Raw genomic sequence first — 72089 nt, forward strand, 5'->3', positions numbered from 1 at the left:
TCTAGGTCTCTCTTACGTTGTCGTCGTCCTTCCTCGTCGCGTCATCGTCGCCCACCTCCTCTTTTCGTGCTACTTATATCTAAGGAGAAATTAAAGTCAATTTAAGAAAGACCTAGATCTAAAGAGAAAGGATAGACGAATTTGATGAAAAATTCATATAAAATGTGTAAAAATAAAAATAAAAATATTTTCTTTTCTAAATCTACGTAGAAAGAGAATACTCGTCTTTCTCTTAAATGATTATATAAATAATTATATAAATAATTCAAATATTTTAAAAATAATTATAATTATTTTTATATAAATGTAATTTCTCTATAAAAAAATTATAATTTTAGTTTAAATTTTAAATACATAAAATATTATTTATTTTTTTAGTTATATATTTCTTATAATAAAATTAATATATATTTTTAAATATTCTTATAAGGTTTATCATTAACTTTACCTTTTTGAATTAAATTTTATATTTATTCTTAATTTTTTAAATAAGCTATTAAATTTAGTACTAAATTATTTTCATTAAATTTAAATTTTTATTAAATTTATTAATATTTTATTTTTTATTTAATCAAATATTATTTAAAATTTATTTTTTAATAATTTTTTTTAATAAAATTTAAATTTGAATTTAAATTATTAAAAACTTATTTTGCGTTAGATTTAATATGTTTTTCTATTTATTCAAATATAATTAAAATTTAAGATACATAAAATTGAAATCATAATTATTATTTATTTTATATAAATATAATTTCTCTATAATAAAATATATTTTAATTTAATTTTTAAATACATAAAAAGAATTTTTTGTTTTGTTTTTTACTATTAAGTTCTTATCATATTGATAATTAATTTTAAGTTTTGAATTATATTTATATTAATCATTAATTCATAAAAATAACTTTATATTTTACATTAAATATTAAATTTAATTTTGAATTAAAATATGTTTTATTATATTTTTATAATTTTAACATAATTATTTTTTCTATAAATATAATTTATTTATAACAAATATTATTATTTTTTTAATTATATATTTCTTATATTCAGAATATATATTTTTTAATATTATTTATAACTAATTTATACTATGAATTAAAGCGTATTAACATTAAATTTGTATTAAAATTATATTTTTTTCTATTTAATCAAATTTAATTTAAATTTTACATTGAAATTATTTTTATTAAATTTAAATTTGTATTAAATTTATTAAAATTGTATACATATTCTATATCATCAAATATAATTTAAATTTTGCATTTTAAACTATTTTTATTAAATTTAAATTTGTATTAAAATATGAATTTTTTTATTTAATAAAATAAAATATATATTAAAATAAAACAATTTCTTTAAATATTATTATGTTTAATTATTTTTTATATATAATAATAATTTCTTCATAACAAAATATAATTTTAGATTAAATTTTAAATACATAAAATAATATTTATTTTTTTACATAAAATACTAAAATTTTGAATCTGGAAACGATGTAATATAGTAGCTCGATATGGTTAAGGGACAACTTAGGCTTCAAAAATAGTTGTCTTCAAGCTCTAAGTAAAGAGTGATCTCTTTGCCTGCAAACTTTCCGGTTCCGCTCTTGGATATCTCGGTCAACATCGTCGTGGACACAAAGTTAATCGTCTTCAATGTAGTAGAACCTTGTTATTCATAGTCATTCCGTCATATTCAAGGACCAGTATGGATTCAAGGTAATTTCATTATCTAATTCAAATTCTACCGACTATTTGTGGTTATATCATATGTTTCTTAACATGACATATTGATGTTGTAAAGGTTCTCAATTCTCAAAGTTGTGGATGTCGAACTATCATAGTGATGGTGTATTGCCTATGGCTTTCAAAAGAATCCTAAATGACAAAATGAATTTTTTTACCGAAATGTGTTATTTCCTTATTTTACCTTTTCATTCGACCACTACTATAAATTATGAGTAACCTTATCTTGTTTAGAGAATACAAAATATTTATTTCTCTTATTTATTTATATATATATTGTTGTTAATGTCATCACATATGGATCATAATAGACAAAAAAATATTTTAAAATTCATGTCATATATTCTCTTATGATATTTATAGGTAAATAATGATGGGATAAGAAAAATATTTTTTGATGCTGCTGCAATGAAGTTAATGATGTGGTATGCAATTTATTGATAATTAAAATTTTCTTCATTTCAACTTTCTGATTCTGAAATTTGATTTCATCTATAGCCTAGACGAATCCCAAGTCAATGATTCAAGACATATGAATTGGTTGAAGAATGTATTATATATGGTGTAAAGAAGATGATTGTAGATTTTATTCCACTCCTTCTTGGGAAAGCTGAAGGTATAAATAATTATATTATATTTTTAGATGAAACTCAATTTTTGTGTTTCTTGAATCTTAATCCCTGTTTACATTGATAAGTGTGACTTTGTCTTTTGTGTTTTTTCTTGTTTTGTAATTGGCCTTATTTCGGTGATGCTGAAGGAATCGATATTTTCCAGGAATTTGAAGACCTTGGATTGACGAAAGGAGCTGTCGATATTTGTCAAGAATTTGGTTTCACCTCTCTAGTCTGAATTCCAAAATGAATTTATTTAGGTATAATTATAATTCTTTCCTCTTTCTTTCTTAATCTATTATATATAATTGTTTGAATAACATTATACGCACATCTATTTTTATTACAGTATATTATTCATCGTACAAATCGACCTTGATGAGTTCAAGTAAGTTTTCTTTTCTTAATTACATTTATATTATCTTATTAATATTTCTATATAAGGTGAATGATACATTTTTAGATGCGTGATAGATTTATTTTGATGTAGGATAGATTATACAAATAACAAGAATTCCAACTTTTTAAGTTGGTAAAAAAAAAAACCATAAAATTTGTTAAATTAAAATTTAATTTTCACAATAAACTTATAAAATTATATTATTCATTTTTATTTTCTATAAAAACGTTTTTCTAAAATAAAATATGATTTCAATTTCAATTTTGCTTTAATTTTGTTAAATTATATTTATTTACATCTTCATTCTTTGTTTTAAAAATATATAATTTAAATTTTAAAATATATAAAATTTTATTTTATTATATTTATTTAATTTTTATATTAAAAGTATTTTTAAAATTTATATAATCTAAACTTTTTAAAAAAAATTATCACTTTTTTTTATCAAATATAATTCAAATATTTTAAAAATAATTAAAATTATTTTTATATAAATTTAATTTCTCTATAAAAAATTATAATTTTAGTTTAAATTTTAAATACATAATATATTATTTATTTTTTTTACTTATATATCATTAAATTTATCTTTTTAGTTAAATTTTATATTCATTGTTAATTTTTTAAATAAGCTATTATATTTAGTACTAAATTATTTTCATTAAATTTAAATCAAAATTATTACTTTAAATTTTATTATTTTTAACATATTTATTATTTATTTTATATAAATATAATTTCTCTATAACAAAATATATTTTAATTTAACTTTAAAATATATTATTTATTTTGTTTAAATATACTTATAATATTTATAATTAATTTTAAGTTTTGAATTAAACTTATAATAATCATTAATTCATAAAAACAAATATATTTTGAATTAAATATTAAATTTAATTTTTAATTAAAAAACTCTTATTTAATTTTTATTATTTTAACATAATAATTTTTTATATAAATATAATTTATCTATAAAATATATTATTTAGTTTTTTAATTATATATAGAATATATATTTTTTAATATTCTTTATAACTAATTTTAAACTATGTATTAAAGTCGTATTTATATTAAAATTGTATTTTTTCTATTTATTCAAATATAATTTAAATTTTACATTCAACTTATTTTTGTTAAATTAAAATTTGTATTGAATTTATATTTTTTATTTAATAAAATAAATTTTTTATTTAAATAAAATAATTCCTTTAATAATTTTTAATATATAATAATAAGTTCTTCATAAAAAAATATAATTTTAGATTAAATTTTAAATACATAAAATAATATTTATTTTTTACATATAATATTTAAAATTTGGAATCTAACTGGAAACGAAGTAATATAGTAGCTCGATATGGTTAAGGGACAACTTAGGCTTCAAAAAATAGTTGTCGTCAAGCTCTCATAAAGAGTGATCTCTTAGCATGCAACATTTCCGGTTCCGCGCGTGGATATCGCGGTCAACATCGTGGCGAACACAAAGTTAATCGTCTTCAATGTAGTAGAACCTTGTTATTCATATTCATTCCGTCATATTAAAGGACCAGTCTGGATCCAAAGTAATTTCATTCTCTCTTTCAAATTCTACTGACTATTTTTAGTTATATCATATGTTTCTTAACCTAACATTAATTTTTTTTTAAAGGTTCTCAATTCTTAAAGACGTGGATGTCGAACTATCATGGTGATGGAGTATTGACTATGGCTTTCAAAAGAATCATAAACGACAAAATAAAAAAAATTATCGAAGGTGTTATTTCTTTATTTTACCTTTCATTCGACCATTACTATAAATTATAAGTAACTTTATCTTGTTTAAAGAATACAAAATATTTGTTTCTCTTTATATATATATATATTTTGTTAATATCATCGCATATAGATGATAGTACACAAACAAATATCTTACAATTCATGTCATATATCCTCTTATGATATTTGTAGGTAATAATGATGGGATAGGAAGAACATCACTTGATGTCGATGCAATGAACGTTGCTACTGCGGTATGCAATTTATTGATAATTAAAATTTTCTTCACTGATTTCAACTTTCTGATTTTGAATTTTGATTTCATCTATAGCATGGAGGAATTCCAAACCAATGATTCAAGATTTATGAATTGGTTGAAGAATGTATTATATATGGTGTAAAGAGGATGATTGTAGATTTTATTCCACTATTTCTTGAGAAAGCTGAAGGTATAAATGATTATAGTATATTTTTAGATGAAACTCCATTTCTGTGATACTTGAATCTTAAACCCCTGTTTTTATTGATAAGTGTGACTTTGTCTTTTGTGTTTTTTCTTGTTTTGTAATTGACCTTATTTCGGGGATGCTGAAAGAATCGATATTTTTCGGGAATTTGAAGACCTTGGATCGACGGAAGGAGTTGTCGATATTTGTCAAGAATTTGGTTTCACCTCTCTAGTCTGAATTCCAAAATGAATTTATTTAGGTATAATTATAATTCTTTCCTCTTTCTTTCTTAATCTATTATATATAATTATTTGAATAACACACTATACACATCTATTTTTATTGCAGTATATAATTAAAATTTAAGATACATAAAATTTAAATCATAATTATTATTTTAAATTTTATTATTTTTAACATAATTATTATTTATTTTATATAAATATAATTTTTCTATAAAAAATATATTTTAATTTAATTTTGAATGATGATGGGATAGGAAGAACATCACTTGATGCGGTATGCAATTTTTTGATAATCAAAATTTTATTCACTTATTTGAACTTCAACTTTCTGATTCTGAATTTTGATTTCATCTATAACCTGGGGGACAAGCCAATGATTCAAGACTTATGAATTGGTTGAAGAATGTATTATATATGGTGTAAAGAGGATGATTGTAAATTTTATTCCACTCCTCCTTGAGAAAGTTAGAGGTATAAATGATTATAGTCTGTTTTTAGATGAAACTCTATTTTTTTGTGATGCTTGAATCTTAAACCACTGTTTACATTGATAAGTGTGCCTTTTTCTTTTGTGTTTTTTCTTGTTTTATAATTGGCCTTATTTTAGTGATGCTGAAGGAATCGATCTTTTTCAGGAATTTAAAAGCCTTGGATCGAAGAAAAGAGTTTCGATATTTGTCAAGAATTTGGTTTCACCTCTCTAGTATGAATTCCAAATTGAATTTATTTAGGTATAATTATAATTCTTTCCTCTTTCTTTCTTAATCTATTATATATAACTGTTTGAAAAATATTATGCACATCTATTTTTTATTGTAGTATATTATTCATCTCAGTGATCGACCTTTATGAGTTCAAGTAAGTTTTTTTTTCTTACTTAATTTATATTATCTTTCTATATAAAATATATTTTACGTGTTTTTGATAGGGTTATTTTGATGTAGGTTAGATTGTGCAAATGATAAGAATTCAAACTGATTAAATTTGTAAAAATATAAACAAATATCATATCATTAATATGAAATTTTATAAATTAAAATTTAATTTTCACAATAAACTTAGAAAATTATATTATTAATTTTTATTTTATATAAAAACATTTTTCTATAAAAAATATAATTTAAATTTAATTTTTTCATTAAATTTATTAAATTATATTTATTTACACATTCCTACATTATTTTAATAAAATATAATTTAAATTTTAAAATACATAAAATTTTATTTGATCATATTTACCTAATTTTTATATTAAAAGTATTTTTTTTTAATTTATAACAATTAAACATTTCAATTTTTTTTATTACTTTTGTTTTTAATCAAATATAATTCAAATATTTTTGAAATAATTATAATTATTTTTATATAAATGTAAATTTTCTACGACAAATTATAATTTTAGTTTAGGGTTTATTTATTTTTATTACTTATATATTTCTTATAATAAAATTAATATATATTTTTAAATATTCTTACAATTTTTATAATTAGGTTTACCTTTTGAATTAAATTTTATATTCATCTTTTATAAATAATCTATTATATTTAGTATTAAATTGTTTTCATTAAATTAATTTTTTTTTTTAAATTTATTAAGATTTCGTTTTTTTATTTAATAAAATATAATTAAAATATAATTTTTTTAATAAATCTTATTTTCATAAAATTTAAATTTGCATTTAAATTATTAAAAACTTATTTTTCATTGTATTTAATATATTTTTCTATTTAATCAAATATAATTAAAATTTAAAATATATAAAATTTAAATAAATTTATTATTTTAAAATTTATTATTTTTAACATAATTATTATTTATTTTTTTTAAATATGATTTCTATATAACAAATTATATTTTAATTTAATTTTTAAGTGCATGAAAAGTATTTTGTAGTTTTTTATTATTAAGTATATTATTTATTTGTTTAAATATATTTATAATATTTATAATTTATTTTAATTTTTGAATTAAACTTATATGGGCATATAATTTTGAGTAAGTGACTTTATTTATAATTGATTATAAAAAGGAGAGAGAAAATATGTATTAAAAATTAGAGTAGAGCGGGAATTTGGTGTCATGAATGGTGTCGAGAATGATGTGACAACATGTGATTCGACTTAGAAAATGAAAATTCTCTCTCCTATTAGATTTAAGTCAAATAACGTGATAACATATCATTTTTAACATCATTCATAACACCAAATTTCCGACCAAAGTATGCATTTAATATATATCCAAATTAACCATAACTCTCGACCCGACAATCCGGACACTTTAAAAGTTAAGTATCATTATATATATATATATATATATATTAGTTAGTTAAAAACTTGAACTTGTTTTTTTTGTTAGGTTGAAAGTTCGAAACATATATTTTTTATTTTATTTTTAATCGTTTTAAGTTTATGGGCAGGGTCAACCCACAATCCGACCTAAGTATTAATTTACTCTCAAATATATATATATATATATCAAAATTAATATATATTATCGAAAAAGAAAAAATAACCGCCCTAGTCACTTAGAGAGAACTGTCAAACCACTTAGAGCAAACTGTAGGCAGCCCAAGCCCACCGGCCCGACAACCGACCACGCAGAGGCCAAGCCCAAAGTATTAACAAACCAATCAAATTAAGTGACTTCCATAGGTGACTTATTTATTTATTTTAACCTTAACTTCTTCCACCCACCTCTTTCCCCTTCTCCATAAGTGACTTTTGAATTCAATTGAGATATTTTTTTCATTTGATAAAAAGCTAATTATTGAGTAAAAAATAATTTTGAAACTTAATTCAGAATTATTGCTTGTTTCTTGAGATGTAACCCAAAATAAAGGAAAAAAATAAGTTTAGTTGTCTAGGATGTGAGAATATGAAATTACTTCATTTGAAAAGAAGAGGAACATCATTTTGTAAAGAAAGAGGAATTGTTTATATAAAAACAATTTAATAAAATTATGCTCCATATTATATATAGTTTGATGGAAAATAGGAACTAAGAAAAACTTGTCAAAGCACATCAAACAATTTTAAACATTTTTTATGTTTAATTTTAGAGTTTTGTTTATGATATTAAATTGAAAGTTATTGTATATTATAAAATTTATCACTATTCACATTCATCCATTCTCTCATCCCACACTAAAATACTTGAGTGAAAATCGAATTTCTCTCATCCCACACTATAATACTTGAGTGAAAATCGAATTTGTAACGTTTTTATCTTGTAAACTAGGTTATAAATAAAGCATAACTATATAAAAAAAATTGTATATAAATATGTTTGATAGAAGTATTATGATAAGTATTATAAAAATGAAAAATTAATTTTGTCTTTTAATATTTTAATTAAAATGATAATCTTAACTTTATTTATTCTTTGTTATTTTTATTTACTATTATCATTTTTTCTTAATATTTGATATTATTTTATTATTAATATTATTATTTTATTATTTTAATTTTTGAATTTTAAAAGATTAATATGAACTCTTAATTCTTGGTTTATTTAATATTCTTAAATATTATAATAATTATATTTTTATTGTAATATGAATTTTCACTATTTTAATTTATAATATTATTAATGGATTGTATATAAATAAATATATACTAATTATTTAATTATGTTATTATGTTATGATTTTAGTTTATTTTTTTATTAAATAATATTAATTAATAAAAAAATATTTAATACTTAAAAATCTACATTAACATAAACTAATGAAAGCATGTCAATGGTTATGTGGAATAATTTTATTAAAAAAATTACATATAGTTTCTCTTTAAATTTATAATATTTTTATTACAAAAATACTCTTTAAATAAAACTTATTAAAAATATTTAAAGAAATAATTAAATCAAAGTTAAAAAAGAAAGATAAGATAATTAGGAATTTTAAACTATTTGTGCCAGAGTTTGTAGGGAGAATGCGTAAAAGATTATACTTATCTTCAAATGAGATTATTTAACTTTGCATAGAGACAGTGAACACTGTATGTATAATACAATTTTTAATCAAATAACAAATAATAAATTATCCTAACTTTTCAATCAAATAATTCAGCTTTATGTTTTACACGATAACGATTATATATTGCTCTCCTGTAAAACGCGCTTTACACGATAGTTAGCGTTTTACAAGAGAGTTGTTTTACAACAGTTTTTTTAATGTGTTTTACACGATATCTGTTGTACAACGCTTTACTGTCAAAAAATTCACAGATTCGTGTGAAAAGATGGTTTGAAGTTTATTTAAAATCATGTAAATCGCGTTTTACATGATATTTGCGGTATAGAAAACACTTATTATAATATTTATAATTCAACACTTATTATAATGTTGAATTTCAAGATAATTTTTAATTTACTTATAATTCAACACTTATTATAACAGTTATAATATTTATTTAACAATAAGAATTTTAACATATTAAATAGAATTTATAGGCATTCTTAAAATTATAATATTTATTTAACAATAAGAGCACTATGTCTTTTTGTTTTTAGATTCACACACTAATATTAAAAATATTTTAAATAAAAATAATAAAAAGAAGACAAGAACAAAATGGGTTAAATATATTAATACAAGTGAAATATAAAAACTATAATATTTGTATAACTCTTTACATAATTGAGACTTAACTAGGGATGTAAATGAGCCAAGTCGCTCGGTCAAAGCTCGATTCGAGTTCGGTTAAAATCGAATTTGAGCCGAGCTCGAGCCAGCTCGTTTAATATTCGAGCCGAATTCGAGCTTAGGTATGACTCGTTTGATGGCTCGTCGAGCTTTTTCGAGCCTAATCATTTTTTTATTATATTTTATTTTTTAATGAAAATTTAAAACACCCATAAGACTATTTATAGGCTTATTGTTTATTATATCGATACCAAAGTTATTGGTACATAAAAGGAATGAGATTTTCAATATTTTGGTATATCAAGATATACTAGAGTAATATTTAGACTATCCACAGCAGGGTGTCAAATAAGGTATTAAATGAGTATTAAAATAATATCAAATGGTGCAGCAGAGTATCAAAATTATGTGTTAAAATATGGGTATCAAATTTTGATACGGGACCAAATTTGATGTGGCCCAATCACAGCGCGTGGTTACTTTTTTGTTTTTGTTTTCTTTTTTAAATACACTTTTGCATAATAATTGATAAAAAAAAATATATATCATTATTTTTTATTTTTCGAGATCTATAAATATAGACTTGGTTTGTGTCATTTGGACACCAAAAAAATTCTGAAATTTTCCACCATATTATAATCCTTGTTTGTATCACATTTCTTCATATCATCATAAGGATATTCCCCAAACCATTTCAATCTCGAAGAGATTCAACAACAATGGGAGTTGGAGGAATCTTTATTCAAAAGGCAAAAAGAACTTCCTGAAGAGCTTCAAAGGCGAAACAATCGATCACATAAAAGAAATTCTATAAACATGGACCATGGAGCTGCCCATCAGAGGCTCATGGCCGACTATTTCGATGAGCCATGCACTTATACTGAAATGCAATTTAGACGTAGATTTTGTATGAGAAGGCAATTGTTTCTCCGAATTGTAGAAGTCGTAACAAATTACAACCATTATTTCACCCAAAGGCGGAATAATGTAGGAAAGCTTGGATTGACACCGATTCAGAAGTGTACAGTTGCCATGCGCATGCTTGCATATGGAGTAAACGGGGATGCATGTGATGAATATGTGAAAATTGGAGAAACCACTACACTTGAGTGCACTCGTATTTTTTGCGAAACAATAATTGCCTTGTTTCAAGATGAATACTTAAGACGACCAAATGGGGAAGACTTGCAGAGGTTACTCCAAGTTGGACAAGAGCGCGGTTTTCCTGGAATGATTGGAAGTATTGATTGCATGCACTGGGAGTGGAATAATTGTCCTAAGGCTTGGCAAGGGCAGTTTACTAATGGACACAAGGGCACAACAACAATTATCCTCGAGGCAGTGGCATCTTATGATTTGTGGATATGGCATGCTTTTTTTGGCATGCCCGGAACATTGAACGATATTAATGTATTATACAGGTCACCAATTTTTGACGATATTGAGTATGGTGAAGCTCCTACTGTGAACTTCACTATGAATGGTCGACAATACAATCTTGCTTACTATCTTGTTGATGGAATCTATCTTAAATGGCCCATCTTTTTCCAATCAATTCAAATGCCCCAAGGAGACAAAGCGCAGTTGTTTGCACAACAACAAGAAGCATGCATGAAGGATGTTGAACGTGCATTCGGGGTACTCCAAGCACGGTTTGCTATTATTTGCCAACCAGCTAGGATGTGAAATATTGATGGCCTAAGTAAAATAATTAGGGCATGCATAATTTTACATAATATGATTGTGGAGGATGAACGAGATTCATATTCACAAAATTGGGAAAATATCGACTTCGAACGTTCGAATAATTCTGGGTCTAGTTCCTTAGTTAATGTCCAAGAAGTGCTACCTCAATTTCAAGTGCATGTTCAAGGTCGATCTGAATCAAATATTCATACTAGGGCCGATCTACGTGACAAAGCACAACATATTCAATTGAAGAAAGATCTTGTCATGCACATTTGGAATAAATTTGGAACAACTCTCGATTAGAGTTTTAAAAACACTACTTAACAAATTACCAATGTTTAGAGTGTTTGTTTTCTTCTTCGTTTTAAATAATATTTGTATGTTTGATTTACCAAGTGATGAATAATATTGTTTGTGGTTAAAAAAATGAAATTATGTATAAATGATGTGGAAGTGAGAGAAAGTGAAAAAGTAATTTTGATACCTTGAATAACACTCTGTTGTAGGATAGGCTAAAAAGTAGGTGTTAAGCTGACATGGCAGGGTGTTAAATGAAAAAAATTGATACTCTGCTGTGGATAGTCTAAATTAAAAAATATATATTATTTAATACTTATAAGAAAATAAATATATTGATATTAATTTAATTACGGAAATATAATTTTTAAAAATTAAATAAAAAAATATAATTATATTGTAATATTATTTAATATATGTAATCTCAATATATTATATTTTATAAGATATAAAGGTATTTTTATTATACTATAAAGTCTTTTATTTTTCAAAATTATTTTGCAAAAAGACTCAAGAGACTGTCCATCGATACTTCTTCAACAAGCTTACATCTCGTTTCGAATCCCTAAATCTCGCTCCGGTAAAACCCTAAATCTTGTTCAGTTATTGCTCTCTTTAAGCACTAAATCTATATAGTAGTTGTTGACATTACTCATTGTGTTTGTTTTGATTTTATTTATTTATCTCTTAATATATTAATATATGTCTATGGAAGAGACATCAATTCCACTTAATATAAATATCGGTGTAGTTGAAAGTAATGAGGTTCTTCCTAACTACACCCAACAAGACACACAAGAAAATGACGAATAAAAACAAGATAAGGGGTTCCAAACAAAGAAAAGGAAAAAAACTTCAGAAGTTTAGAATGATTTTGACATATTGGAGGGATCAAAGGGTTCCAAACAAAGAAAAAGAAAAAAACTTCAGACGTTTAGAATGATTTTGACATATTGGAGGGATCAAATAAGGTACGTTAAGTTTCATTATTAGTTATCTAAATTAGAAACTAAATTTTAATCACTTATATGATTATTTATTTTTATATAAGGAAAAAATTTATCAAGAAATTATTCTTTTAACATCCAACTCTTAAGGTAAATTATATTTTAGTTATTTCTAATTTGTTTAATTTGTTTTTCTAGTGTAATTATTATATTATTATTTGAGCATACTATAACTTTATGTTAATGAATGTATTTAGTAATACAGGTGGTATGATCGAGAATTTTTGATTGAGATGACCATGCATATTGCTGAAATTTGAGATGAACACGCATGACACATGCTGTTGAAATTTTTTGTTTTATGAGCTATATTTTGATTTATGGTTGTCTTTTTTTTATTAAAATGTAACTAAGGATATGAAATTTTATTTTTGTGAACTAGTGATTTATGAATGGTGATTTATATTTTTTTAATATAAGATATTTATAACCTAAAGAAGCACGAAAGAATGAATGCAATGAAGCAAACCAAGATCAATGGAGGGGATATATTTAAATTCGAGCTTCGAGCTTATCGGGCCTATTGAGCCGAACTCGAGCCTATGGTTATTTGATCGAGCAGAGTTCGAGCTTAATATTAAAAGCTCGATCGAGCTCGAGCCGAGCCAATAAAAATCGAGTCGAGTCGAACTCGAGCCAGGGCTAGTTCGAGCCCGGCTCGGCTCGTTTACACCCTTAGACTTAACTACTAGTCAATGTTTTTAGAACTCTTTAGATAAATTCAGTATTGATAAAAGTCAAGTGAAGGCCTTTTCACATTCGCACCGTAGTCAAGCCTATATGAGAAAGTTGAGACTATAACTAAATGAAGTGTTAGTATCCATGATTAAACTTTTATTCCAATATTGTGGAATTGATACTATAACCGTGGTTGACATTGAAATTGAATACTAAAATAGTAAAACAATTAAAAGTTATTAGTAAATAATGACTTCAAATGAATACCAAATTACTGTAGCTGGGTTAAAATAGTGAAATATCGTAATTATTTTTGTTTGACTTCTTTTTTGTTATTTTTCTTTTCCTTAATTTCTTCTCTAAGGCAACTTTCAATCGTTTACTTGTGTATGTTTTCTTCTTCGATTCTAGTAAAAAGAACTCAATACCGACTATATATGCTGACCATAACAAAAATCGTCGTCATTTAGCATATCAACGCCGACTAGAACAAAATTGTCTGTATATGAGTTATTATTACCAACCACATATATAGTGATCGTTATTGGTATCTCTATGATTTTAATGCCCTGTATATACATCTTTAGATGGAAGTATATCAAGCAAATCTGATGCCCACCCCGCCTCATATTGTGCCGGAATGGATACTAATATTAATTTGTTAAAATTATCCTGAATGGGTTTGTATTTATTTTTTAACCCAATTTTTTTCCTACTTTTAATCAAAGAAGCTCCTAAAGAGTGATGGTAGATGACCCCTTCTCAAACACACAAAGTTAATTTTCATTGACGTTTTTCTCTAATGGGCAGATGATGACCATGATGATTCATATTCTTCATTCTGTTCCAAGAGAGTAAACTATCCAATAAGGTTATAATCTCTCCCAAATAAACAAATTAACATGTTACCAATTTCGATAACTATATATTGTTGATGTTATTATATACAATTAGGTTAAGAAAATAAACGAAGATAAAAAAGGAGATTGTACAAATTCTTGATAATGAGGACAACGAAGAGGAGGACCTGGATTGGCTACCACCACCGGCTAAGATCAAATGTGATTGAAGAAGATGCGACAATAAAGGAGTTTCAGTAAGAATTTTATTGGATGATTTGTAAAAATTGTTTTTATTCATTGGACTTTGTATATTACTACTAATCAGATAACATAAGATCTTCTTGAAAGAGGTCGTGATGCAGATCACGAACTAGGACAGGGAAGGACTTAAGTAGGTTCGAGTTTACAAGGTTTAGTCATCTTGATTTTTGTTTTGATCGTTACTTCATTTGATATATATATCACGCTTTAGTAGAATATGGAATGCTTCATGATATTAATCATAGTGACTTCTTTTGTTGTGATTATATATATATATATATATATATATATATATATATATATATTGTATTGATCCAATAGTATAGATAAATCCTTCAAGTTTTATAGTTGTAACAATTAAATTCTATTAGTATTAATTCGAATTTTTAATATAGTTAATTAGTTAATTAGATCTACTTTTATAAATAGTTTTTTATTAAATTTATGGATTACGTTGGAAGAAATAATAGTTTCATTACTTTGAGTTGTGTTCTAAAATTCTCAATCTTATTCTTCTTGGTCGCACCTTATTCTTCTATTGACATTGCATCCCCTTCTTGATCATTCTTCATTCTTTTTTCGATCGTTTCTATGACAAACTTTGGAAGTGGCGTAACTAAGTAAACGAATTGTAACAATGGTACTATAGCTGTCAATTCTCTAATTGTGGTTTGAAAAATTCGACAAATTAATATTTTCTCTCCATCAACTCCTTCCGCAAGCATCGATACGATTTTTTTCTCCCTCTTATGCAAGACCCGTAAAGTAGTTCTTATAACACAAAGATTGAATATAAAATTGACAAGACAATATTCATGTATTATTTTACGCACGGAAGTAAAATAGAATTCCCAGAATTCGACAGCAAAAACGTAGATGAATGGATATGTGCAGCGGAAGAATATTTCAAGATTAACGACATACCAACCGACATTCAACAAAGAATTGCAAGATTTTATTTCAGAGATAATGTCAGGTTATGGTATACAAATTTTAAAGCTTGTTTAGATCCTAATATGGTGATTACATGAGATTTTCTTAATACTAAAGGCATAAAACAATTTGGGTTATGTTTGGAAGATGAACCAATGCTCGATCGTCAAATTATAATAGAAGAAAATTCTGATGGTGTACATGGTGAAGAACTTTTTTCAGAAATTACAGTACAAAATCTTGAAAATGAATCGAGTTCCTACAAATACAACATTATATCTGAACAAAGACTTCAAAATGATCTTTCGACTCCTTTATTGATTCTACCAAGAAAATACCACTATAAAAACTTCAAATTGTAATAGAAGAAAATTCAGCAAATTGTTTAGACAGTGAAGATGTTGATGCTTTGACAAATGAACAAGTGCCCGATCGTCAAATTACAATAGAAGAAAATTCAGAAAATCATTCAAATGTTGTACATGGTGAAAATTTTTTTTCAAAAGTTCCGGTACATGGTGAAGAATATTTTTCAAAAGTTGCGGTACAAATTTTTAAAGTCGAATTGAGTTGCCACAAATACAATATTATATCTCAACAAGGACTTCTAGCACAACCTCTATACTCCCTTGTTTATTCATTAGAAGATTTTACCAAGAAAATACCACGAGATAAGCTTTCTAACGAAACTGAAGAAGCGACTCACCACTATCTTAAATTCTACAAAATCAAACACGAAGACCGAATCAAAATTTTCAGAAAACTTTTTCGGATTAACAAGTTAACTAACTAACCAATTCATAAAATTTAGTGTTTGATCAACAATATTTTATTTGATTAATCTTTAACTTCTTATAATAATTTTACCATCTTTTTTAGATTGAAAATATTTTCTCACATGACTTTGTTATCTTAATTTTTTTTATAAAACGACATAATGTTATTAAATAAAAAGACCCGAAAAGGGTGAAGAATTTTCAGAGCTCGTGATTTAGGCGGCAAAACAATTTTTTTGTCAAAAATGAATGAATTAACAAGATGAAAACAAAAAATAACCAGAATGAGAACAAAGTTGAAGGAAGCAATCAATGAAACTTAGAGTGCCTTGAAATCATACGTAAGAGTAAATTTCTCATATGCAATATTTCATCTTTGACAAATCAACCAATTTCTTTCACAAGTGAGAATTCGTCTTCACATTCACATCATTTCGAACCCTTGATAATTTTCATGCGTTCCTCTTCATCCAAATATGATAAATAATGTTTGTAATGAAGCACTTGAAGATATTTGAACTAAAGTCATTACCTTTTGTCTTTACAATTACCTCAAATTCCTTTATTTCCATATCAACTAATCAAAAAAATTTATCATATTTTGTAGAAGAAAAAATTATTATTTCAATATTTCTCAATTTCTTGAAAAGAGGTGATAACTTGTTAAATTTAACCAAAAATTTTGTTGCCAAATTTTTAATAATATTATTTAGTTTTTAAGATGCAAGTTCGAATCGATGAAATTAAATTATTTTTTTATAAACTATTACCTATAAGAGTATTAAAACAAAATTTGTTTATATATTATGACATGTAAGTATAATTAAGATTATCAAAAAGTATATTAATATTGCCATTATACCGTTCATTAACAATAGTAATAATTGAACCATGTCTTGTCCAATAAAATAGTTTCCTAATCTTAAAATATAATTTGAACACCTAACAATTTGATTTGAATTATGAATTATAAATTATAAATAATAAAATAAATGTTGGATAATATAATTATCCATAGAAATATATTAACATGCTTCATAGATAAACTAATAACTCTTGCTAACTATAAAAACCAAATAAACTAATAACTTTAAATAAAAACCATATGTTAACCTAACTACCACCGAGTTCATCTGTTTTGGATCTCTTGGCCTCCATTGATGTGAAGCAGTTGTGAATTCCTGCCATCGCTATGATTCAATGAAGAAAAACAATAAAAAAACAGTTAGCTATCAATTGACCATCAAATAATGCACGTATATAACTAACTATACATTATTCCATATTCTAAGTCATCAATTGTTAGGATCTAGATTGCGGCTGGAGAACCGGGGTCTGGTCGGTTATCGCGTCTCACTCAAAGGTTGGTGGTTAATCTGGTTAGAGATTAACACCGGGGTTTCAATACTACACAAACTGTCACAAACCTTGAATCGAGTTCAAGCGCGGAAGTGGTTTGTTTCAGGTTGAAGCAGCACACACACGAGATAGGCAGAACCGGATTTGAATAATATAGGTTTGGAGATTGTTGGGTCGGTTTTGCAGCTTGGTAATTCGGTTTAGGTGATGTTGAATAGGTTGGAGCGGTATTAACAGGTTAGTGCAGATCGGTTAGAATGTAGAACCGGCGGAAAGTAAATAACAAGACAAGTTTTTATGGATGTTCGGAGATGAAACTCCTACGTCACCCCTTCCTCTCGAAACCGCGAGAAGAATATTCACTAAGAAATACACAAACACAATCCGATCGAGACTTATTTTATGCTCGATAACACCCGTACAATTTTAACGGAAATTGTAATAACTCTTCAAATAAACGCTTAAGCTCTTTAGAGAGATAGAACATGATTTTTGACTTAGGCTGTAGAAAACTTTCAGAACTTATAACTACATTTATTCCTCTTCAGCTCCGTCTTTTATAGGTGAAATGTGCCTACGGTCACATTTCATTTCCTTGAATCTGATTGGTTGAGCAGAGGTTCAGTGATTCGGACTTGGCGGTCTAGTCTTCAGACCTGGCGGTCTAGTCTTCCAATGTGTAGGTCAAACCGGCTAGGTTTGTCTTTTACTCAATATGGAAACTGTCGGTTAGACTGTTGCCTGTACCTGGAAGATTGCGTTTCTGATTTATCCTGAAGTAGAAAGATCCTGTCGGACGATCTTCTACAGCCTGCAACTTGTCCTCAGACTTGTATGAAAGTGGCAATACTAAAATCTGTCCCTTTGGTATCATCCTCAACAGATACCCGAAGTATCTATTTGTACTGGTTGGTTTTTATGTTAACCGGATGACTTCCGGTTTTTCCATAGCTTATGATTGACAGAATGTTATATGATTTTGGCCTTCTGATTTCACCGGTCTTATCTTTTTGTTCGGTTGGATTGCTTGACCGATTGAGTGACTTGGCCGGTTGAGTGACTTGACCGGTTGAGTGACTTGACCGTTTCCTGCACAAGAAGTTTGTTTTTGTTAAGTTCTATTTAACCGATCTAATTTTATCTAACAATTTCTCCCTTTTTGATTATTTTATTTAAAATATTCAAAACTCTGTAAAAATGCAAAGGTAGGCCGGTTATTTTTAAAGGTTTATTTGGCCGGATTTTTGGAAATTGACTTGGGAGAATTTTTCGAATAATTTTGGAAAATTTCGAGAAAAAATTTTGAATAAAATTTTATATTTTATCTAACAATTTCTCCCTTTTTGATTATTTTATTTAAAATATTCAAAACTTTGTAAAATGCAAGAGTAGGCCGGTTTCCAAAAGTACTTGATATATATATAAAATATACTAAGGTAAAAATATTTTATATATAAAATCCGAGTGACCATAAGGAAATAAAGCAAAAAGAGTAAATAAAGGAAATAAAGCCCCTATTTCTTCGATCTGGGCGGCAGGAAATGTTCCAGCTGTTCATCGGTTGTTTTTCCTTTGACCGCCGGAACCGGCCTGGAAGAGGATCATTGACCGCCTGAGTTGCCGATGAAGGGAGAGATCGGTTGAGCGATTGATCTAATTGGAACAGCATCGAGAACCCGCTGTCTTCTGAGCTGTGGCTCGAGCTCTTCCTCGAAATCATCATCGGCTTGCAAAACCGGGTTGGGTGGAGGCTCAACAACCGTATCAACGACTCTGTTCAAAAGTGTTGTGATTTCCGCCCTCTTCGAAGAAGCCTTCCTCTTTCGTGTGACCGGAGCGGAAGAAGGAGAAACCGTTTTGGATTGCTTATGAGCCTTGGCGCACTCATTATACATTTCATGTTGGACCATTAGCCGAATAGCATCTTTGGCTTGTTGAGCTGCTATGGCCGCTGCTATGGCCGGTGCACTGTTCTCTATATTTTGCATATGTCCGGCCAGGTTCGCATCTGCCGCTACCATTTCCTTCTGAATCCGGGCCTGCTAGTCCAGGGCATCCTGAAGCCTCTGGGCCGCTAGAGCATTGCCTCCTCAAGGGCCTTATCGGCAGTCAACTTTGCCTCTATTAATTTCGCCACCTGTTCGGTTACCACTTTGAGATCGGCTTCAATCTTGGCATGCTTTTCTTCAAGCGATACCACTCTCTCAAGTGTAGAATTGGCTTGGGCACCGGATTGAACCAGGTCCTCATTAACCTTTATCAACCTTTGATCGGTTGTTTCCTGAGATTGTTCCATCATAGCGACCTTTTGGCTGACAGAGGAGAGGTCGGTCACCAGCTTCGGAGTTATATCCTCTAATGCCTTGGTTCTGTCCAGATGACCGTCATACAACTGATCCGTATTGCCGTAATTTCCTTCAACGGACGTGATCCGGTCGACCGCGGATTTGAGCTCCTTGTTTGTCGTCCCAATCATCTCGACTGATTTGGCCGCGATTTCTTTGATTTTCTTTCGCCATTGTCGAACGGCGTCATTGACAAATTCTTCGATGAGGGTCTTTACCCTTTCTTCCGTTATGGCCGGTACTGAATCCCCGGTTTGAACAGAGACTCGCTGTTCTGTGAGCGGTGTGCCCGTCCTGGGTTCGGTCATGTTGATATCTTGTTCCGGTGGAGGAGAGGAGTGCTCATTATCGGTCGGATTCTGACTGCCAACATCCTTAGGAGGAGATCTGGATAAGTTCGATGTTTCCTGGTGCTCGGGCTCCGCTTCAAGCCGTGCCATCTCCTCGGTTAGGTCCTTTTCTTTGACCGCTAGCAAGTTTAACACTAGGAGATCAAGTGAGGAATCCGGTGTCCCTGGAATATAAAGAGTGATCTCTTTGCCTCCATACTTTCCGGTTCCGCTCGTGGATATCTCAGTCAATATCGTCTTGGACACAAAGTTAATAGTCTTCAATGTTGTAGAACCTTGTTATTCATAGTCATTCCGTCATATTTAAGGACCAGTATGGATCCAAGGTAATTTCATTATCTAATTCAATTTCTACTGACTACTTGTGGTTATATCATATGTTTCTTAATATGACATATTGATGTTCTAAAGGTTCTTAATTCTCAAAGTTGTGGACGTTGAACTATCATAGTGATGGTGTATTGCCTATGGATTTCAAAAGAATCCTAAATGACAAAATGAATTTTTTTTTACCGAAGGTGTTATTTCCTTATTTTACCTTTCATTCGACCACTACTATAAATTATGAGTACTTGTTTAGAGAATACAAAATATTTGTTTCTCTTATTTATATATATATATATATATATTGTTGTTAATGTCATCACATATGGATTATAGTAGACAAACAAATATTTTACAATTCATGTCATAAATTCTCTTATGAATTATGATATTTATTGGTAAATAATGATGGGATAGGAAAAACATCACTTGATGCTGCTGCAATGAAAGTTTATGTTGTGGTATGCAATTTATTGATAATTAAAATTTTCTTCACATTTCAACTTTCTGATTCTGAATTTTGATTTTATCTATAGCCTAGAGGAATTCCAAGTCAATGATTCAAGACTTACGAATTGGTTGAAGAATGTATTATATATGGTGTAAAGAGGATGATTGTAGATTTTAGTCCACTCCTTCTTGGGAAAGCTGAAGGTTTAAATGATTATATTATATTTTTAGATGAAACTCCATTTTTTTGATTCTTGAATCATAATCCCCTGTTTACATTGATAACTGTGACTTTGTCTTTTGTGTTTTTTCTTGTTTTGTAATTGGCCTTATTTCGATGATGCTGAAGGAATCGATATTTTTCAAGAATTTGAAGACCTTGAATCGACGAAAGGAGCTGTTGATATTTGTCAAAAATTTGGTTTCACCTCTCTATTCTGAATTCCAAAATGAATTTATTTAGGTATAATTATAGTTCTTTCCTCTTTCTTTCTTAATCTATTATATATAATTGTTTGAATAACATTATACACACATCGAAAGTAATTTCATTCTCTCTTTCAAATTCTACTGACTATTTTTATTCATATCATATGTTTCTTAACCTAACATTAATTTTCTAAAATGTTCTCAATTCTTAAAGACGTGGATGTCGAACTATCATGGTGATGGAGTATTGACCATGGCTTTCAAAAGAATTCTAAACAACAAAATAAAAAAAAAAATTATCGAAGGTGTTATTTCTTTATTTTACCATTCGACCATTACTATAAATTATAAGTAACTTTATCTTGTTTAAGGAATACAAATTATTTGTTTCTCTTTATATATAATATATATATATTTATTTGTTAATATCATCACATATAGATGATAGTACACAAACAAATATCTTACAATTCATGCAATATACCCTCTTATGATATTTGTAGGTAATAATGATGGGATAGGAAGAACATCACTGGATGCCGATGCAATGAAAGTTGCTACTGCGGTATGCAATTTATTGATAATTAAAATTTTCTTGAATGATTTCAACTTTTTGATTTTGAATTTTGATTTCATCTATAGCATGGAGGAATTCCAAGCCAATGATTCAAGATTTATGAATTGGTTGAAAAATGTATTATATATGGTGTAAAGAGGATGATTGTAGATTTTATTCCACTCCTTCTTGAGAAAGCTGAAGATATAAATTTATCAAGAATTTGGTTTCACCTCTCTAGTCTGAATTCCAAAATAAATTTATTTAGGTATATAATTATAATTCTTTCCTCTTTCTTTCTTAATCTATTATATATAATTGTTTGAATAACATTATACACATCAATTTTTATTGCAGTATATTATTCATCGTACAAATCGACCTTCATGAGTTCAAGTAAGTTTTCTTTTCTTACTTACATTTATATTATCTTTCTATATAAGGTGCATGATACATTTTTAAATGCATGATAAATTTATTTTGATGTAGGATATATATAATTTTATTTTATTATATTTATTTAATTTTTATATTAAAAGTATTGTTAAAATTTATATCATTTAAACTTTAAAAAAATATTTATCACTTTTTTATCAAATATAATTCAAATAATTTTAAAATAATTATAATTATTTTTATATAAATGTAATTTCTCTATAAAAAAATTATAATTTTAGTCTAAATTTTAAATACATAAAATATTATTTATTTTTTTTACTTATATATTTCTTATAATAAAATTAATATATATTTTTAAATTTTCTTATAAGGTTTATCATTAACTTTATCTTTTGAATTAAATTTTATATTTATTGTTAATTTTATAAATAAGCTATTATTTTTAGTACTAAATTATTTTCATTAAATTTAATTTTTTATTAAATTTTTTAATATTTTATTTTTTATTTAATCAAATGTAATTTAATATTTATTTCTTAATAAAATTTATTTTCATAAAATTTAAATTTGCATTTAAATTATTAAAAACTTATTTTGCATTATATTTAATATGTTTTTCTATTTAATCAAATTTAATTAAAATTTAAGATATATAAAATTTAAATCATAATTATTATTTATTTTATATAAATATAATTTCTCTATATCAAAATATATTTTAATTTAATTTTTAAATACATAAAAAGTATTTTTATTTGTTTTTTACTATTAAATATATATTTTTTTAAATATTCTTATAATATTGATAATTAATTTTAAGTTTTGAACTATATTTATATTAATCATTAATTAATAAAAATAATTTTATATTTTACATTAAATATTAAATTAATTTTTGAATTAATTTTTTTATTTTGTTTTTATTATTTTAACATAATTATTTTTTCTATAAATATAATTTATTGATAACAAATAATATTTAGTTTTTTAATTATATATTTCTTATGTTTAAATATATATTTTTTTAATGTTATTTACAACTAATTTATACTATGAATTAAAGCGTATTAACATTAAATTTGAATTTGTTTTTATTTAATCAAATATAACTTAAATTTTACATTAAAATTATTTTTATTAAATTTAAATTTGTATTAAACTTATTAAAATTGTATACATATTATATATAATCAAATATAATTTAAATTTTACATTTTAAACATATTTTAATTAAATTTAAATTTGTATTAAATTTTGAATTTTTTATTTAATAAAATAAATTTTATATTAAAATAAAACAATTTCTTTAATTATTATTATGTTTAATTATTTTTTATATATAATAATAATTTCTTCGTAACAAAATATAATTTTAGATTAAATTTTAAATACATAAAATAATATTTATTTTTTTACATAAAATACTTAAAATTTTGAATCTAGAAACGATGTAATATAGTAGCTCGATATTGTTAAGGGACCTTAGGCTTCAAAAAATAGTTGTTGTCAAGCTCTACGTAAAGAGTGATCTCTTTTCCTGCAAACTTTTCGGTTCTGCTCGTGGATATCTCGGTCAACATCGTCGCGGACACAAAGTTAATCGTCTTTAATGTAGTAGAACCTTGTTATTCATAGTCATTCCGTCATATTCAAGGACTAGTCTGGATCCAAGGTAATTTCATTATCTAATTCAAATTCTACTAACTATTTGTGGTTATATCATATGTTTCTTAACATGACATATTGATGATCTAAAAGGTTCTCAATTCTAAAAGTCGTGGATGTCGAACTATCATGGTGATGGAGTATTGGTGATGGTGTATTGCCTAAATTACCGAAGGTATTATTTCCTTATTTTACCTTTCAAAAGAATCCTAAATGACAAAATGATTTTTTTATACCAAAGGTGTCATTTCCTTGTTTTACTTTTCATTCAAACACTTATATAAATTATGAGTAACATTATCTTGTTTAAGGAATACAAAATATTTATTTCTCTTATATATAAATATATACATATAATATATATGGTTGTTAATGTCATCACATATGGATCATAGTACACAAACAAATATCTTAAAATTCATGTCATATATATTCTCTTATGATATTAGTAGGTAAATAATGATGGGATAGGAATAACATCACTTAATGCCGATGCATTGAAAGTTGCTGGTGCGGTATACAATTTATTGATAATCAAAATTTTCTTCACTGATATCAACTTTCAGATTCTGAATTTCGTTTTCATCTGGAGGATTCCAAGCAAATGATTCAAGATTTATGAATTGGATGAAGAATTTATTATATATGGTGTAAAGAGGATGATTATAGATTTTATTCCACTCATTCTTGGGAAAGCTAAAGTGTAAATGATTATAGTCTATTTTTAGATGAAACTTTATTTTTTTGATGCTTGAATCTTAAACCCCTGCTTACATTAATAAGTGTGACATTGTCTTTTGTATTTTTTCTTGTTTTGTAATTGGCCTTATTTTGGTAATGCTGAAGGAATCGATCTTTTACAGGAATTTGAAGATTTTGAATCGACGAAAGGAGTTGTCTATATTTGTCAAGAATTTGGTTTCACCTCTATAGTTTAAATTCTAAAATAAATTTATTTAGTTATAAATATAATTCTTTCCGCTTTCTTTCTTAATCTATTTATATAATTTTTGAATAACATTACACACATATATTTTTATTGTTATTGCAGTATATTATTCATCTTAGAGATCGACCTTCATGAGTTCAAGTAAGTTTTTTTATATAAGATGCATGATACGTTTTTAGACAGATGATAGATTTATTTTGATGTAGGTTAGATTGTGCAAATTATAAGAATTCCAAACTTGTTAAGTTTGTAAAAAAATAAACAATATCATATCATTGATATCAAAAATTATAAATTAAAATTTAATTTTCACAATAAACTGATAAAATTATATTATTTATTTTTATTTTCTATAAAAACGTTTTTCTAAAAACAATATAATTCAAATTTAAATTTTGCATTAAATTTATTAAATTTAATTTATTTACATATTCCTTATTTTCTTTAATAAAAAATAATTTAAATTTTAAAATATATAAAATTTTATTTTATTATATTTACCTAATTTTTATATTAAAAGTATTTTTAAAATTTATATCAACTAAATATTTTTAAATTTTTTTTATTACTTTTCTTTTTAATCAAATATAATTCAAATATTTTTGAAATAAATATAATTATTTTTATATAAATGTAATTTCTCTATAACAAATTATAACTTTAGTTTAAATTTCAAATACATAAAATATTATTTATTTTTTTACATATATATTTCTTATAATAAAATTAATATATATTTAAATATTCTTATAAGGTTTAAATTTACCTTTTGAATTAAATTTTATATTCTATTGTTAATTTTATAAATAAGCTATTTATATTTAGTATTAAAGCTATTATTTTCATTAAATTTATTAAGATTTAGTTTTTTAATCAAATATTATTTAAATATAATTTTTTAATTAAACTTATTTTCATAAAATTTAAATTTGCATTCAAATTATTAAAAACATATTTTGCATTATATTTAATATGTTTTTCTACTTAATCAATATAATAAAAATTTAAAATACCTAAAATTTAAATCAAAATTTTTACTTTAAATTTTATTATTTTTAACATAATTATTATTTATTTTATATAAATATGATTTCCCTATAAAATAAATATATTTTAATTTAGCTTTTAAATACATGAAAAATATTTTTTAGTTTTTTACTATTAAGTATATTATTTATTTTGTTTAAATATACTTATAATATTTATAATTAATTTTAAGTTTTGAATTAAACTTATATTAATCATTAATTCATAAAAATATATATATTTTAAATTAAATATTAGATTTATTTTTTCATTAAAAAACTCTTATTTAATTTTTATTATTTTAACATAATACTTTTTTATATAATTATAGTTTATCTATAAAAAATATTTATTAGTTTTTTATTATATATTTCTTATATTTATATATATAATATTTTTTAATATTCTTTATAACTAATTTTAAGCTAGGAAATAAAGTCGTATTTACATTAAATTTGTATTAAAATTATATTTTTTCTATTTAATCAAATATAATTTAAATTTTAAACTTATTTTCATTAAATTTTAATTTGTATTAAATTTTGTATTTTTTTATTTAATAAAACAATTTCTTTAATTATTTTTTATATATAATAATAATTTTTTCGTATAAAATATAATTTTAGATTAAATTTTAAATACATAAAATAATATTTATTTTTTTACATAAAATACTTAAAATTTTGAATCTGTAAACGAAGTAATATAGTTGCTCGATATGGTTAAGGGATAATTTAGACTTCCAAAAGTAGTTGTCATGAAGATCTACGTAAAGAGTGATTTCTTCGCCTGCAAACTTTCTGGTTCCACGCGTGGATATCTCGGTCAATATCGTTGCAGACACAAAGTTAATCGTCTTCAAAGTAGTAGAATCTTATTATTCATAGTCATTCCTTCATATTCAAGTATCAGTTTGTATCCAAGGTAATTTTATTATCTAATTCAAATTCTACAGACTATTTGTGGTTATATCATATGTTTCTTAACTTGGCATTAATTTTCTAAAAGGTTCTCAATTCTTAAAGACTATTTGTCGAACTATCATGTTGATGGAGTATTGACTATGGATTTCAAAAGAATCCTAAACGACAAAATGAAAAAATTTATCGAAGGTGTTATTTCTTTATTTTACCATTCATTCGACCACTACTATAAATTATAAGTAACTTTATCTTGTTTAAGGAATACAAAATATTTGTTTCTCTTTATATATATATATATATATATATATATATATATATATATATATATATATATATATATATATTAATGTCATCACATATAGATCATAGTAGACAAACAAATATCTTACCATTCATGTCATATATCCTCTTATGATATTTGTAGGTAATAATGATGGGATAGAAAGAACATCACTAGATGCTGATGCAATGAAAGTTGCTGCTGCGGTATACAATCTATTGATAATTAAAATTGTCTTCACTGATTTCAACTTTCTGATTTTGAATTTTGATTTCATCTATAAAGACTTATGAATTGGTTGAAGAATGTATTATATATGGTGTAAAGAGGATGATTGTAGATTTTATTCCACTCCTTCTTGAGAAAGCTGAAGATATAAATTTATCAAGAATTTGGTTTCACCTCTCTAGTCTGAATTCCAAAATAAATTTATTTAGGTATATAATTATAATTCTTTCCTCTTTCTTTCTTAATCTATTATATATAATTGTTTGAATAACATTATACACATCTATTTTTATTGCAGTATATTATTCATCGTACAATTCGACCTTCATTAGTTTAAGTAAGTTTTTTTTTTCTTACTTACATTTATATTATCTTTCTATATAAGGTGCCTATACATTTTTTGATAGATTTATTTAGATGTAGAATAGATTATACAAATAACAATAATTCTAATTTTTTAAGTTTGGTAAAAAAAATAAACCAATATCATATCTCTAATACCAAAATTTATAAATTGAAATTTAATTTTCACAATAAACTTATAAAATTATATTATTCATTTTTATTTTCTATAAAAACGTTTTTCATTTTTCATTTAAATTTACTTTAATTTTTTTAAATTATATTTATTTACATCTTTATTCTTTGTTTTAATAAAATATATTTTAACTTTTAAAATACATAAAATTTTATTTTATTATATTTTTTTAATTTTTACATTAAAAGTATTTTTAAAATTATATCATCTAAACTTTTAAAAACAATTATCACTTTTTTTTTTATCAAATATAATTCAAATATTTTAAAAATAATTATAATTATTTTTATATAAATTATTTTCTCTATAAAAAATTATAATTTTAGTTTAAATTTTAAATACATAAAATATTATTTATTTTTTTACTTATATATCATTAACTTTATCTTTTGAATTAAATTTTATATTCATTTTTAATTTTATAAATAAACTATTATATTTAGTACTAAATTATTTTCATTAAATTTAAATTTTTATTAAATTTATTAAGATTTTATTTTTTATTTAATCAAATATAATTTAATTTTTAATAAAATTTATTTTTATAAAATTTAAATTTGCATTTAAATTATTACAAACTTATTTTGCATTATATTTAATATGTTTTTCTATTTAATCAAATATAATTAAAAATTAAGATACATAAAATTTAAATCATAATTATTATTTATTTTTTATAAATATAATTTATCTATAACAAAATATATTTTAATTTAATTTTTAAATACATAAAAATTATTTTTTTTTTGTTTTTTCCTATTAAGTATATATTTTTTAAAATATTATTATAATATTGATAATTAATTTTATGTTTTGAATTATATTTATATTAATCATTCATTGATAAAAATAGTTTATATTTTACATTAAATATTAAATTTAATTTTGAATTAATTTTCTATAAATATAATTTATTTATAACAAATATTATTTTGTTTTTAATTATATATTTCTTATATTTAGAATATATATTTTTTAATATTATTTATAACTAATTTATACTATGAATTAAGGCGTATTAACATTAAATTTGTATTAAAATTATATTTTTTTTCTATTTAATCAAATATAATTTAAATTTTACAATAAAATTATTTTTATTAAATTTAAATTTACATTAAACTTATTAAAATTGTATACTTATTCTATATAATCAAATATAATTTAAATTTTACAATAAAATTATTTTTATTAAATTTAAATTTACATTAATCTTATTAAAATTGTATACATATTCTATATAATCAAATATAATTTAAATTTTATATTTTAAACTTATTTTTATTAAATTTAAATTTGTATTAAAAATTGAATTTTTTCATTTAATAAAATAAAATTTATATTAAAATAAAACAATTCCTGATTCAAAATTATTTTAGTATAATTATAATTCTTTCCTCATTCTTTCTTAATCTATTATATATAATTGTTTGAATAACATTATACACATCTATTTTTATTGTAGTATATTATTCATCCTACAAATCGACCTTCATGAGTTCAAGTAAGTTTTCTTTTCTTACTTACATTTATATTATCTTTGTATATAAGGTGCATGATACATCTTTAGATGCATGATAGATTTATTTTGATATAGGATAAATTATACAAATAACGAGAATTCCAACTTTTTAAGTTGGTAAAAAATAGTAAACCAATAACATATCTTTGATATCAAAATTTATAAATTAAAATTTAATTTTCACAATAAACTTATACAATTATATTATACATTTTTATTTTCTATAAAAACGTTTTTCTAAAGTAAAATAAAATAAAATATAATTTAAATTTAAATTTAAATTTTACTTTAATTTTGTTAAATTATATTTATTTACATATTCATTCTTTGTTTTAATAAAATATTATTTAAATTTTAAAATACATAAAATTTTATTTTATTATATTTATTTAATTTTTATATTTAAAGTATTTTTAAAATTTATATCATCTAAACTTTAAACAAAAAAATATCACTTTTTTTAATCAAATATAATTCAAATATTTTTAAAATAATTATAATTATTTTTATATAAATGTAATTTCTCTATAAAAAAAATATAATATTAGTTTAAATTGTAAATACATAAATAATATTTTTTACTTATATATTTCTTATAATAAAATTAATATATATTTTAAAATATTCTTATAAGGTTTATCATTAACTTTATCTTTTAAATTAAATTTTATATTCATTGTTAATTTTATAAATAAACTATTAAATTTAGTACTATATTATTTTCATTAAATTTATATTTTTATTAAATTTATTAAGATTTTATTTTTTATTTAATCAAATATAATTTAAATTTTATATTTTAATAAAATTTATTTTCTTAAAATTTAAATTTGCATTTAAATTATTAAAAACTTATTGTGCATTATATTTAATATGTTTTTCTATTTAATCAAATATAATTAAAATTTAAGATACATAAAATTTAAATCATAATTATTATTTTAAATTTTATTGTTTTTAACATAATTATTATTTATTTTATACAAATATAATTTTCCTATAAAAAATATATTTTAATTTAATTTTTAATGATGATGGGATAGGAAGAACATCACTTAATGCTGATACAATGAAAGTTGCTACTGAGATATGCAAGTTTTTGATAATCAAAATTTTCTGATTCTGAATTTTGATTTCATCTATAGCCAGAGGATAAGCCAATGATTCAAGACTTATGAATTGGTTGAAGAATGTATTATATATGGTGTAAAGAGGATGATTGTAAATTTTATTCCACTCCTTCTTGAGAAAGTTGGAGGTATAAATGATTATAGTCTGTTTTTAGATAAAACTCTATTTTTTTTTGTGATGCTTGAATATTAAACCACTGTTTACATTGATAAGTGTGCCTTTGTCTTTTGTGTGTTTTGTAATTGGCTTTATTTCAGTGATGTTGAAGGAATCGATCTTTTTCAGGAATTTGAAGGCCTTGTATCGACGAAAGGAGTTTCGATATTTATCAAGAATTTGGTTTCACCTCTCTCTAGTCTGAATTCCAAAATGAATTTATTTAGGTATAAATATATTTCTTTCCTCTTTTTTCTTAATCTATTATATATAATTGTTTGAATAACATTATACATATCTACTTTTATTGCAGTATATTATTCATCATCGACTTTCATGAGTTCAAATATGTTTTTTTCTTACTTAAATTTATATTATCTTTCTATATAAGATGCATGATAAGTTTGTAAATACATGATAGATTTATTTTGGTGTAGATTAGATTGTTAAGTTTATAAAAAAATAAACCAATATCATATCTTTAATATCAAAATTTATAAATTAAAATTTAATTTTTACCATAAACTTATAAAGTTATATTATACATTTTTATTTTCTATAAAAATGTTTTTTCTAAAACAAAATATAATTTAAATTTACATTTTGCATTAATTTTATTAAATTATATTTATTTACATCTTCATTCTTTGTTTTAATAAAATATAATTTAAATTTTACAATATACAAAATTTTATTTTATTATATTTGCCTAAATTTTATATTAAATGTATTTTTAAAATTTATATAAATTAAACTTTTCAAAAAAAAAATTTATTACTTTTCTTTTTAATCAAATATAATTCAAATATTTTTAAAATAATAATTATTATTTTTATATAAATGTAATTCCTCTACAACAAATTATAATTTTATTTTAAATTTTAAATATATAAAATATTATTTATTTTTCTTACTTATATATTTCTTATAATAAAATTAATATATATTTTTAAATATTCTTATAATGTATATCAATAACTTTACCTTTTGAATTAAATTTTATATTCATTTTTTATAAATAAGCTATTATATTTAGTATTAAATATTTTTTTTATTAAATTTATTAAGATTTCATTTTTTTATTTAATAAAAATATAATTAAATTAAAAATACATAAAATTTAAATCACAATTATTACTTTAAATTTTATGATCTTTACATAATTATTATTTATTTTATATAAATATGATTTCTCTATAACAAAATGTATTTTAATTTAATTTTTAAATACATAAAAAGTATTTTTTATTTTTTTAATTATACTTATAATATTTATAATTAATTTTATGTTTTGAATTAAACTTATATTAATAATTAATTCATAAAAAAATTATATTTTGCATTGAATATTAAATTAAATTTTGAATTAAAAAACTCTTATTTAATTTTTATTATTTTAACATAATTATATTTTATATAAATATAATTTATCAATAAAAAATATTATTTAATTTTTAATTATATATTTATTATATTTAGAATATTGTTTTTAATAATATTTATAACTAATTTTTATTAAAATTATTAAAAAAAAAATTTCTATTTAATCAAATATAATTTAAATTTTACATTAAAATTATTTAAATTTAAATTTCTATTAAACGTATTAAAATTGTATATATTTTATTTAATCAAATATAATTTAAATTTTACATTTTAAACTTATTTTCATTAAATTAAAATTTGTATTAAATTTTAAATTTTTTTATTTAACAAAATATAATTTTAGATTAAATTTTAAATACATAAAGTAATATTTATTTTTTTACATAAAATACTTAAAATTTTGAATCTAACTGAAAACAAAGTAATACAGTAGCTCGATATTGTTAAGGGACAACTTAGGCTTCAAAAAATAGTTGATGTCAAACTCTATGTAAAGAGTGATCTCTTTGCCTGCAGATTTTTTCGGTTTTGCGCGTTGATATCTTCGTCAACATCGTCGCTGACACAAAGTTAATCGCCTTCAATGTAGTAGAACCTTGTTATTCATAATCATTCTGTCACCAGTCTGGATCCAAGATAATTTCATTATCTAATTCAAATTCTACTAACTATTTGTGATTATATCATATGTTTCTTAACATGACATATTGTTGTTTTAAAAGGTTCTCAATTCTCAAAGTCGTGGATGTCAAACTATCATGGTGATGGAGTATTGCCTATGGCTTTCAAAAGAATCCTAAACGACAAAATGAAAAAAATTACCGAAGGTATTATTTCCTTATTTTACCTTTCAAATGAATCTTAAACGACAAAATGAATTTTTTTTACCAAAGATGTAATTTCCTTGTTTTACCTTTCATTCGACCACTTATATAAATTATGAGTAACATTATCTTGTTTAAAGAATACAAAATATTTGTTTCTCTTATATATATATGGTTGTTAATGTCATCACATATGGATCATAGTACACAAACAAATATCTTACAATTCATGTCATATATTCTCTTATGATATTTGTAGGTAAATAATGATGGGATAGGAATAACATCACTTAATGCCGATGCAATGAAAGTTGCTGGTGCGGTATGCAATTTATTGATAATCAAAATTTTCTTCATTGATATCAACTTTCTGATTCTGAATTTTGATTTCATCTGGAGGATTCCAAGTCAATGAATTAAGATTTATGAATTGGTTGAAGAATGTATTATATATGGTGTAAAGAGGATGATTATAGATTTTATTCCACTTATTCTTGGGAAACCTAAAGGTATAAATGATTATAGTCTATTTTTAGATGTAACTTTATTTTTTTTATGCTTGAATCTTAAACCCCTGTGTACATTAATAAGTGTGACTTTGTCTTTTGTGTTTTTTCTTGTTTTGTAATTGGCCTTATTTCGGTAATGCTGAAAAAATCGATCTTTTACAGGAATTTGAAGATCTTGGATCGACGAAAGGAGTTGTCGATATTTGTTAAGAATTTGGTTTCACCTCTATAGTCTGAATTCCAAAATGAATTTATTTAGGTATAATTATAATTTTTTCCGCTTTCTTTCTTAATCTATTATATATAATTGTTTGAATAACATTACACATATATTTTTATTATAGTATATTATTCATCTTAGAGATTGACCTTCATGAGTTTAAGTAAGTTTTTTTTCTTACTTAACTTTATATTAACTTTCTATATAAGATGCATGATACGTTTTTAGATAGATGATAAATTTATTTTGATGTAGGTTAGATTGTGCAAATTATAAGAATTCCAACTTGTTAAGTTTGTAAAAAAATAAACAATATCATATCTTTAATATCAAAATTTATAAATTAAAATTTAATTTTCACAATAAACTTATAAAATTATATATTTTTTTTTTATTTTCTCTAAAAATTTAAATTTAAAACAATATAATTCAAATAATTCTAAAAACAATATAATTCAAACAATATAAAATTATATTAAATTTATTTTTATAAACTTCTAAAAAGAATATAATTCAAATTTAAATTTTGCATTAAATTTATTAATTTATATTTATTTATACATTCCTTCTTTTCTTTAATAAAATATAATTTAAATTTTAAAATATGTAAAATTTTATTTTATTATATTTACCTAATTTTTATATTAAAAGTATTTTTAAAATTTATATCAACTATTTTTTTTTAAAATTTTTTATTACTTTTCTTTTTAATCAAATATAATTCAAATATTTTTGAAATAACTATAATTATTTTTATATAAATGTAATTTCTCTATAACAAATTATAATTTTAGTTTAAATTTTAAATACATAAAATATTATTTATTATTTTACATATATATTTCTTATAGTAAAATTAATATATATATTTAAATATTCTTATAAGGTTTAAATTTACCTTTTAAATTAAATTTTATATTCTATTGTTAATTTTATAAATAATCTAATTATATTTAGTATTAAATTATTTTCATTAAATTTATTAAGATTTCATTTTTTTAATCAAATATTATTTAAATTTGATTTTTTAATTAAACTTATATTCATAAAATTTAAATTTGCATTTAAATTATTAAAAACTTATTTTGCATTATATTTAATATGTTTTTCTACTTAATCAAATATAATAAAAATTTTAAATACCTAAAATTTAAATCAAAATTATTTCTTTAAATTTTATTATTTTTAACATAATTATTATTTATTTTATATAAATATGATTTCCCTATAAAAAAATATATTTAATTTAATTTTTAAATACATGAAAAATATTTTTTAGTTTTTTACTATTAAGTATATTATTTATTTTGTTTAAATATTCTTATAATATTTATAATTAATTTTAAGTTTTGAATTAAACTTATATTAGTCATTAATCCATTAAAAAATATATTTTAAATTAAATATTAAATTTAATTTTTAATCAAAAAGCTCTAATTTAAAGTTGTATTTACATTAAATTTGTATTAAAATTATATTTTTTATATTTAATCAAATATAATTTAAATTTTTAACTTATTTTCATTAAATTTAAATTTGTATTAAATTTTGTATTTTTTTATTTAATAAAACAATTTCTTTAATTATTTTTTATATATAATAATAATTTTTTCGTAACATAATATAATTTTAGATTAAATTTTAAACACATAAAATAATATTTATTTATTTACATAAAATACTTAAAATTTTGAATCTAACTAGAAACGAAGTAATATAGTAGCTCGATATGGTTAAGGGACAATTTAGGCTTCAAAAAGTAGTTGTCGTGAAGCTCTACGTAAAGAGTGATTTCTTCGCCTGCAAACTTTCTGGTTCTGCGCGTGGATATCTCGGTCAACATCGTTGCGGACACAAAGTTAATCGTCTTCAAAATAGTAGAACCTTATTATTCATAGTCATTCCTTCATATTCAAGGACCAGTCTGTATTCAATGTAATTTTATTATCTAATTCAAATTCTACTAACTAGTTGTGGTTATATCATATATTTTAACATGACATATTGCTATTCTAAAAGATTATCAATTCTCAAAGTCGTGTCGAAATATCATGGTGATGGAGTATTGACTATGGCTTTCAAAAATATCTTGAACGACAAAATAATTTTTTTTGTCGATTTTATTCGACCACTACTATAAATTATGAGTAACATTATCTTGTTTAAGGAATACAAAATAGATTTTCTCATATATATATATATATTTTTGTTAATGTCATTACATATGTATCATTGTAGACAAACAAATATCTTACCATTCATGTCATATATTCTCTTATAATATTTGTATGTAAATATTGATGGGATAGGAAGAACATCATTTAATGCTGATGCAATAAAAGTTGTTGTTGCGGTATGCAATTTATTGATAATCAAAATTTTATTCAATAATTTCAACTTTCTGATTCTGAATTTTGATTTTATCTGTAGCCTTGAGGATTCCAAGCCAATGATTCAAGACTTATGATGTATTATATATGATTCAAAGAGAATGATTGTAGATTTTATTCCACTCCTCTTTGGAAAAGCTGAAGGTATAAATTATTATAGTTTGTTTTCAGATGAAACTCCATTTTTAATATTTTGATGCTTGTATCTTAAAACCCTGTTTACATCGATAAGTGTGACTTTGTCTTTTATATTTTTTCTTGTTTTGTAATTGGCCTTATTTCGGTGATGCTGAAGAAATCGATATTTTTCAGGAATTTGAAGACCTTGGATCGACGAAAGGAGTTGTCGATATTTGTCAAGAATTTGGTTTCACCTCTCTGAATTTCCAAATTCAATTTTTTAGGTATAATTATAATTATTTCCTCTTTCTTTCTCAATCTATTATATATAACTGTTTGAAAAATATTATGCACATCTATTTTTATTGTAGTATATTATTCATCTTAGAGATCGACCTTCATGAGTTCAAGGAAGTTTTTTTTTTACTTAATTTTATATTATCTTTCTATATAAAATACATTTTACGTTTTTGATAGATTTATTTTGATGTAGGTTAGATTGTGCAAATTATAAGAATTTTAATTGATTAAATTTGTAAAAATATAAACAAATATCATATCATTAATATGAAATTTTATAAATTAAAATTTAATTTTCACAATAAACTTAGAAAATGATATTATGTTTTTTTATTTTCTATAAAAACATTTTTCTATAAAAAAATTAATTTAAATTTAATTTTTTCATTAAATTTATCAAATTATATTTATTTACACATTCCTTCATTATTTTAATAAAATATAATTTAAATTTTAAAATACATAAAATTTTATTTTATTATATTTACCTAATTTTTATATTAAAAGTATTTTTTAAATTTATAACATTAAACATTTCAATTTTTTTTTATTACTTTTGTTTTTAATCAAATATAATTCAAATATTTTTGAAATAATTATAATTATTTTTATATAAATGTAATTTTCTACAACAAATTATAATTTTAGTTTAAATTTTAAATACATAAAATATTATTTATTTTTATTACTTATAAATTTCTTATAATAAAAATAATATATATTTTTAAATATTCTTATAATTTTTATAATTAAGTTTACCTTTTGAATTAAATTTTATATTCATCTTTTATAAATAATCTATTATATTTAGTATTAAATTGTTTTCATTAAATTAATTTTTTTTTTTAAATTGATTAAGATTTAGTTTTTTTATTTAATAAAATATAATTAAAATATATTTTTTTTAATAAATCTTATTTTCATAAAATTTAAATTTGCATTTAAATTATTAAAAACTTATTTTTCATTATATTTAATATGTTTTTCTATTTAATCAAATATAATAAAAATTTAAAATACATAAATTTTAAATAAAATTATTATTTTTTAACATAATTATTATTTATTTTATTTAAATATGATTTCTCTATAACAAAATATATTTTAATTTAATTTTTAAGTACATGAAAAGTATTTTGTAGTTTTTTATTATTAAGTGTATTATTTATTTGTTTAAATATACTTATAATATTTATAATTTATTTTAATTTTTGAATTAAACTTATATGGGCATATAATTTTGAGTAAGTAACTTTATTTATAACTGATTATAAAAGGAGAGAGCAAATATGTATTAAAAATTAGAGTAGAGCGGGAATTCGGTGTCATGAATGGTGTCGAGAATAATGTGACAACACGTGGTTCGACTTGGAAAATGAAAATTCTCTCTCCTATTAGATTTAGGAATTATAAACTATTTGTGTCAGAGTTTGTAAGGGGAGAATGGGTAAAAGATTATACTTACCTTCAAATGAAATTATTTAACTTTGCATAGAGAGAGTGAACACTGTATGTATAATACAATTTTTAATCAAATAACAAATAATAAATTATCCTAACTTTTCAATCAAATAATTCAGCTTTATGTTTTACACGATAACGATTATATATTGCTCTCCTGTAAAACGCGCTTTACACGATAGTTAGCGTTTTACAAGAGAGTTGTTTTACAACATTTTTTTTGTAATGTGTTTTACACGATATCTGTTGCACAACGCTCTACTGTCAAACAATTCACAGATTCGTGTGAAACGTTGGTTTGAAGTTTATTTAAAATCATGTAAATCGCGTTTTACATGATATTTTCGGTATAGAAAACACTTATTATAATATTTATAATTCAACACTTATTATAATGTTGAATTTCAAGATAATCTTTAGTTTACTTATAATTCAACACTTATTATAACAGTTATAATATTTATTTAACAATAAGAATATTTTAATATATGAAATAGAATTTATAGGCATTCTTATAATTATAATATTTATTTAACAATAAGAGCACTATGTCTTTTTGTTTTTAGATTCACTCACTAATATTAAAAACATTTTAAATAAAAATAATAAAAAGAAGACAAGAACAAAATGGGTTAAATATATTAATACAAGTGAAATATAAAAACTATAATATTTGTATAACTCTTTACATAATTGAGACTTAACTAGGGATGTAAATGAGCCGCTCGGTCAAAGCTCGATTCGAGTTCGGTCAAAATCGAATTTGAGCCGAGCTCGAGCCATCTCGTTTAATATTTGAGCCGAATTCGAGCTTAGGTAAGACTCGCTTGATGGCTCGTCGAGCTTTTTCGAGCCTAATCATTTTTTTTATTATATTTTATTTTTTAATGAAAATTTAAAACACCCATAAGACTATTTATGGTCTTATTGTTTATTATACCGATACCAAAGTTATTGGTACATAAAAGGAATGAGATTTTCAATATTTTGGTATATCAAGATATACTAGAGTAATATTTTTAGACTATCCACAGCAGGGTGTCAAATAAGATATCAAATGGGTGTTAAAATAATATCAAATGGTGCAACAGAGTATCAAAATTAAGTGTTAAAATATGGGTATCAAATTTTGATACGGGACCAAATTTGATGTGGCCCAATCACAGCGTGCCAAGTGGCAGCGCTGGTGGTTACTTTTTTGTTTTTGTTTTCTTTTTTAAATACACTTTTGCATAATAATTGATCAAAATATATATATATATATATCATTATTTTTTATTTTTCGAGATCTATAAATAGAGACTTGGTTTGTGTCATTTGGACACCAAAAAATTCTGAAATTTTCCACCATATTATCATCCTTGTTTGTATCACCTTTCTTCATATCATCATATGGATATTCCTCAGACCCTTTCAATCTCGAAGAGATTCAACAACAATGGGAGTTGGAGGAATATTTACTCAAAAGGCAAAATGAACTTCTCGAAGAGCTTCAAAGGCGAAACAATCGATCACGTAAAAGAAATTCTATAAACATGGACCATGGAGCTGCCCATCAGAGGTTCATGGCCGACTATTTCGATGAGCCATGCACTTATACTGAAATGCAATTTAGACATAGATTATGTATGAGTAGGCAATTGTTTCTCCGAATTGTAGAAGCCGTAACAAATTACAACCATTACTTCACCCAAAGGCGGAATAATGCAGGAAAGCTTGGATTGACACCGATCCATAAGTGTACAGTTGCTATGCGCATTCTTGCATATGGAGTAGCCAGGGATGCATGTGATGAATATGTGAAAATTGGAGAAACCACTACACTTGAGTGCACTCGTATTTTTTGTGAAACAATAATTGCCTTGTTTCAAGATGAATACTTAAGACGACCAAATGGGGAAGACTTGCAGAGGTTACTCCAAGTTGGACAAGAGCGCGGTTTTCCTGGAATGATTGGAAGTATTGATTGCATGCACTGGGAGTGGAAGAATTGTCCTAAGGCTTGGCAAGGGCAGTTTACTAATGGACACAAGGGCACAACAACAATTATCCTCGAGGTAGTGGCATCTTATGATTTGTGGATATGGCATGCTTTTTTTGGCATGCCCGAAATATTGAACAATATTAATGTATTAGACAGGTCACCAATTTTTGACGACATTGAGTCTGGTGAAGCTCCTAATGTGAACTTCACTGTGAATGGTCGACAATACAATCTTGCCTACTATCTTGTTGATGGAATCTATCCTAAATGGCCCATCTTTGTCCAATCAATTCAAATGCCCTAAGGAGACAAAGCGCAGTTGTTTGCACAACAACAAAAAGCATGCAGGAAGGATGTAGAACGTGCATTCGGGGTACTCCAAGCACGGTTTGCTATTATTTGCCAACCATCTAGGATGTGGAATATTGATTGCCTAGGTAAAATAATGAGGGAATGCATAATTTTACATAATATGATTGTGGAGGATGAACGAGATTCGTATTCACGAAATTAGGAAAATATCGACTTCGAATGTTTGAATAATTCTAGGTCTAGTTCCTTAGTTAATGTCCAAAGAGAAGTGCTACCTCAATTTCAAGTGCATGTTCAAGGCCGATCTGAATCAAATATTCATACTAGGGCCGATCTACGTGACAAAGCACAACATATTCAATTGAAGAAAGATCTTGTCATGCACATTTGGAATAAATTTGGAACAAATCTCGATTATAGTTTTAAAAACACTACTTAACAAATTATTAATGTTTAGAGTATTTGTTTTCTTCTTCGTTTTAAATAATATTTGTATGTTTGATTTACCAAGTGATGAATAATATTGTTTGTGGTTAAAAAAAATGAAATTATGTATAAATGATGTGGAAGTGAGAGAAAGTGAAAAAGTAATTTTGATATCTTGAAAAACACTCTACTGTAGGATATGCTAAAAAGTGGGTGTTAAAATAGGTGTTAAACTGACGTGGCAGGGTGTTAAATGAAAAAAATTGATACTTTGTTGTGGATAGTCTAAATTAAAAAATATATATATATTATAATACTTATAAGGAAATAAATATATTGATATTAATTTAATTACGGAATTATAATTTTTAAAAATTAAATAAAAAAATATAATTATATTGTAATATTATTTAATATATGTAATCTCAATATATTATATTTTATAAGATATAAAGGTATTTTTATTATACTATAAAGTATTTTATTTTTCAAAATTATTTTGCAAAAAGACTCAAGAGACTGTCCATTGATACTTCTTCAACAAGCTTACATCTCGTTTCGAATCCCTAAATCTCGCTCCGGTAAAACCCTAAATCTTGTTCAGTTATTGCTCTTTAAGCACTAAATTTATATAGTAGTTGTTGACATAACTCATTGTGTTTGTTTTGATTTTATTTATTTATCTCTTATTATATTAATTGAAGAAAGATCTTGTCATGCACATTTAGAATAAATTTGGAACAACTCTCGATTAGAGTTTTAAAAACACTACTTAACAAATTACCAATGTTTAGAGTGTTTGTTTTCTTCTTCGTTTTAAATAATATTTGTATGTTTGATTTACCAAGTGATGAATAATATTGTTTGTGGTTAAAAAAAATGAAATGATGTATAAATGATGTGGAAGTGAGAGAAAGTGAAAAAGAAATTTTAATACCTTGAATAACACTCTGGTGTAGGATATGCTAAAAAGTGGGTGTTAAAATAGGTGTTAAGCTGACGTGGCAGGGTGTTAAATGAAAAAATTTGATACTCTGCTGTTGTGGATAGTCTAAATTAAAAAATATATATTATTTAATACTTATAAGGAAATAAATATATTGATATTAATTTAATTACGTAAATATAATTTTTAAAAATTAAATAAAAAAAATATAATTATATTGTAATATTATTTAATATATGTAATCTCAATATATTATATTTTATAAGATATAAAGGTATTTTTATTATACTATAAAATATTTTATTTTTCAAAATTATTTTGCAAAAAGACTCAAGAGACTGTCCATTGATACTTCTTCAACAAGCTTACATCTCGTTTTGAATCCCTAAATCTCGCTCCGATAAAACCCTAAATCTTGTTCAGTTATTGATCTCTTTAAGCACTAAATTTATATAGTAGTGGTTGACATAACTCATTGTGTTTGTTTTGATTTTATTTATTTATCTCTTAATATATTAATATATGTTTATTGAAGAGACATCAATTCCACTTATTATAAATATCGGTGTAGTTGAAAGTAATGAGGTTCTTCCTAACTACACCCAACAAGACACACAAGAAAATGACGAAGAAAAACAGGATAAGGGGTTCCAAACAAAGAAAAGGAAAAAAACTTCAGAAGTTTGGAATAATTTTGACATATTGGAGGGATCAAATAAGGTACGTTAAGTTTCATTATTAGTTATCTAAATTAGAAACTAAATTTTAATCACTTATATGATTATTTCTTTTTACAAAAGGAAAAAACTTATCAAGAAATTATTCTTTTAACATCCAACTCTTAAGGTAAATTATATTTTAGTTATTTCTAATTTGTTTAATTTTTTTCTAGTGTAATTATTATATTATTATTTGAGCATACTATAACTTTATGTTAATGAATATATTTAGTAATACAGATTGTATGATCGAGAATTTTTGATTGAGATGACCATGCATATTGCTGAAATTTGAGATGAACACGCATGATGCATGCTGCTGAAATTTTATGTTTTATGAGCTATATTTTGATTTATGGTTGTCTTTTTTTTATTAAAATGTAACTAATTATATGAAATATTATTTTTGTGAACTAGTGATTTATGAATGGTGATTTATATTTTTTTAATATAAGATATTTATAACCTAAAGAAGCACGAAAGAATGAATGCAATGAAGCAAATCAAGATCAATGGAGGAGGGGATATATTTAAATTCGAGCTTCGAGCTTATCGGTCTTATCGAGCCGAACTCGAGCCTATGGTTATTTGATCGAGCCGAGTTCGAGCTTAATATTAAAAGCTCGATCGAGCTCGAGCCGAGCCAATAAAAATCGAGTCGAGTCGAACTCGAGCCAAGGCTAGTTCGAGCCCGGCTCGGCTCGTTTACACCCCTAGACTTAACTACTAGTCAATGTTTGTAGAACTCTTTAGATAAATTCAGTATTGATAAAAGTCAAGTGAAGGCCTTTCACATTCGCACGTAGTCAAGCCTATCTGAGAAAGTTGGGACTACAACAATATAGTAAATGAAGTGTTAGTATCCATGATCAAACTTTTATTCCAATATTGTGAAATTGATACTATAACCGTGGTTGACATTGAAATTGAATACTAAAATAGTAAAACAATTAAAAGTTATTATTAAATAATGACTTCAAATGAATACCAAAACTACTGTAGCTGGGTTAAAATAGTGAAATATCGTAATTATTTTTGTTTGACTTATTTTTTTATTATTATTCTTTTCCTTAATTTCTTCTCTAAGGCAACTTTCAATCGTTTACTAGTGTATGTTTTCTTCTTCGATTCCAGTAAAAAGAACTCAATACTGACTATATATGCTGACCATAACAAAAATCGTCGTCATTTAGCATATCAACGCCGACTAGAACAAAATTATCGGTAAATGAGTTATTATTACCAACCACATACATAGTGATCGTTATTGGTATCTCTATGATTTTAATGTCCTGTGTATACATCTTTAGATGAAAGTATATCAAGCAAATCTGATGCCCACCCCGCCTCATATTGTGCCGGAATGGATACTAATATTAATTTGTTAAAATTATCCTAAATGGGTTTGTATTTATTTTTTAACCCAATTTTTTTCCTACTTGTAATCAAAGAAGCTCCTAAAGAGTGATGGTAGATGACCCCTTCTCAAACACACAAAGTTAATTTTCATTGACGTTTTTCTCTAATGGCAGATGATGACGATGATGATTCATATTCTTCATACCCTTCCAAGAGAGTAAACTATCCAATAAGGTTATAAATCTCTCCCAAATAAACAAATTAACCTATTACCAATTTCGATAACTATATCTTGTTGATGTTATTATATACAATTAGGTTAAGAAAATAAACGAAGATAAAAAAGGAGATTGTACAAATTCTTGATATTGAGGACAACGAAGAGGAGGAGCTGGATTGGCTACCACCACCGCCTAAGATCAAATGTGATTGAAGAATATGCAACAATAAAGGAGTTTCGGTAAGAATTTTATTGGATGATTTGTAAAAATTGTTTTTATTCATTGGACTTTGTATATTACTACTAATCAGATAATCGTTGGAATCATTTGCTCAATCATCAAAAGATGTCATTAAAGCTGTAGAAGAAGATCTTGTTAAAAGAGGTCATGATGCAGATCACGAACTAGGACAGGGAAGGACTTAAGTAGGGTCAAGTTTACAAGGTTTAGTCATCTTGATTTTTGTTTTAATCGTTACTTCATTTGATATATATATCACGCTTTACGCTTTAGTAGAACATGGAATGCTTCATGATATTAATCATAGTGACTTCTTTTGTTGTGATTATGTAACGGATATATATATATATATATATATTTATTGTATTGATCCAATAGTATAGATAAATCCTTCAAGGATTTATAGTTGTAACAATTAAATTCTATTAGTATTAATTCGAATTTTTAATATAGTTAATTAGTTAATTAGATCTACTTTTATAAATAGTTTTTTATTAAATTTATGGATTACGTTGGAAGAAATAATAATTTCATTACTTTGAGTTGTGTTCTATTCTCATCTTATTCTTCTTGGTCGCACCTTATTCTTCTATTGACATTGCATCCCCTTCTTGATCATTCTTCATTCTTTTTTCGATCGTTTCTATGGAAAACTTTGGAAGTGGCATAACTAAGTAAACGAATTGTAACAATGGTACTAGAGCTGTCAATTCTCTAATTGTGGTTTGAAAAATTCGGCAAATTAATCTTTTCTCTCCATCAACTCCTTCCGCAAGCATCGATACGATTTTTTTTCTTCCTCTTATGCAAGATCCGTAAAGTAGCTCTTATAACACAAAGATTGGATATAAAATTGACAAGACAATATTAATGTATTATTTTACGCACGGAAGTAAAATAGAATTCCCAGAATTTGACAGCAAAAATGTAGATGAATGGATATGTGCAGCGGAAGAATATTTCATGATTAACGACGTACCAACCGACATTCAACAAAGAATTGCAAGATTTTATTTCAGAGATAATGCAAGGTTATGGTATACAAATTTTAAAGCTTGTTTAGATCCTAATATGGTGATTACATGAGATTTTCTTAAAACTGAAGACATAAAACAATTTGGATTATGTTTGGAAGATGAACCAGTTCTCGATCGTCAAATTGTAATAGAAGAAAATTCAGATTGTGTACATGGTGAAGAACTTTTTTTAGAAATTACAGTACAAATTCTTGAAAATGAATCGAGTTGCTACAAATACAACATTATATCTGAACAAAGACTTCAAAATGACCTTTCGACTCCTTTATTGATTCTACCAAGAAAATACCACTATAGAAGCTTCAAATTGTAATAGATGAAAATTCAGCAAATTGTTTAGACAGTGAAGATGTTGATGCTTTGACAAATGAACAAGTGCCCGATCGTCAAATTACAATAGAAGAAAATTCAGAAAATCATTCAAATGTTGTACATGGTGAAGAATGTTTTTCAAAAGTTCCGGTACATGGTGAAGAATATTTTTCAAAAGTTGCGGTACAAAATTTTAAAGTCGAATTGAGTTTCCACAAATACAATATTATATCTCAACAAGGACTTCTAGCACAACCTCTAGACTCCCTTATTTATTCATTAGCAGATTTTACCGAGAAAATACCACGAGATAAGATTTCTAATGAAACTGAAGAAGCGACTCACCACCATCTTAAATTCTACAAAATCAAACACAAAGACCGAATCAAAATTTTGAGAAAACTTTTTCGGATTAGCAATTTAACTAACTAACCAATCCATAAAATTTAGTGTTTGATCAACAATATTTTATTTGATTAATCTTTAACTTTTTATAATAATTTCACCATCTTTTTTAGATTGAAAATATTTTCTCATATGACTTTGTTATCTTAATTTTTTTTTATAAAACGACATAATGTCATTAAATAAAAAGACCCGAAAAGGGTGAAGAATTTTAAGAGCTCATGATTTAGGAAAAAAACAATTTTTTTGTCAAAAATGAATGAATCAACAAGATGAAAACAAAATAAAACAACCAGAATGAGAACAAAATTGAAGGAAGCAATCAATGAAACTTAGAGTGCCTTGAAATCATACGTAAGAGTAAATTTCTCATATGCAATATTTCATCTTTGACAAATCAACCAATTTCTTTCACAAGTGAGAATTCGTCTTCACATTCACATCATTTCGAACCCTTGATAATTTTCATGCGTTCCTCTCCATCCAAATATGATAAATAATGTTTGTAATGAAGCACTTGAAGATATTTGAACTAAAGACAATTACCTCAAATTCCTTTATTTCCATATCAACTAATCAAAAAAATTTATCATATTTTGTAGAAGAAAAAATTATTATTTGAATATTTCTCAATTTTTTGAAAAGAGGTGATAACTTGTTAAATTTAACCAAAAATTTTGTTGTCAAATTTTTAATAATATTATTTAGTTCTTAAGATACAAGTTTGAATCAATGAAATTAAATTATTTTTTTATAAACTATTACCTGTAAGAGTATTAAAACAAAATTTGTTTATATATTATGACATGTGAGTATAATTAAGATTATAAAAGTATATTAATATTGTCATTATACCGTTCATTAACAATAGTAATAATTGAACCATGTCTTGTCCAATAAAATAGTTTCCTAATACAATTTGATTTGAATTATAAATAATAAATAATAAAATAAATGTTGGATAAAATAATTACCCATAGAAATATATTAACAAGCTTCATAGATAAACTAATAACTCTGGCTAACTATAAAAACCAAATAAACTAATAACTCTAAATAAAACCATATGTTAACCTAACTACCACCGAGTTCATCTGTTTTGGATCTCTTGGCCTCCATTGATGTGAAGCGATTGTGAATTCCTGCCATCGTTACGATTCAATGAACAAAAAACAATAAAAAAACAGTTAGCTATCAATTGACCATCAAATAATGCACGTATATAACTAACTATACATTATTCCCTATTCTAAGTCATCAACTGCCAAACTAGAATTTCCTGATAAACCCATTCCTAAGAAATTACGGTGATGATCATCTTCAACTAGAGTATTTCCCGATACTTCATTTTCATTTTGTGTGAAAACACTACTGACTGAGCGATTATGACTGCGTGATTCCTTCCTCATTTTGGAGTAGGCATAAGAACCCGAACCTATAATGGGATGATAATATATTCACGAAGAAAATGCTCTGTTTTAGTTGTGAATACTTATGTGGTAGCACAACAACCCTAATTAGACATCCCTTCAACATGGTATGGAGGCGGGTAAAACTGAAGATAGCAGAATGTAGCCAATACATACCTACAGATAAATAACCTTTTTACTATCTAAGACGATTAACATTTTCTTTTTTGAAAATAATCTCTGGCAGGGGTGTGAGGCTAGTAGAGCAACTCACCACTGTCGTCATATGGACACTTCAACCGTAAGCTATTGAAAACTCGGTTAGTTGGGTAAAAGGACATTAGTCTTATGGTTATAATTTAATGAATAAAGAGTATATTGATGATGAGATATTCGGTTATTTTATATTAATCTCAAAAACCCATATTGAACAAGGACTAAATAACACCTCATCAAACAAGTCTCAAAGCTATTAAAATTGGGGCTTGAACTTGGACCTCTTTAAACATATGGGGTTTGAACTTTGAACTGCAAGATGATGTTCAAATGTTTAACACGTGTGCCATTTGGGCGCTTTTTCCTAACAGACATTCTTTTTTCACGAAATTATTTAGTGTTATATATTTTATTAGTTTAGAAAAAGAAACATTAATCTCTTCTTCCTTGACAAAATCCCCAAATGGCTAATGTACTAGCATTATATGCCAAAAGAAAACTAAGTTCAAGTCCCAAATAGTAATTGATAAACATAACACGCAATGAACTCACCTAGTATACCTCCTACTGCCACATCTTGCTAGTGGTTCCAGTAGTCGTCAACTTGAGAGACACCAACAAGTGATGCAACGAGTAGTAGGGTAAAAGAGATGCACAATTTTGCTACATGTCCTCTTCGGTCAAACACCTTAATCTTTCCATATAAATACAACGACATAAATCCTAGACCGGCAAAGAATACTGGCAAAGAATACTACAACAAGAAATTAATAAGATTTTGAGTAAAGTATTGGAGGACTATTTTCGTTGAATATCAATAAGATACTTACCCCAAGTATGGCCACATGGAAAAATTGTATGCCTTTCTTTTATCACATGTTTGTTTCCATGGCAAATAACATTTCTAATCAAATCATAAGCCTAACAGTAAGACATGAGACACCACATTTAGCATACTTTTAAGATAAAACCGCAGATTCTATAAAAAAAATAAATCGGGATTTGTTCCATGGTGTGTAAGCTAGCACGATCCCCACGGACCTACCTCCACTTCAATCAAGGATTCTTAGTGGGAAAACCGTATATTCCATATTCATTTCATTTAAAATTATTTTTGTCCTATCATTTAGATCTGAACTGTAAACTGAACTTGGTATTTATAAATGAAGCCATTATCTAGAGAAATTGAGTAAAATACATACATCCTTTCCATCTTTGAAGCTCCTTTCCATCTTTGAAGCACCGCCAGAAGAAGTCGGGTCTAGGCCGACCAACAATATCCTTTATCGCATTTGTTAGAACAGACGTGATGAGGATAGAAAAAAGTAGGCCTGTTTTTTTTTCTCAAAGCTTATAAACATAACATTTCACACAAGGAACATAAAGTAAGGATTTCAGTTTTACCTAAAGTTGCATAATGAAGATCGTATACATCCTTCCTACGTAAATAAACTCTTAGAAAATCAAGATAGGAAAAATAACTACATATATCTAGCAATGGAAAGGAACACTATTCATAAGTTACACGACCTATAAATATTTCTCTAAATAAAAATAATAGAAAAATAACATATCGGAACAGCCCATGGAGGAACTGTATTATCTTTCAAAGAATACTTGAGGTCAGACATCATATCCTTCTCAACAAACCGATAGAACAGACTGATTGTATTCAAAACATAATATATCACACCAAGAAGCAGTAAAATGAGTCAATCATGCAAGTGGATCCTCGCCACTGTAATCTCATGGGACCTTACAGTATGTGAACCGAGCTCAGCTTCTCTGATTCTTTCGTGTCGATGACAACAAAAAAAACTCGATCACAAAATGAGATGGCATTATATGACATTGCTTATTGAAAAACAAAGAAAAATTGTACCTCCTGATCCATATCTGTCAATTGAAAGTAGAATCTGTCATTATCAGTCTTGACTATATATGAGACCCAATGGACAAGACATTAAACCACATATGATTATTTGGCAAATAAAAGCCTATTTAAAAAATAGTCATCTAATTATGAATGCAGATAAGATAATTGTGATATATAATGAAAGTTTCATTCAAACCATAATCATAGTAGGCTGATAGTAATACAACCAATTATGTACAACTCATGTCATTTGTGGTAATGAATTCAGAAAAGACTAAACTTAATGGACATTTAGCCTCTTTCCTCACATTTGGTACGAGATTAAATCCCCATTTTCAAGTAAGCCTTTCCTCCCAATCAATCATCAGATGTCTGAATCATTCATTTCCTCAACTTCATTGTTGTCCTCACCTAGTGGAGAATAATGGATGTATCAATTTGGCTCGATGGGAAGAGACTTGAGCCCAAACGTGATATTCATAGTCTAATTGCGTGATATGTTTGTTTCTATCGATTAGATTGTTTCTGAATCAGAATCATACAAATAAACTGCCAATGAATTTTTATAATCTCTCAAGGCAAAGTTCAGATTACCTATGTTTCTCAATGTCATCTCATATGGATTACAAATGAACTCAATATGTTGTTAGACATCCGCCACAGAAACAAACAAAGAAATAGATTCACGGCACAAACGGAGGATTAATTCATTCATTTGTAACTGGATTTTAAATCTCCTAAGATAAAACCTAATATAATAATCATCCACTCAAATTAATACGAAAAGTAACAGATATCGTTACATAGAATCAAGAGATTCAATCAAGCAAGTAGAATGAAAAATGAACTCCAAATCTAGACTCGACTGAAGCAAATGTTTACAAACCTGGAAGAGACATTTAGAATTCACAACATGCCACGAAGAGTTAATGATGAATAAAAGTCACAACGATTGCGAGAGATAAGAGAGAAAAGAAGTATGTATACGTACAAATCATTTAAACGAGGATGAAGACTTTTCGTTCACATAACGGCCAACCATGTGCAGTAAGTAAGTGCTGAATACTAAAATATATAATAGCGGTAAACAGTATGAAAAGATGAATAAATAATGGAGGAAATCCGTAAAAGCGTCTGGATGTGATTGTTTCACCTTTCCAGTTTTTGACGGAAAAATTGAAAAACCTTTCTCTCTAAGAAATAAGAACCGGTCTCCAGCCACGCGAAGAAGGAGAGATCTGAGATTGATTGTCTCGATGATGATGAGCGTGATCTTCGTTGAACATGCTCTATAATCATACAAGCCTGCCACGTTCAATCTAGACGGATTCTAAGCGGTGAGATTGAGACCAACAACAATGTGCGTTTTTTAGTACAATTAGGTGATACAATTAATTGAGCGTTTTGGTTCGTGATAATTGAGCATTTTGGTTCGTGGTATTAGTTATATAGTTATATAGATGTAAGTTGTTTGGGTAAAACTTGTATAGGGGTATTAAGATATATAAATTATATAGATTATTAGTGTTTGGTTGAAATAATAAAAGTGATATAAATTATATAAATTTTATAATTTTGTGTTTGGTTCGTGGTATACAAAAATAGTAAAAATAATTAAAGACTATTTTATTCTTTTATTTATATAAATTACTTTAATATTTATTATTAATTATATTTAAACTAATAAAAAATATTTAATAATGCTATATGATAATATAATTTCTTTATAAATATATTTTATTTCCTATAATTAAATAAATTGTTTATTAATAATTAATACTATTAAATATATAATAACAAAATCACAAATAAACGAATCTCAATAGATCGTTCTATGTTGTGGAGACTTAATAAGAATTTAGGTACCTACCAAGATAAAAATAAAAGTTCAAGATAAAAATAAGAGTTTGTTATATTATTTGAAAATAAGATTATCTAAAAACAAAATCGACTAAAACAAATCTGACTTAATTAATGTAATCTAACATAATAAAAAAATGCATTTAAAAAAAATGTAGTGAAACGTTTTTATCGAAGAGTTAACTAAGAAACTTATTGTTTTAACTTATTTGTATATTTTTTTTTGTTAAACATTTCTTAAATAAATAATTATTTTATTTTTGATATCTCTCTTTTCACTTCAGAGATTATTGGTCAAGAGAATGAAAAATTAAAAGATTTGTTTGCATTTTAAAGGATAGCTTTCATCAATGGGGTAACTAAGTCCACTTCCACGTCCGAGGATGAAAAAGACAATAATTTTGGTTAAAGACAAGAATGAGCTTAAAAAAAATAGAAATTAGTAAAGGTTAGAAATGTATACCTTGTGATACCTGTTACAATTTTATACCTCATTTTAGGTATAAATTATACCTTTAATAACACTGTAGATATAATTTATTTTAACTAAACATTAATTTAATTTTATCGTAGATATCTTTATCCTATATCTATAGTACTGTACCTCCAACCAAACAGAGGCTTAAGGATCTTAATTTAAGTTAATTAATTTTATTTCCTTTTAAAAAATAAACAATAGTTATTTTATTTCTCGTTTTCACATCTTCTTTATTAATTTTCTTTTAGTACTTATATTTAAATTTATGCTTTATTTTGTTTAATTTGGTATATTATTTAGTTGTATCGGATTTGTCATCCCGAATTTTTCTAATTCAAATAATATTCTACCTTTTTGTTAGGTCGTTTAATGCTCATATTTGTTAATTATCTTTGGTGGTCATTTTTTGAGTTTGTGTCAATCTTCTTTTAAGGACAAATGAGATACAATTGTCAGATCTATAGTTATTTCTTTTTTTATTTAATTAAAAGTTATTAAACTAATCTTTCATTTGGACGCTCTTTTATATGTGTCCATCATTGATTTTTTTTTTTTTCAATTTATCATTATTTCGGCGATGGTTAGTTATGATTTTAGATAAAAAAAAATTTGGCGTCATTTATCAACACAAAAATAATTTTTACTATATCTCAGAATATTTTATAAACATTTTATCGACTCGATTTTTCGACACCGCCGATTAGTTTGTTCAGTTTATTATACATTCTTACTCATTGTTATAGACCTTAAACGACTTCGTATTTGAAGTCACATCAACAAAAAATTCAAGAATTTTAAATTTTAAACTTAAGAATTTTAGTTTTAGTTTTTATTTTTATCATATTATTTAACGTTTTATTTTGTATTATTTATAAATTATTTTTTTTCATATATATAATTATTTTTTGAATGAATAAGAATTAACTATTTATAAATAAAAATAATAATTTTTTTTTAAAGTTGAACCATTTAATAATAGATGATTTAATATTAAAATTAATAATTTTTAAAATAATTTAATTAGTTAGACATGATAGTTATTTATCTAATATATTATAAATATTGTATTATTATTATGATTTTATTATTTATTATAATAATTAATAATTGAAATATATATTATTAAAAATAAAGTATGATGCCTAAATTGTGATAAAATCGTGAGTATAATTTTAAGTTAATATTAAAATTATATAATAATATACTTAGTTCATTAATTATATATATATATATATATATATTTTTACAAATTATTATTATTGTCAGATAATTTGAATTCATTGGAATTAGTATTATAATAATAGATAATAGATAATTTGAATCCATTGGAATTCGAAATCCTAAACCCCTTTAGTAGCCGTTTGTCGATTTATACAGGAACTATATATATCCAAATCCTAAAACCCCTTAAACCCCCTTCCGCAAATCGGATTCAGATATTTCCCATTCTTCAAGAACACGTCCACACCGCCGACGACGGCTTCTCTCCTCCTCCGAAGCATTTAGAGAAATCGAATCATTTGCTTGGCGGTGTAAAAACTTCCAGAAGCAGGGGAGTTACCGGTGGAATTAGTAATCGGAAAATGCTTACGGAAGAGTAAATTTTACATAGACAGATCGTCGTACAACAGCATCAGCAGCGGCTCACATCTCAGAGGTTTGATAATGGATCCATGTCCCGTCGTATTGGATCCGCTACTGGTTCACGGCGCCATGATCTTTCTGATTCGTTCTCGAATGGAAAACCGGTAAGTTATGATTCTTGTTGGTAATGTTCGACTGAATTAGGTTGAAAATGGTGGTTTGAATGAGAAATCAATCATATAAGAACTGACATGATCAACTTTTTACTTTCTGGGATTTGAACTTTTAGGGTTACCTTTTTTTCTTAAAAAGAGAATTTCTTTGTTTATCTGTTAAAATTCCTGAACTGTTTTTTCTAATTACATAAATTATATTGGATTAGTTGGAAAAGGAGATCTGTTGTAATATCCGATCGATTAGGGTTTATGATGTTTCAATCGGTGTTCCTTTCGGGAAGCGATATTTCCATTCAGTTGTAATAATGGTTTTATTTAGGTTCATCTGAATCGTTTTCTCTAAATGCATACTGTTTCTTATAATATATATGCATATGCCCTGACTTATTATATTAATTATTCTATTAGTTTTTCAGATTATGTTTGAATCGTCTGGTGTCGGTGCATTTTTCTTTGGAAAAAGGAAAGATTATTTCACCTGTCTTATGCCCGGGACACTGAAACGAAGAGGTATGAGAAGATTCTTTCTTGCTTATAACAAACAAGAAATTACAATGCATAATTTATTCTATTTAGTTAATCGTTGATTGAAAACCTAGAGAAATTACAATTCATTTGATCGTAACATGGCAAACAGAGGAATTGAATTAGAAATATGCAGACTTTTGACTTTCAAAGGCATAACGGTGATTCTGACAGTTAGAGATGAAAAAAAGAGGAATCTAATCTTAAAGAGAGTACTTACCGGAGGAAGAGATGAACTACTTCCATCAGCTTGATGTTGCAGATCTGTCTACTATTCCTATCCTTGTTGATTTAGTCAGATCCAAGTTCGGCAAACTTGATATATTGGTATATTCTTCATTTCTCCCTCAAAAATCTGAATCAAAACAAGACAAATAGGTATCAGTTATTTTTTTATGATATTTGCAGGTGATCAATGCTGAGAGAATAGGTTTGATGCCGATGCAATAAAAGTTGTTGTTACTGTGGTATGATTTTGTTTTTAACAGAAAATCAAAATCTTATTTACTGATTTCATCTTTATGATTCTGTTTTTTATTTCATTGATTCTGTTTTTTATTTCATTGATAGCCTGGAAGAAAACATTCACATAAAGTATTATATATTATGCAAATAGGATGATTGAAAGCATTTATTCCACTCCAACTTTCTGATTCACCAAGGATATTGACAACGTTTTTTATTTCTTGGGAAAACTGAAGGTATAAACTTATTACAGTCTGTTTTTAGCTGTTGGAAATTCCATTTATTTTTATTTTGATGCTTGAATTTTAACCCCTGTTTCCATTGATATGTGTGACTTTGTCTTTTGTGTTATTTCTTATTTTGTAATTGGCTTTATTTCGTTGATGTTGAAGGAGTCGTTATTTTTTAGGAATTTGAAGACCTTGGGTCGGCGTTGAAAGGAGTTGTATATTGTTTTTCATCTCTTTCCAGAATTCCAAAAATGAATTTATTTAGGTATAATCATAATTCTTCATTTTCTATCTTAATGTATTACATATAATTGTTTGAATAATATTATAAACATCTATTTTTATTGCAGGATATTATTCATCTTAAATATCAACCTTGATGAGTTCAAGTAAGTTTTTTTTAACTTACTTCAATTTATATTATCTTACTATTTAAGATACATAATACTTTTGACCCTACTTTTTATATGCATGATAAGTTTATCCAACTTATTATGCATCTAAAATTTATGATATTGATTTATTTATTTTTATTTTCTATTGATATCTAAATTAAAATTTAATTTCTACATTAAACTTAAAAATTATATTATTCATTTTTATTTTCTATAGAAATATTTTTTCTTAAACAAAATATAATTTAAAATTAAATGTTACATTAAGATCATTAAATTATATTCATTAAATACTCATTCTTTATTTTAATAAAATATAATTTAAATTTTTAAATACATAATTTTTTTATTTACCTAATTTTTATATTAAACATATTTTTAAAATTTATATCAATTAAAATTATTATATTATTATTATATTAAACATATTTTTAAAATTTATATCAATTAAAATTATTATATTATTTTTATAATATTTATAAATAATTTTAAACTTTGAATTAAACTTATATTAATCATTAATTCATAAAAAAATATTTTATATTTTGCATTAAATATTAAATATGATTTAAAATTAGTTTTTTTTTAACAAAATTATTATTTTAAATAAATGTAATTTATCTATAACAAATATTTTTTATATTTCTTGTATTTAGAATATTATTTATTTTTTAAATGTTCTTTATAAATCATATTTACATTAAATTTGTATTAAAAATTTTAAATATTTTTTTTTAAAATATTCTTTATAAATAATGTAAATTATAAATTAAAGCATATTTACATTAAATTTGTATTAAATTTGTTAATATTGTTATTTTTTATTTAATTAAATATAATTTAAATTTTCATTAATTTTTTTATTTAATTAAATATAATTTAAATTTTAAATACATAAAATTTAAATCAAAATTATTAATTTAATTTTTATTATTTTTAATATATTAATTATTTTTTATATATATAAATATGATTTTTCTATAACAAAGTATATTTTAAATGCGTTAAATATTATTTAGATTTGTAATTATATATATCTTATGTTAAATATTAGTTATTTTTTAAATACCTATTTCTTATATTAAGAATAATATATATTTTTTAAATCAAAATTATTCCTTTAAGTTTTATTAATTTTATTATATAAATATGATTTCTATATAAAAAAAAATACAATTTTAAATCTAAATTTTAAATTCATAAAATATTATTTAATTTTTTTTATATATCTTATATTAAAAAGTATTATTTTTTTAAATATTCTTAAAATATTTATAAACAATTTTTAATTTTTAATTAAACTTATATTTTTTTTGAATTAAAGTATTTTCATTAAATTTAAAATAACACTAAACTTAATAACATTATATTTTTATTATTTAATTAAATATAACTTTTTTCAAATTTTTTATTAAACTTATTTTCATAAAATTTAAATTTTTGTTAAATTTATTCAAAACATATTTTTTTTATTAAATTTTGTCATTTTTATTTAATCAAATATTAATTTCAATTTCAAAATACATATAATATAATTATTATTTATAATATAATTATTAAATATTTAAGCATAAATAATTTTAAATTAAATTAATATTTATCATTAATTCATAAACACATTTTTAAATTTTTTAGATTAAATTTAGATTTGTAATAAACTTATTAATATTATATTTTTTTAATTAAATCAATGTAATTAAATTTATCATTAAACTTATTAAAAAATTATTTTACATTTTATCCATTTAATAAAATTTATTAAAATTAAAATTTAATTTACATCAACTTTATTTTTTTTTTAATTATTCTTATAATGTTTATAAATTATTTTAAAATTTGAATTAATTTTTTTATTTATCTGTTAATTCATAAACAAACTTAAATAATTATTAAAATTGTATTTTTTTTCTAATTCATTAAATATAAACTAATTTTTATTTAACTTATTTTTATTAAATTTAAATTTGCATTAAACTTATTAAAATTGTATATATTCAATTTAATCAAATATAATTTAAATTTCATAATTTAAACTTATTTTCATTAAATTTAAATTTTTATTAATTTTGTATTTTTATTTAAAAAAATAAAATTTATATTTAAATAAAACATTTCCTTTAATAATTATTATTTTTAATTATTTTATATATATAATAATAATTTATTTATAACAAAATATAATTTTAGATTAAATTTTAAATACATAAAATAATATTTATTATTTTACATAAGATACTTAAAATTTTGAATCTAATTGGAAATAAAGTAATATAGTAGGTCGATATGGTTAAGGGACAAATTAGGCTTCAAAAAATAGTTGTCATCAAACTCTACGTAAAGAGTGATCTCCTCTTTGCTTGCAAACTTTCTGGTTCTACGCGTGGATATCTCGATCAACATCGTCTTCAATGTAGTAGAACCTTGTTATTCATATACATTCTTTGATATTCAAGGACCAGTCTGGATCAAAGGTAATTTCATTATCTAATTCAAATTCTACTAACTATTTATGGTTATATCATATGTTTCTTAACATGACATATTAATGTTCTAAAAGATTCTCAATACTCAAAGTCGTGGAAGTATCATGGGTATGAAGTATTTCCTATAGTTTTCAAAAGAATCTTAAACGTAAAAATGAAAATTTTTACCGAATGTGTTATTTCTGTATTTTACCTTTCATTTGACCACTACTATAAATTATGAGTAACCTTATCTTATTTAAAGAATACAAAATATTTGTTTCTCTTATATATATTGTTATTAATGTCATCACATATAGATTATAGTAGACAAATAAATATCTTAAAATTCATGTCATATATTCTCTTATGATATTTGTAGGTAAATAATAAAGGGATAGGAAGAACATCACTTGATACCGATGTAATGAAAGTTGCTGTTGCGGTATACAATTTATTGATAATCAATTTTTTTTACTGATTTCAACTTTCTGATTATGAACTTTGACTTCATCTGTAGCCTGGAGGATTCCAAGTTAATGATTCAAGACTTATGAATGGGTGAAGAATGTATTATATATGGGGGTAAAGAGGATGATTGTAGATATTTTGCCACTCCTCCTTGGGAAAGCTAAAGGTATAAATGATTATAGTCTTTTTTTAGATGAAACTCTATTTTTATGATGCTTGAATCTTAAACCCTGTTTACATTGATAAGTGTGACTTTGTTTTTTTTTTTTTGTCTTTTTTCTTGTTTTGTAATTGGCCTTATTTTGGTGATGTTGAAGGAATCGGTATTTTTCAGCAATTTAAAGACGTTGGTTCAACGAAAGGAGTTGTTGATATTTATCAAGAATTTGGTTTCATCTCTCTAGTCTAGTTTCCAAAATGAATTTATTTAGGTATAATTATATTTTTTTCTTCTTTCTTAATCTATTATATATAATTGTTTGAATAACATTAAACACATATATTTTTATTTCAGTATATTATTCATCTTAGAGATTGACCTTCATGAGTTCAAGTAAGTTTTCTTTTCTTACTTAAATTTATATTATCTTTGTATATAAGATGCATGTTAAGTTGCATGATAGATTTATTTGATGTAGGTTAGATTGTGCAAATTATAAGAATTCTAATTTTTTTGTTTGTAAAAAAATAAACCAATATCACATCTTTAATATCAAAATTTATAAATTAAAATTTAATTTTCACAATAAACTTATAAAATTATATTATTCATTTTTATTTTCTACAAAAACGATTTTTCTAAAACAAAATATAATTTTAATTTAAATTTAAATTTTGCATTAATTTTATTAAATTATATTTATTTACATCTAAATTATTTGTTTTATTAAAATATAATTTTAATTTTAAAATACATAAAATTTTATTTTATTATATTTACCTAATTTTTATATTAAAAGTATTTTTAAAATTTATATCAACTAATATTTTTTTAAAAACATTTATCACTTTTGTTTTTAATAAAAAATAATTCAAATATTTTTCAAATAATAATTATTATTTTTATATAAATGTAATTTTTCTATAAAAAGTTATAATTTAAATTTAAATTTTAAATACATAAAATATTATTTAATTTTCTTACTTATATATTTCTTATAATAAAATTAATATAAATATTTTTAAATATTCTTATAATATGTATCAATAACTTTACCTTTTAAATTAAATATTCATCATTAAGATAATATATTTAATATTAAATTATTTTCATTAAATTTAAAATTTTATTAGATTTATTAAGATTTCATATTTTTTATTTAATAAAAATATAATTAAATTTAAAAATACATAAAATTTAAAGCAAAATTATTACTTTAAATTTTATTATTTTTAACATATTTATTATTAATTTTATATAAATATAATTTCTCTATAACAAAATATATTTTAATTTAACTTTTAAATATATTAAATTTAGTTTTTACTATTAAATATATTATTTATTTTGTTTAAATATACTTATAATATTTATAATTAATTTTTAGTTTTGAATTAAACTTATAATAAGATTAATTCATAAAAAAAATATTTTGAATTAAATATTAAATTTAATTTTTAATTAAAAAACTCTTATTTAATTTTTATTATTTTAATATAATAATTTTTTATATGAATATAATTTATCTATAAAATATATTATTTAGTTTTTTAATTATATATTTCTTATATATAGAATATATATTTTTTAATATTCTTTATAACTAATTTTAAACTATGAATTAAATGCGTATTTATATTAAATTTGTATTAAAATTATTGAAATTGTATTTTTTCTATTTATTCAAATATAATTTAAATTTTACGTTCAACTTATTTTTATTAAATTAAAATTTGAATAGAATTTATATTTTTTATTTAATAAAATAAATTTTTTATTTAATTTTTAAATACATAAAATAATATTTATTTTTTACATAAAATATTTAAAATTTTGAATGTAACTGGAAACGAAGTAATGTAGAAGCTCGATATGGTTAAGGGACAACTTAGGCTTCAAAAAGTAGTTGTCGTCAAGCTCTCATAAAGAGTGATCTCTTAGCATGCAAACTTTCCGGTTTCGCGCGTGGATATCTCGGTCAACATCGTGGCGAACACAAAGTTAATCGTCTTCAATGTAGTAGAACCTTGTTATTCATATTCATTCCGTCAGATTAAAGGACCAATCTGGATCCAAAGTAATTTCATTCTCTCTTTTAAATTCTACTGACTATTTTTAGTTATATCATATGTTTCTTAACCTAATATTAATTTTCTAAAAGGTGCTCAATTCTTAAAGACGTGGATGTCGAACTATCATGGTGATGGAGTATTGATTATGGCTTTCAAAAGAACCCTAAACAACAAAATGAAAAAATTTATCGAATGTGTTATTTCTTTATTTTACCTTTCATTTGACCATTACTATTAATTATAAGTAACTTTATCTTGTTTAAGGAATACAAAATATTTGTTTCTCTTTATATATATATATTTGTTAATATCATCACATATAGATGATAGTACACAAACAAATATCTTACAATTCATGTCATATATCCTCTTATGATATTTGTAGGTAATAATGATGGGATAGGAAGAACATCACTGGATGCCAATGCAATGAAAGTTGCTACTACGGTATTCAATTTATTGATATTTAAAATTTTCTTCACGGATTTCAACTTTCTGATTTTGAATTTTGATTTCATCTATAGCATGGAGGAATTCCATGCCAATGATTCAAGACTTATGAATTGGTTGAAGAATGTATTATATATGGTGTAAAGAGGATGATTGTAGATTTTATTTCACTCCTTCTTGAGAAAGCTAAAGGTATAAATGATTATAGTATTTTTTAGATGAAACTCTTTTTCTGTGATACTTGAATCTTAAACCCCTGTTTATATTGATAAGTGTGACTTTGTCTTTTGTGTTTTTTATTGTTTTGTAATTGACCTTATTTCGGTGATGCTGAAAGAATCGATATTTTTCGGGAATTTTAAGACCTTGGATCGACGAAAGGAGTTGTCGATATTTGTCAAGAATTTGGTTTCACCTCTCTAGTCTGAATTCCAAAATGAATTTATTTAGGTATAATTATAATTATTTCCTCTTTTTTTCTTAATCTATTATATATAATTGTTTGAATAACATTATACACCTATATTTTTATTGCAGTATATTATTCATCGTACAAATCGACCATCATGAGTTCAAGTAAGTTTTATTTTCTTACTTACATTTATAAGGTGCATGATACATTTGTAGATGCATGATAGATTTATTTTGATGTAGGATAGATTTTACAAATAACAAGAATTCTAACTTTTTAAGTTTGGTAAAAAAAATAAACCAATATCATATCTTTAATATCAAAATTTATAAATTAAAATTTAGTTTTCACAATAAACTTATAAAATTATATTATTCATTTTTATTTTCTACAAAAACGTTTTTTTAAAACAAAATATAATTTAAATTTAAATTTTTCATTAATTTTATTAAATTATATTTATTTACATCTAAATTATTTGTTTTATTAAAATATAATTTTAATTTTAAAATACATAAAATTTTATTTTATTATATTTACCTAATTTTTATATTAAAAGTATTTTTAATTTTTTTTTTTTTTTTTAAAATTATCACTTTTGTTTTTTATAAAAAATAATTCAAATATTTTTCAAATAATAATTAATATTTTTATATAAATGTAATTTTTTATAAAAAATTATAATTATAATTATAATTTAAATTTTAAATACATAAAATATTATTTAATTTTTTACTTATATATTTCTTATAATAAAATTAATATATAAATTTTTAAATATTCTTATAATGTATATCAATAACTTTACCTTTTGAATTAAATATTCATCGTTAAGCTAATATATTTAGTATTAAATTGTTTTCATTAAATTTAAAATTTTATTAAATTTATTAAGATTTCATATTTTTTATTTAATAAAAATATAATTAAATTTAAAAATACATAAAATTTAAAGCAAAATTGTTACTTTAAATTTTATTATTTTTAACATATTTATTATTTATTTTATATAAATACAATTTCACTATAACAAAATATATTTTAATTTAACTTTTAAATATATGAAAAATATTTTTTTAGTTTTTACTATTAAATATATTATTTATTTTGTTTAAATATACTTATAATATTTATAATTAATTTTAGGTTTTGAATTAAACTTATCATAATCATTAATTCATAAAAAAAAAATATTTTGAATTAAATATTAAATTTAATTTTTAATTAAAAAACTCTTATTTAATTTTTATTATTTTAATATAATAATTTTTTATATAAATATAATTTATCTATAAAATATATTATTTAGTTTTTTAATTATATATTTCTTATATATAGAATATATATTTTTTAATATTCTTTATAACTAATTTTAAACTATGAATTAAATGCGTATTTATATTAAATTTGTATTTAAATTATTAAAATTGTATTTTTTCTATTAATTCAAATATAAATTTAATTTTACATTCAACTTATTTTTATTAAATTAAAATTTGAATTAAATTTATATTTATATTTTTTAATTTAATAAAATAATTTTTTATTTAAATAAAATAATTCCTTTAATTATTTTTAATATATAATAATAAGTTATTCATAAAAAAATATAATTTTAGATTAAATTTTAAATACATAAAATAATATTTATTTTTTACATAAAATATTTAAAATTTTGAATCTAACTGGAAACGAAATAATATAGAAGCTCGATATGGTTAAGGGACAACTTAGGCTTCAAAAAGTAGTTGTCGTCAAGCTCTCATGAAGAGTGATCTCTTAACATGCAAACTTTCCGGTTCCGCGCTTGGATATCTCGGTCAACATCGTGGCGAACACAAAGTTAATCGTCTTCAATGTAGTAGAACCTTGTTATTCATATTCATTCCGTCATATTAAAGGACCAGTCTGGATCCAAAGTAATTTCATTCTCTCTTTCAAATTCTACGGACTATTTCTAGTTATATCATATGTTTCTTAACCTAACATTAATTTTCTAAAATGTACTCAATTCTTAAAGACGTGGATGTCGAACTATCATGGTGATGGAGTATTGACTATGGCTTTCAAAAGAATCCTAAACAATAAAATGAAAAAATTTATCGAAGGTGTTATTTCTTTATTTTACCTTTCATTCGACCATTACTATAAATTATAAGTAACTTTATCTTGTTTAAGGAATACAAAGTATTTGTTTCTCTTTATATTTATATATTTTTTTTTGTTAATATCATTACAAATAGATGATAGTACACAAACAAATATCTTACAATATATGTCATATATCCTCTTATGATATTTGTAGGTAATAATGATGGGATAGGAAGAACATCACTGGATGCCGATGCAATGAAAGTTGCTACTGCGGTATGCAATTTATTGATAATTAAAATTTTCTTCACTGATCTCAACTTTCTGATTTTTGAATTTTGATTTCATCTATAACATGGAGGAATTCCAAGCCAATGATTCAAGACTTATGAATTGGTTGAAGAATGTATTATATATGGTATAAAGAGGATGACTGTAGATTTTATTCCACTCCTTCTTGAGAAAGCTGAAGGTATAAATGATTATAGTATTTTTAAATGTAACTCCATTTCTGTGATACTTTAATCTTAAACCCCTTTTTATATTGATAAGTGTGACTTTGTCTTTTGTGTTTTTTCTTGTTTTGTAATTGATCTTATTTCGGTGATGCTGAAAGAATCGATATTTTTCGAGAATTTGAAGACCTTGGATCGACGAAAGGAGTTGTCGATATTTGTCAAGAATTTGATTTTACCTCTCTAGTTTGAATTCCAAAATTAATTTATTTAGGTATAATTATAATTTTTTCCTCTTTCTTTATTAATCTATTATATATAATTGTTTGAATAACATTATACACATCTATTTTTATTGCAGTATATTATTCATCGTACAAATCGACCTTCATGAGTTTATTTGTCAAAAATTTGGTTTCACCTCTCTGAATCTCCAAATTAAATTTATTTAGGTATAATTATAATTCTTTTCTCTTTCTTAATCTATTATATATAACTGTTTGAAAAATATTATGCACATCTATTTTTATATTTTTATTGTAGTATATTATTCATTTTAGAGATCGACCTTCATGAGTTCAAGTAAATTTTTTTTTTCTTACTTAATTTTATATTATCTTTCTATATAAAATAGATTTTACGTTTTTGATAGGTTTATTTTGATGTAGGTTAGCTTGTGCAAATTATCCAACTGATTAAATTTGTAAAAATATAAACAAATATTATATCATTAATATCAAATTTTATAAATTAAAATTTAATTTTCACAATAAACTTAGAAAATTATATTATTAATTTTTATTTTCTATAAAATTATTTTTCTATAAAAAATTTAATTTAAATTTAATTTTTTATTTAATTTATTAAATTATATTTATTTACACATTCCTTCATTAGTTTAATAAAATATAATTTAAATTTTAAAATACACAAAATTTTATTTTATCATATTTACCTAATTTTTATATTAAATGTATTTTTTTTTTAATTTATAACAATTAAACATTTCAATTTTTTTATTACTTTTGTTTTTAATCAAATATAATTCACTATATACCTCAGAATCTTTTGTAAACATTTTATCGACTCGATTTTTCGACACCGCCGATTAGTTTATTTAATTTATTATACTTTCTTACTCATTGTTATAGTTTAAATATTTGAAGTCACATCAACAAAAAATTCAAGAAGGTTAAATTTTAAACCTAAGAGTTTTAGTTTTAGTTTTTTTTTTATTATATTATTTAACGTTTTATTTTATATTATTTATAAATTTTTTTTTATATATATAATTATTTTTTGAATGAATAAGAAATAACTATTTATAAATAAAAATAATAATTTTTTTTTCTAAAATTGAATCATTTACTAATAGATAATTTAATATTAAAATTAATAATTTTTAAAATAATTTAATTAGTTAGACAGGATAATTGTTTACTTAATATATTACAAATATTGTATTATTATTATGATTTTATTATAATAATTATTAATTGAAATATATATTATCAAACATGGAGTATTATGCCTAAATTTGATTTGGATAAAATCGTACTTATAATTTTAAGTTAATATTAAAATAATAATAATATAATAATATACTTAGTTGATTATATATATTTATTATTGTTAGATAATTTGAATTTATTGGAATTAATTTTATAATAATAGATAATAGATAATTGGAATTCGAAATCCTAAAACCCTTTAGTAGCCGTTTGTCGATTTATACAGGAACTATATATATCCAAATCCTAAAACCCCTTAAACCCCCTTCCGCAAATCGGATTCAGATATTTCCCATTCTTCAAGAACACGTCCACACTCCGAAGCATCTAGAGAAATCGTAATCATTTGCTTGGCGGTGTAAAAACTTCCAGAAGCAGGGGAGTTACCGGTGGAATTAGTAATCGGAAAATGCTTAAGGAAGAGTAAATTTTACATAGACAGATCGTCGTACAACAGCATCAGCAGCGGCTCACATCTCAGAGGTTTGATAATGGATCCATGTCCCGTCGTATTGTATCCGCTACTGGTTCACGGCGCCGTGATCTTTCTGATTCGTTCTCGAATGGAAAACCGGTGAGTTATGATTCTTGTCTGTAATGTTCGACTGAATTAGGTTGAAAATGATGGTTTGAATAAGAAATCAATCATATAAGAACTGATATGATCAACTTTTTACATTCTGGGATTTGAACTTTTAGGGTTACCTTTTTTTCTCAAAAAGAGAATTTCTTTTTTTATCTGTTAAAATTCATGAACTGTTTCTTCTAATTACATCAATTATATTGGATTAGTTGGAAAAGGAGATCAGTTGTAATATCCGATCGATTAGGGTTTATGATGTTTCAATCGGTACGGGTGTTCCTTTCCCTTTCGGGAAGCGATGCCTGCCGTATTTCTATTCAGTTGTAATAATGGTTTTCTTTATGTTCATCTGAATTTTTTTCTTTAAATGCATACTGTTTCTTATAATATATATGCATATGCCCTGACTTATTGTATTAATTATTCTATTAGTTTATCAGATGATGTTTGAATCGGCTGATGTCGGTGCATTTTTCTTTGGAAAAAGGAAAGATTATTTCACCTGTCCTATGCCCGAGACACTGAAACGAAGAGGTATGAAAAGATTCTTTCTTGCTTATAACAAACAAGAAATTACAATGCATAATTTATTCTATTTAGTTAGTCGTTGATTGAAAACCTAGAGAAATTACCATGCATTCGATCGTAACAGATGCGAACAGAGGTATTGGATTATAAATATGCAGACAGTTGACTTTCAAAGGCATAAAACGGTGATTCTTACCGATTAGAGATGAAAAAAGAGGAATCTAATCTTAAAGAGAGTACTTACCGGAGGAGTAGATGAACAACTTGTCATCTTCCATCAGCTTGATGTTGCAGATCTGTCTATTATTCCTATCCTTGTTGATTTAGTCAGATCTAAGTTTTATATATTGGTATATTCTTCGTTTCTCTCTCAAAAATCTGAATCAAAACAGGACAAATAGGTATCGGTTATTTTTTATGATATTTGCAGGTGATCAATGCTCAATGCTGGGAGAATAGGCTTGATGCCGATGCAATGAAAGTTGTTGCTACTGCGGTATGATTTTGTTTTTAACGAAAATCAAAATCTTATTTACTGATTTTATCTTTCTGATTCTGTTTTTTATTTCATTGATTCTGTTTTTTATTTCATTGATAGCCTGGAAGAAAACATTCAGATAAAGTATTATATATTGTGCAAATAGGATGATTGAAAGCATTTATTCCACTCCAGCTTTCTGATTACCAAGGATATTGACAATGTTTCTTATTTCTTGGGAAAACTGAAGGTATAAACTTTTTACAGTCTGTTTTTAGCGGTTGGAAATTCCATTTATTTATATTTTGATGCTTGAATTTTAACCCCTGTTTCTATTGATATGTTTCTATTGATATGTGTGACTTTGTCTTTTGTGTTATTTCTTATTTTGTAATTGGCTTTATTTCGTTGATGTTGAAGGAGTCGTTATTTTTCAGGAATTTGAAGACCTTGGATTGGCGTTGAAAGGAGTTGTATATTGTTTTTCATCTCTTTCCAAAATTCCAAAATGGATTTATTTAGGTATAATCATAATTCTTTCATTTTCTATCTTATATTTTAATCTATTACATATAATTGTTTGAATAATATTATAAACATCTATTTTTATTACAGGATATTATTCATCTTAAATATCAACCTTAACCTTAATGAGTTCAAGTAAGTTTTTTTAACTTATTTAAATTTATATTATTTTACTATTTAAGATACATAATACTTTTTATATGTATGATAAGTTTATCCAACTTATCATGCATCTAAAAATTTATGATATTGGTTTATTTATTTTTATTTTCTATTGATATCTAAATTAAATTTTAATTTCTACATTAAACTTAAAAATTATATTATTCATTTTTATTTTCTATAGAAATAATTTTTTTCTAAAGCAAAATATAATTTAAATTTAAATGTTACATTAAGATTATTAAATTATATTTATTAAATACTCATTCTTTATTTAAAAAAAAATATATAATTTAAATTTTTAAGTACATAATTTTTTTTATTTACCTAATTTTTATATTAAACATATTTTTAAAATTTATATCAATTAAAATTATTATATAATTTTTATATTGAACATATTTTTAAAATTTATATAAATTAAAATTATTATATTATTTTTATAATATTTATAAATAATTTTAAACTTTGAATTAAACTTATATTAATCATTAATTCATAAAAAAAATTATATTTTGCATTAAATATTAAATATGATTTAAAATTAGTTTTTATTATTTTAACAAAATTATTATTTTAAATAAATGTAATTTATCTATAACTAATATTTTTTATATTTCTTGTATTTAGAATATTATTTATTTTTTAAATATTCTTTATAAATCATATTTACATTAAATTTGTATTAAAATTGTATTAAAATTTTTAAATATTCTTTATAAATAATGCAAATTATAAATTAAAGCATATTTACATTAAATTTGTTAATATTGTATTTTTTTATTTAATTAAATATAATTAAAATTTTCATTAATTTTTTTATTTAATTAAATATAATTTAAAATTTAAATCAAAATTATTACTTTAATTTTTATTATTTTTAATATATTTTTTATTATTTTTTTTATATAAATTATATTTTTCTATAACAAAAGATATTTTAAATGCATTAAATATTATTTAGATTTGTAATTATATATTTCTTATGTTAAATATTAATTATTTTTTAAATACCTATTTCTTATATTAAGAATAATATATATTTTTTAAATTAAAATTATTACTTTAAGTTTTATTACTTTTATTATGATAAAAAAAAAATTATATAAATATGATTTCTTTATAAAAAAAAAAAAATTTAAATTCATAAAATATTATTTATTTTTTTTTTTGTATATCTTATATTAAAAAGTATTATTTTTTTAAATATTCTTAAAATATTTATAAATAATTTTAAATTTTGAATTAAACTTATATTTGTTTGAATTTAATTATTTTCATTATATTTAAAATATATTAAACTTATTAACATTATATTTTTTTTATTTAATCAAATATAACTTTTTTCAAATTTTTTATTAAACTTATTTTCATAAAATTTAAATTTTTGTAAAATTTATTCAAAATATATTTTTTATTAAATTTTGTCATTTTTATTTAATCAAATATAAATTTAAATTTCAAAATACATCTAATTTAAATCAAAACAATTACTTTAATTTTTATTATTTATAATATAATTATTAAATATTTAAGCATAAATAATTTTAAATTAAATTAATATTTATCATTGACTCATAAACAAATTTTTAAATTTTTTAGATTAAATTTAAATTTGTAATAAACTTATTAAAATTTTATTTTATTTTTTATAATTTAATCAATTTAATTAAATTTATCATTAAACTTATTAAAAAGTTATTTTTCATTTTATTTATTTAATAAAATTTATTAAAATTAAAATTTAATTTACATCAACTTTATTAATTTTTTTAATTATTCTTATAATGTTTATAAATTAATTTTTTTATTTATCTGTTAATTCATAAACAAACTTAAATAATTATTAAAATTGTATTTTTTTTCTAATTCATTAAATATAATTTAAATTTTATATTTAACTTATTTTTATTAAATTTAAATTTGCATTAAACTTATTAAAATTGTATATATTCAATTTAATCAAATATAATTTAAATTTCATATTTTAAACTTATTTTCATTAAATTTAAATTATTATTAAATTTTTTATTTTTATTTAAAAAATAAAATTTATATTTAAATAAAACAATTCTTTTAATAATTATTATTTTTAGTTATTTTTTATATATAATAATAATTTATTCATAACAAAATATAATTGTAGATTAAATTTTAAATACATAAAATAATATTTATTATTTTACGTAAGATACTTCAAAATTTTGAATCTAATTGGAAATAAAGTAATATAGTAGGTCGATAGGGTTAAGGGACAAATAAGGCTTCAAAAAATAGTTGTCATCAAGCTCTACGTAAAGAGTGATCTCCTCTTTGCCTGCAAACTTTCTGGTTATGCGCGTGGATATCTCGGTCAACATCGTCTTCAATGTAGTAGAACCTTGTTATTCACCGTCATTCTTTCATATTCAAGGACCAGTCTGGATCTAAGGTAATTTTATTATCTAATTCAAATTCTACTAACTATTTATGGTTATATAATATGTTTCTTAACATGACATATTAATGTTCTAAAAGGTTCTCAATACTCAAAGTCGTGGAACTATCACGGGTATGGAGTATTTCCTATGGTTTTCAAAAGAATCTTAAACGACAAAATGGAAATTTTTACCGAATGTGTTATTTCTGTATTTTACTTTTCATTCAACCACTACTATAAATTATGAGTAACATTATCTTATTTAAAGAATACAAAATATTTGTTTCTCTTATATATATAATGTTATTAATGTCATCACATATAGATTATAGCAGACAAATAAATATCTTATAATTCATGTCATATATTCTCTTATGATATTTGTAGGTAAATAATAAAGGGATAGGAAGAACATCACTTGATACCGATGTAATGAAAGTTGCTGCTGCGATATACAATTTTTTGATAATCAATTTTTTTTTTTACTAATTTTAACTTTCTGATTATGAATTTTGATTTCATATGTAGCCTGGAGGATTCCAAGTTAATAATTCAAGACTTATGAATGGGTGAAGAATGTATTATATATGGTGTAAAGAGGATGATTGTAGATTTTTTTGCCACTCCTCCTTGGGAAAGCTAAAGGTATAAATGATTATAGTCTGTTTTTAGATGAAACTCCATTTTTATGATGCTTGAATCTTAAACCCTGTTTACATTGATAAGTGTGACTTTGTCTTTTGTCTTTTTCGTTGTTTTGTAATTGGCATTATTTCGGTGATGCTAAAGGAATCGATATTTTTTAGCAATTTAAAGACGTTGGATCAACGAAAGGAGTTGTATTTATCAAGAATTTGGTTTCATCTCTCTAGTCTGGTTTCCAAAATGAATTTATTTAGGTATAATTATAATTCTTTCTTCTTTCTTTTTTAATCTATTATATATAATTGTTTGAATAACATTAAACACATATATTTTTATTTCAGTATATTATTCATCTTAGAGAACGACCTTCATGAGTTCAAGTAAGTTTTCTTTTCTTACTTAAATTTATATTATCTTTGTATATAAGATGCATGTTTGCATGATAAATTTATTTTGATTTAGGTTAGATTGTGCAAATTATAAGAATTCCAACTTTTTTGTTTGTAAAAAAATAAACAAATATCATATCTTTAATATCAAAATTTATAAATTAAAATTTAATTTTCAAAATAAACTTATAAAATTATATTATTCATTTTCTACAAAAACGTTTTTCTAAAACAAAATATAATTTAAATTTAAATTTTGCATTAATTTTATTAAATTATATTTATTTACATCTAAATTATTTATTTTATTAAAATATAATTTTAATTTTTAAATACATAAAATTTTATTTTATTATATTTACCTAATTTTTATATTAAAAGTATTTTTAAAATTTATATCAACTAATTTTCTTTTATAAAAAATTATCACTTTTGTTTTTAATAAAAAATAATTCAAATATTTTTCAAATAATATTTAATATTTTTATATAAATGTAATTTTTCTATAAAAAATTATAATTTAAATTTAAATTTTGAATACATAAAATATAATTTAATTTTCTTACTTATATATTTCTTATAATAAAATTAATATATATATTTTTAAATATTCTTATAATGTATATCAATAACTTTACCTTTTGAATTAAATATTCATAGTTGAGCTAATATATTTAGTATTAAATTGTTTTCATTCAATTTAAAATTTTATTAAATTTATTAAGATTTCATATTTTTTATTTAATAAAAATATAATTAAATTTAAAAATACATAAAATTTAAATCAAAATTATTACTTTAAATTTTATTATTTTTAACATATTTATTATTTATTTTATATAAATATAATTTCTCTATAACAAAATATATTTTAATTTAACTTTTAAATATATGAAAAATATTTTTTTAGTT

At 23.4% G+C, this 72089-nt stretch overlaps 1 protein-coding gene and 3 pseudogenes across 1 annotated transcript in view; 3 read left to right on the forward strand and 1 right to left on the reverse strand.

Annotated features, from left to right (window-relative positions):
* LOC124929207 (secreted RxLR effector protein 161-like) overlaps window positions 1–4881 on the forward strand; it is a 7303-nt gene extending 2422 nt beyond the window's left edge. The window contains exons 2-3 of the mRNA XM_047469510.1: window positions 4719–4780; window positions 4858–4881. Of these exons, the coding sequence (XP_047325466.1) occupies window positions 4719–4780; window positions 4858–4881 (86 nt within the window). The remainder of the gene's footprint in view (window positions 1–4718; window positions 4781–4857) is intronic.
* Window positions 4882–10682: 5801 nt separating this feature from the next.
* Window positions 10683–11858, forward strand: LOC124929217 (annotated as a pseudogene).
* Window positions 11859–26958: 15100 nt separating this feature from the next.
* LOC124929227 lies at window positions 26959–40687 on the forward strand (annotated as a pseudogene).
* A 6976-nt stretch (window positions 40688–47663) lies between these two features.
* LOC124929237 lies at window positions 47664–53491 on the reverse strand (annotated as a pseudogene).
* Window positions 53492–72089: the final 18598 nt, after the last annotated feature.

Source organism: Impatiens glandulifera, chromosome 1, assembly GCF_907164915.1.
Source record: "Impatiens glandulifera chromosome 1, dImpGla2.1, whole genome shotgun sequence".
Classification (NCBI taxonomy): domain Eukaryota; kingdom Viridiplantae; phylum Streptophyta; class Magnoliopsida; order Ericales; family Balsaminaceae; genus Impatiens; species Impatiens glandulifera.